The 60948-nt window shown below is 45.7% G+C and overlaps 2 protein-coding genes across 2 annotated transcripts; one reads left to right on the forward strand and one right to left on the reverse strand.

Annotated features, from left to right (window-relative positions):
• Positions 1 to 27538: 27538 nt before the first annotated feature.
• ccdc85al (coiled-coil domain containing 85A, like) lies at positions 27539 to 47002 on the reverse strand. Its single transcript, XM_029122266.2, has 4 exons — positions 46226 to 47002; positions 43574 to 44732; positions 29813 to 29870; positions 27539 to 29075 (listed from the first exon to the last, which is right to left on the reverse strand). The coding sequence occupies exons 1-4, from the start codon at positions 46466 to 46468 to the stop codon at positions 29057 to 29059; spliced, it is 1479 nt and encodes a 492-aa protein (XP_028978099.1). The 5' UTR covers positions 46469 to 47002; the 3' UTR covers positions 27539 to 29056.
• Positions 47003 to 47242: 240 nt separating this feature from the next.
• sec23b (SEC23 homolog B, coat complex II component) lies at positions 47243 to 59207 on the forward strand. Its single transcript, XM_010872881.4, has 17 exons — positions 47243 to 47395; positions 49776 to 50001; positions 50729 to 50786; positions 51169 to 51255; positions 51506 to 51742; positions 53130 to 53357; positions 54421 to 54579; positions 54887 to 55002; positions 55263 to 55467; positions 55631 to 55720; positions 55915 to 56021; positions 56149 to 56302; positions 56680 to 56757; positions 56988 to 57149; positions 57443 to 57529; positions 57794 to 58015; positions 58286 to 59207. Exons 2-17 carry the CDS (start codon positions 49781 to 49783, stop codon positions 58373 to 58375), a joined length of 2301 nt encoding a protein of 766 aa, XP_010871183.2. The 5' UTR covers positions 47243 to 47395; positions 49776 to 49780; the 3' UTR covers positions 58376 to 59207.
• Positions 59208 to 60948: the final 1741 nt, after the last annotated feature.

Raw genomic sequence — 60948 nt, forward strand, 5'->3', positions numbered from 1 at the left:
TCGATTACCGGGCGCTGAACAAGATCACCATTCCGTTCCGCTACCCTCTCCCTTTGATCTCTGCGGAGGTGGAGAGGATGCACGGGGCCCGCTTTTTCACTAAATTAGACCTCAGGAGTGCCTATAACCTGGAGCGTATCCGGGAAGGAGACGAGTGGAAAACTGCTTTTAGTACCACGTCTGGCCATTACGAGTATTTAGTGATGCCGTACGGGTTGATGAATGCTCCTTCCGTCTTCCAGTCCTTCGTAAACGACGTATTCCGGGACTTGTTGTGTGAGGGAGTGGTAGTGTATATTGATGACATCCTGATATTCACTGCCACCCGCGCAAAACATGTCTCGTTAGTGCGCAGAGTGCTGGCTCGACTGCTGGAGCATGACCTGTACGTGAAAGCCGAGAAGTGTCTGTTTTTCCAGTCGTCTGTGTCCTTCCTGGGATATCACTTTTCCAGCGCAGGTGTGGCTATGGAGGAGCCTCACGTTGATGCCGTGCGTAATTGGCCGACCCCAACCACGGTTAAGGACGTGCAACGTTTCTTAGGCTTCTCTAACTATTACAGGAGGTTTATCCGGGGCTTTAGCCAGGTCGCGGCTCCGATCACCTCCCTTCTGAAGGGGGGGGGCGACCCGGTTGCGGTGGACCGTGGACGCGGAGCGGGCGTTTGTGGAACTGAAACACCGTTTCACCACCGCTCCGGTCCTGGCCCATCCCGACCCGTCGCTCCAGTTCATTGTGGAGGTGGACGCGTCCGATTGTGGGCTCGGTGCCATCCTCTCCCAACGGACGGGGTGTCGTAACACGCTCCGTCCCTGTGCCTTCTTCTCCCAGAAGCTCAGTGCGGCGGAGCGGAACTACGACATAGGTGATCTTGAGCTGCTGGCCGTGGTTCGAGCTCTGTCGGCGTGGAGGCACTGGTTAGAGGGGGCTAAACACCCTTTCCTCGTCTGGACTGACCACCGGAACCTGGAGTACATGCGGGCAGCGAGGAGGCTGACCCCTCGCCAGGCAAGGTGGGCTATGTTCTTCACCCGGTTTGTGTTTACTCTCACCTACAGGCCGGGGAGTAAGAACGTCGGGGCTGACGCGCTGTCCCGCCAGCATGACACGGAGGAGAGGCCGGTGGATGATGCTCCCGTGCTCCCGGAGTCATGCATCGTGGCACCGGTGGTATGGGAACTGGACGCGGACATCGCCGAAGCGCAGCGCGACGAGCCCTCTCCGCCCACATGCCCTGAGGGCCGTACGTATGTGCCGGCGTCTGTCCGCGACCGCCTCATCTACTGGGCGCATACATCTCCCTCCTCCGGTCATCCTGGCATCGGGCCAACAGTGCGCGCCCTGGCCGGTAAGTACTGGTGGCCCACTTTAGCCAAGGACGTGAGGGTATACGTCTCTTCCTGCTCGGTGTGCGCCCAGAGTAAGGCACCCCGGCACCTACCTGTGGGCAAGTTGCACCCCTTGCCCATTCCACAACGACCATGGTCCCACATTTCTGTTGATTTTTTGACGGATCTCCCCCCTTCCCAGGGCCATACCACCATCCTGGTCGTTGTGGATCGGTTCTCGAAGTCCTGCCGCCTCTTGCCTCTGCCCGGCCTTCCTACTGCCCTACAGACCGCGGAGGCCCTGTTTACACACGTCTTCCGGCACTATGGGGTGCCCGAGGACATCGTGTCTGACCGGGGTCCCCAATTCACGTCTAGGGTGTGGAAAGCCTTTATGCAGCACCTGGGGATCTCGGTCAGCCTGACCTCGGGCTACCATCCCCAGTCCAACGGGCAGGTGGAACGGGTAAACCAAGAAGTGGGTAGGTTCCTCCGGTCCTACTGCCAGGACCGGCCGGGGGAGTGGGCAGAGTTTCTGCCGTGGGCAGAATACGCACTGAATTCTCTGCACCACTCCTCCACGGGCGTGACACCTTTCCAGTGCGTCCTGGGCTACCAGCCGGTCCTGGCGCCGTGGACGCCGAGCCAGACCGGTACCCCTGCGGTGGACGACTGGTTCCGGCGGGCAGCGGGCACATGGGAGGCAGTACAATCCCGCCTCCGGCTCGCTGTCCGCCGTCAAAAGACCAATGCAGACCGCCACCGCGGGGAGGCCCCGGTGTATCGGCCGGGCGACCGGGTCTGGCTCTCGTCCAGGGACCTGCCCCTCCGCCTGCCCTGCCGGAAGCTGGCCCCGCGGTTTGTGGGGCCTTTTAAAGTCCTGAGGAGAGTCAACGAGGTAACATATCGGTTACGCCTTCCCCCCGACTACCGTATTAACCCCTCGTTTCATGTGTCTCTCCTCAGGCCGGTGGTGGATGGTCCCCTCCAGGGGTGTGAGGTGCGGGAGGTTCCCCCTCCCCCTCTGGACATCGAGGGGGCCCCGGCGTACTCGGTCCGCTCCATCATCGACTCGAGGCGCCGGGCGGGGGGCCTCCAATACCTCGTGGAGTGGGAGGGGTACGGCCCGGAGGAGCGGAGCTGGGTTCCGGTGAAGGACGTCCTGGCTCCCGTCCTTGTCCGCGAATTCCACCAGCGTCGGCCGGATCGCCCTGCTCCGCGCCCCCCGGGTCGGCCCCGAGGCCGGTGCCGTCGCGCGGCTGGGGCCGCGCGTCAGGGGGGGGGTACTGTGACGACTACGACCTCTGCTGGTTCACCTCCCCCTGCAGCGGGCGGGCCCCGGCGGTCGACGTCACCGGCTTTCTGACACCACCGTCTCATCATGCATTTCACCTGTGTCTCGTTTAGTGCACCTGTTCATCATCACTGTTTCCCCCGGTATATATGTTCCCTCTGCTCCCCCTGTCTTTGTGTGTGATTGTGCTCTGCCACTGTGTTTATGTATGCGTCTATGTAAGACGCTCGTGCTGTGTGTTTTGTTCCATTCCTATATAAAATAACCTTCATCCGCCGCGCCTTCTCCGGTTCCTCCTTGCTTCCTCAACCTCCGCCGTGACAATATGGACTACATTCCCCTTAATGACCCAGCCTCCATGTAAAGGCTTCTTAAACCAATGAACATGCCTCTGCCTCTATGCTTCTTGTTAAACGTGGCTCCTCTGTGACACTGTGGCAGTAATGAGATCTGTCTGGAGGCCTGGGTGAGGGGGACCTCAGTGGGATTGAATAAGAGGAGACATGGCCTCCCTGGGATGATTCAATGCTTATAATAAACCCTTCAGTTTTGATGGAGGTGGCCTATGTTCGTTCACATTGGTTTCTGCCCTCTCTTACCCCTCTCTGTTACCCCTTCCCATCTGCCCTCTGTTACCCCTCCCCATCTACCCTCTGTTACCCCTTCCCATCTGCCCTCTGTTACCCCTCCCCTTCTGCCCTCTGTTACCCCTCCCCTTCTGCCCTCTGTTACCCCTCTCCATTTATCTGTCTGTGTAACCCCTCTCCCTCCATCTCTGTGTTACCCCTCTCCCTCCATCTCTGTGTTACCCCTCTCCCTCCATCTCTCTGTTACCCCTCTCCCTCCATCTCTCTGTGTTACCCCTCTCCCTCCATCTCTCTGTGTTACCTCTCTCCCTCCATCTCTCTGTGTTACCCCTCTCCCTCCATCTCTCTGTGTTACCCCTCTCCCTCCATCTCTCTGTGTTACCCCTCTCCCTCCATCTCTGTGTTACCCCTCTCCCTCCATCTCTCTGTGTTACCCCTTTCCCTCCATCTCTCTGTGTTACCCCTCTCCCTCCATCTCTCTGTGTTACCCCTCTCCCTCCATCTCTCTGTTACCCCTCTCCCTCCATCTCTCTGTTACCCCTCTCCCTCCATCTCTCTTCTCTTCAGCAGTGACTTTAGAGTAGGCTCTGCCAGGGTCCACTCACACACACACACACACAAACATGCACAGACACACACCTCAGCCACCAGCCATGCATCCATTCCAGCACCTCCGTCCTTCAAGGTCCTGTCGGTGTTCCAAACAACATCCAAGTTCCCTACTTTGTGGGCTTATATTGACCACAGCCCATAGGACCCCTAGGGCCCTCGTTAGAAGTAGGACACTTTTTTCAGGGAATAGTGTGCCGCTTGGAACGAAGACCCCGTCTCTTGCAATCAGGGCCACTGACACTTGACTCAGGCAACCTTGACTTCCTCTGTCTCTCTCCTTCTCCGACCGACTGCGGCACCTGCTGCGGCCAATCCAATCGCATCCCATTACCCTCTGGGCCAGCGGTGGCGGCCATTTTGTTTTGCGAGCACAACAATGGCTGTTCCCAGAAGGATTGGAATGTGCAAGAAAGGCAGAAGAGAAGACGGGAAGAAAGGCTGAGGTCATCGGAGCAGTCGAGTGTCCTGGAATCCCCAGCACTGTAGGCGGCTGTCCTCGATACTGACGCTGGGGTCGTGAGCGGAATACCAAAGGAAAGCCAGCAAAGAGAGGCTTGTGAAGGAGCGGTTCTGACGTTTGGTGTTGGGGTTCGTTCGTCGTATAGCCTCACAGGCACAGCGTTTCCGCGTTGGTACTAATAGTAGATTTGACAGAGCGTTCCTTACTGCCTCTGAACCCTCAGCCTCAACAGTCCCAGCCCCCCCCCCCAACTATGAACCCAACTATGCTAATTAAGGTAAGAAATCGTAAAGCTACAGAGGTTCAATGGAACTTACTGCACTAGGCGGTCAATGGTCCATCACTAAAATCAGGGGGAGACAAGATAGGAGAAATAACACTTGAAGATGAGACATTACATTTTACTTCATTGGTAAATGGAATATGTCTTGTTTTAAATCCTTCCTGGCATCAGTACCAGAGAGGCCTCAACATGTAATGCAAATGGTTTCCAAATGGTCCTCAATCTATGACCAAACCTTTCCAGGAGCTTTGACTCGAGTCCCCCTTTAAAAATCATGAAGGGTGATACAACTGCATGTCGTTCCAAAAGACAGGGAGACAAATCTATACCCCCATCATCCTCTGATGGATGTATCAGGACTAAGAGGTGATTAAGAGGTTAGTGTCTGGAGACCATCTAACTCACTGTAGTGTGACTGTGTGTGTGTGTGTTTGTGTGTGTGGAGCTGATTGGAGCTCTATGGTTGACAGCAAAATGTGATCTGTTGGTCTATACCTCACCGCTGTCGAACTACTGAAGACGTGTGTGTGTTTGTTTGTGTGTGTGTGTGTGGTTGTTTGTGCTTGTGTTGGAGGAAGTAAAGAGGGCTGGCAAAAAACAGTAGGGCAGGAGTGTGCACGTTACCCAGAATGTGTGTGGGTGCGGCCAGGAGATTTATCTGTAAGGGGGAAGGTTGTGTTGGTGGTTGTCGTCGACACCTTAAGAACTCAACAATCTGACTAACTGTGAAGTGGTACAGTACTGCTCTGCAACAGGTTTTCCAAGCCTCTCCTCAGGACCCTAACATCATAGACAACAGGTTTTCCAAGCCTCTCCTCAGGACCCTAACATCATAGACAACAGGTTTTCCAAGCCTCTCCTCAGGACCCTAACATCATAGACAACAGGTTTTCCAAGCCTCTCCTCAGGACCCTAACATCATAGACAACAGGTTTTCCAAGCCTCTCCTCAGGACCCTAACATCATAGACAACAGGTTTTCCAAGCCTCTCCTCAGGACCCTAACATCATAGACAACAGATTTTCCAAGCCTCTCCTCAGGACCTTAACATCACAGACAACAGATTTTCTTGACAGGTGTTCCTGGTTTGTGTTTGCCTTTGGAGTCTAGTATAATAGTGTATTTCAATATACATTGGCCCTCAATAGTATTCACCCCATTTGGACTTTTCCACATTTTGTTGTGGTAAAACCTAAAATCAAAATAAATGTAATCAGGTTTTCTCACGGATCAACACAAAAAATCCATATTGTGAAAGTAAAAAAAAAATTGTTTGCACATTACTCTAAAATAATCCAAAATATTAAACAAAAAATCTTTGATTGTATTAATCATTGATGGTATGAAGAGACTTGTCAGAATGTGAGAGTTGAGAGAGACAACACAATTTAAGAAACTCTGCTTTTCTATAGGGAGAGAAAAACACAGCTAGACTGTTGTTGTAGCGTACTATCAAACCACCTTGCTATTGATTTTATTTTTGTACAGGAACTTGTGTTTCTTAACCAGGCAAAGGTTTAGCTATTGGGAAAGAAGAGTGGACTGTGCAATGTTTGATTGGTAGAGAAGCTAGCCTGCCTATTTTCTTGACTCCCTGACTGATGTAGCTGTATTGTGAGGCAGATATCGAGCAAAGGGACAGGAATACTACAAAACCGGTAGCTAGTCATTAGCCAGTCCCCGGTGCGGTGGTCCATGCTTGCTGCTGGGACTGTCGCTATCAGTATTCAGTACAAGAAAATGTGGCAAAGCCCATATATTGTTTTTTCTGCAAGTTTGCAACGAAGTCCTCTGTAAAAAGGGTTCTGTAAAATTATGGACTTTGTGTTCAACCTGGGTGCATTTTGAGATTGGGAAACTAATGGAACCAACTACTTAATTTGAATGATTACCACCATATATCTACCACTATGTATCTACAACCATATATCTACAACCATATATCTACAGCTATGTGTCTAACACCATATATCTAACACTATATATCTACCACTATGTATCTACCACCATTTATCTACCACTATATATCTACCACTATATATCTACCACTATGTAGCCAACACCATATATCTAACACTATATATCTACCACTATGTATCTGCCACCATTTATCTACCACCATATATCTTCCACCATATACCTACCACTTTATATCTACCACCATTTATCTACCACCATATATCTAACACCATATACCTACCACTGTATGTCTACCACCATTTATCTACCACTATATATCTACCACTATATATCTACCACTATGTATCCAACACCATATATCTAACACTATATATCTACCACTATGTATCTGCCACCATTTATCTACCACCATATATCTTCCACCATATACCTACCACTTTATATCTACCACCATATACCTACCACCGTATGTCTACCACCATTTATCTACCACTATATATCTACCGCTATATATCTCCCACTATACATCTGAAAAACAAGGGTGAAGTGCTAAAACTAAAATGTGTCCCCAGTACCAGGATTATCAAAAACAGCTCACAAGACTTTCCCACGGCTGAAGGCAACGGCAGCAAAACAAACGCTGGAGATGGTACTACACAGGGTGACCTGCCCCTGGTGACACCGCGTTAAGGCTGGGGGAATACCACGAAATGAATGGAAATCCCCAGGAGTTACCTGATAGAGTTAATGGAAACGTTATGGGATGTTATGTAAATCGTGCAGATGGAGCCTTGTCGTTGTAAATGAAAGAGCATTTTTCACGCTACATAAGTATTTCATTAGGAATTTTCACTTGAATTAAATGAAATTAGATTGTAGATGGGTGCATTTCTGTGAAGCACTTGAATTTGGCTTGGGTCCATAGAGGCCTGTGAATAGATGATGGGTTGGATTGAAAGTTCTCTGTGTATTTGGATATAGACTGTGTTGTTGTTTTGTACACGATGGCTTTGATGATAATGAATCCCCTGTTGCATCTCATCCATGCGAGGCTTCCATGGGCCCAGGGGAGCCGGAATTCATGGATGGATGTTTATCTGCATGTGAATAAGGGCAAATACATAGCGCTTCCTGAAACGGTTGTCTACCAAGGTTGAAGAAACAGTAACCAATATTTCCAAATGAAAAAGTAACCGGTGACACTGTCTGAACCTTGCTGGCGGCAAAACATTGGCAGTTTCCAAGCCGTGCCTCCGACATCGTTCTGTAATAAGAAACACATTAACAAGAGGTTGTAACAGTGTGTTTGCCTGACACCATTTATCGGCCCTGTCTTGATCGGAGCTCTCTCAGCTTCGCCTGACTGCAGGCCAATCCTGGTATTGATTTCTCATCGGTTGATTTGTTTAACCACCCAGAGGCGGTTGTTATTGCCTTGTGAGGGTGTAAATACAGCCTAAACAGCCATGTGGTACTGGGATTGGACGAGTTACAGTGTACAATACCTGCCTTTGTTTATTAGTGGAATAGTCAAAAGTAAGAAAATGAAAAAGAGTGCCGTTTGAGGAGGTTGTTATCGAATGGTTGTTATGCTGGCCACGCTGTTGCCTTGCTCTAGCTAACTAAGTATGAAAGTATGAAATAACTGTAGTAGAGTGAGTTGATCTTGTAGATTCAACAGACCCCTTTTGATTGAATAACACAAAACTAATGTAACATACAGTTAATTAATGGCAAACTGGTCAGCTGTAGCAAATCCTTTCCCCTTACACGTCTACTTTGAATTGTTATCTGCGATGTTTTCAAGTCATTGTTTTAATCCCACGTTTCATTCTGTTAACATTCTCTCCCTTGGGTGTTTGTGTGAGTGTTGTGTTTCGGTACTGCCAATCCCAAAGCCACAGTAGCTACCCCGACAGGTGTCTGAATGTGCCTTCATATAAAGGTCTCCATGTTCCCTGGTCCCTGATTGGAGCCAGACTTAACAGGTGGGGAAGGAGTGAAGGAGGGGAGGAGGGGAGGAGTGGAGGAGGGGAGGAGTGAAGGAGGGAAGGAGGGGAGGACGGAAGGAGGGAAGGAGGGGAGGACGGAAGGAGGGAAGGAGGGGAGGAGTGAAGGAGGGAAGGAGGGGAGGACGGAAGGAGGGAAGGAGGGGAGGAGTGAAGGAGGGAAGGAGGGGAGGAGTGAAGGAGGGAAGGAGGGGAGGACGGAAGGAGGGAAGGAGGGGAGGACGGAAGGAGGGAAGGAGGGGAGGACGGAAGGAGGGAAGGAGGGGAGGACGGAAGGAGGGATGGAGGGGAGGACGGAAGGAGGGAAGGAGGGGAGGAGTGAAGGAGGGAAGGAGGGGAGGACGGAAGGAGGGAAGGAGGGAAGGAGGGGAGGACGGAAGGAGGGAAGGAGGGAAGGAGGGGAGGAGTGAAGGAGGGAAGGAGGGGAGGACGGAAGGAGGGGAGGAGTGAAGGAGGGAAGGAGGGGAGGACGGAAGGAGGGAAGGAGGGGAGGAGTGAAGGAGGGGAGGACGGAAGGAGTGAAGGAGGGGAGGACGGAAGGAGTGAAGGAGGGGAGGAGGGGAGGAGTGGAGGATGGAGGGGGGGGGGGGCAGGAGAGGAAGAGACAAGGTAGATGGATCTTTTGGTAATGTGGAAAACACTACACTTACACGCACGCACACACATTGGTTAACAACAGACCAACTACACTTACACGCACGCACACACATTGGTTAACAACAGACCAACTACACTTACACGCACGCACACACATTGGTTAACAACAGACCAACTACACTTACACGCACGCACACACATTGGTTAACAACAGACCAACTACACGTGCAGTTGTCCTCATAATACCCATACAACCCGGCAGTGCAAAGTATTCTGTCCAAATACAAATAATTGACTACAGGCTTATCTGTGTCTCTATCCATGTTATATGTCCATGGTTACTATAGGAATGTTATATGTCCGTTTGGCAATCCGTTCCAATTCTAACCAGTGAACTTTAGGACTTAAGGTTATACATTTTCCTCCTACAACATGGCCCTGAGATCTGATATTTACCCCGGAACAACCCAGGGTTGCCAACTCTGGCTGCTTTCTAAATGTGTATTTGTGTTGCATCTAGAGCGTGCAGTGAGTACGGATGCCATTTTCCAATAGTGATTCAGTACGTTTGGCAGAAGTTCCTGAGGAACACTTTCTCCGGTCTGTAAAATAAAACATACATTACATACTTTTTCAGCTACAGTACCATGTATCCAGTATCCATTGAGATTTTCTTGCACAGCTACCAACTAATATGTCTTCAGTTGGTTTCTTGTTGGGCTATCACAGCACACAGCACTGAGGCAGAGCTAAGTAAACACGCACTTTTACGCAGTTTCATTGCTGACATTGAATACAGTGCAACACATTGTAATCCCATTTATGTTTTCCAAATTAGCAAGCATAACAAACAAAATGCCTGAAGATAGCTGTCTGTTAATGGACGTTGGCTGCACCCAGACGTTTTGTAAAAGTTTAGGCTTCCTGTCAACACAAGAACAAGGATGTTTCACATTGTTTCCGATATTGTGTGTCGTACTCTCACAATGGGAGACCTGGAGTTCCTCCTGTTAAGGCCTGTTAATGTCTGGATCATAGCGCTCATGTGTCCCACTTCTGCCTGCGGAGAAAATGAAATGATTCACTAATCACGTTCAAAAACCTTGGTTTTCTGATGATGGTGACTTCTGTTCCTTACTCAGACAGGAGAGGAGAGGGTTAGAAATATCTACTCTTATATTACATATAAAATACTATTTAGAGTTTTATTATAGGCATGTCTTTTCCCAAGTAAATAACAGGCTGTACATTCATGGATCATTTTCATACTCACTATTTCTATGACTAAATCCCACTCTAGTCGATACTGAGGCATGATATCTTCTAAGCCTGCCTAGTTTCCTTCCACGTGGATATCAAGATGTACAGAGTGCACTCTTCCATCCAATCTGAAAGCCTCTGCAGCCTACTGGAATGCTGTTACATTATGACAGTTTTGGACTCCAGAGAATATGGCATTTAAGGAAGAGTGGAGAGAGCGTTCTAAAATAAAAGTAGATCGAACAAACGCTGCAGAAATATACGACCACCCCAGACCGACCTAGACCACCCTAAACCACCCCAGACCAACTTAGACCACCCCAGACCGACCTAGACCACCCTAGGACACCAGATATTACTTCATTGTACATGTTTTTTATTACAGTATAAAAAATACAAATTATACATTAATAATTAATTAAACATGGGAACAAAAAAGCTCTAGTTTTATTGTTGCTTTTAAAATGCGTGCCACTACCCCAGTAAATAACATCTGGGTGTTAATAGCAGTATGTAAATGGATGTATGTAAAAGGCAGTATATAAATGGTAGTAGGTAAAAGGCAGTATATAAATGGTAGTAGGTAAAAGGCAGTATATAAATGGTTATAGATAAAAGGCAGTATATAAATGGCAGTATACAAATGGGTGTATGTAAATGGCTGTAGAGTTTAGATGAATGTGTTTATTTGCTCTATTTGTCATTATCAGGTACAGGAAGGTGCTGTGTAATGTGAGGTGAGATGTGTGGAAACTGCATGGTGGTGTGTCTGGTGAGTTTCCTCTTTGCGGAGATCTAAAATGTTAGACTGGCTGACACAAATCACATTTTCCATTTTGTTTGTAGTTCATCTTTTCATTTTAATTGTTATTATGGCCTTGCATGATCATGAAATCTTTAGAGCAGGTGTGGGAAGAGTTGAAAATCCAAATGTGTTTAATTCACGGGTTCCTCTTCCTCTTCACACCGCTTGCTCAACCCGGATCCTATATCAAGACATTTGTCTTATAACTGTGATAATACGACTATATAAAATTATAGAATTAGAGCAATCGACTATCCAAAATGAGACCTGTAGTATGAAAATAAAACGTCCAATTTGGAAATCTAAAAACACACATTAACATTAGCTTCCAACCATCACATCTCCCAGTATTAAGGTACACAATGACAGGTGGAGTAAGTGTCGGCAACAGACACAAGCTTTCCTGAAGGCTGTGAATTACAACCAGTTGTTTTCAGCCGCAGCGCCGGATGATCTGTGATCCGTAGTCCGTGTGCCGATCCGGCCGGAGCTGTTCCAGTGTTCCCGCAAGCCCGGCGCACTGCGTCTGTCTGCAAAGGAGGTGTCAAATGTCCTCTGCAGTAGCTACAGTACCATCCAGTCCTGCGCGGTTACCGGATCCCCGCGTGGGCCTGTTGCCTCCGCGCGTGTTTCACGCAACCGCGCACGCGCGCTATTACACGGTCGCTGTGCTGGACGGCAGGTATGCGTTTGGGTGTTTTCCTGTTTGTTTTGCTCAACACACCGAGCGTGTCCTGTTCCCTGGAGACTGCAGTGCTAGAGGACTGAATGAAGTTCCAGATCCAGAATGCACACAGGCGACAGTGGTAATAAAAGAGAAGAGACCGGTCCAGCTCAGTTACTCTAGCTTCTCAGCATCAAATTCTTTCCTCGTGGTGACAGTGTTGATTCTAAAGATACCTCCTCGTTAAAGATGCAGTTTAGGTACTGAATCAGTTATAAAGGTGCATTAACATATGGTATGAAATGGTGGCCATAGTACAACATGTAGCAAGATTTTAGGGGAACCATTTGGTCTTGTGATCAGTTCTTTCCAACTACTAGGGGAAATAAAAGAGCTCTGGAGCGTCACTTAAGACTTATTTCTATCATGAAATTACATGGTCTGGCATCGCTCTTCACGGCCCTAACAAGAAGGCCCATGGAGTCTGAGGAGTTTTGTCACCTCCTTTGTGTCTGGCTGAGGTAATGTGGCGATGTATCAGAAAGAATTAAAACTGCTAAATCTAGCTCTAATGGTGCCTATTGTCACACGCAGAGGCCACTGGGGAAATGGACAATACTGTTCCCTCATATTGCTTCTACAGACTGAATACACATACTGTATCCTATCAGAGGGGAAGAGAAGCCTCCTTTCACAAGTGTCCCACACCATATTAATCACTGTAAGATGGTGACGTAAAGGGGAAGAAGCCATCTTAATGGAACGGGCGGGTCATAGGACCAAATGCGTTTCCAGTGTGGGAACACACTGGAAACGCATTCCAGTCATAAATACAACGTCCGGGAGTCCCACGACATAAGGTGGTTTGAATTGGCTCCGCACCACCCGAGATGGGTGCGATTGATGTGGATAGGGTCACCTTGTCTCGTTGCTCACTAGCAGCACCTCAAGGTGGGTACGGCTTGTCGAAATAGAAGAACACCCCCTCCAGGTGTGCCTTTACTGGCGTGCCTATGATTCTACATTGCTCCTTCATCAGTTTTTCCTAGGATATACAGAATGACAGAAAATGTAGCTTGGTGTATTATGGTCTGTGGCTTAGCATGAGTTATCCTAAATCTGCTGAGGAAAACATTTAGACTGACATCAACCGCCATGCACAAGCTGTTGTCATATAACCAGGTCTCTGTGAAGCATGGACTTGGTCGGGATAAACACGCGACATGGTGTTCCATTTTCGGACCAGTACTGATAGTCGGATCGTATGTGCTCGCGGGTCACGCGTGTCAGCGATTCCCGCGGGGTTGGTACCAACAAGGGCTGTGGTTCCTCCGGGGACCCAATCAGCACGCCGGCGTCTGGCTGCGGTTCCTCCGATGACCCAATCAGCACGCCGGCGTCTGGCTGCGGTTCCTCCGATGACCCAATCAGCACGCCGGCGTCTGGCTGCGGTTCCTCCAGTGACCCAATCAGCACGCCGGTGTCTGGCTGCGGTTCCTCCAGTGACCCAATCAGCACGCCGGTGTCCGGCTGCGGTTCCTCCGGTGACCCAATCAGTACGCCGCCGTCCGGCTGCGGCAGCCCCTTTCTGCAGGCGGCGCCGTGTCTCGGTCTTGCTCCCTGTATCCCAGGACCATCTCCAGGACAGCGCTGCATGCTCCCGTTAACACACAGCTCAGGTTTTTACAGACACACGCGCACGTGTTAACTCGCACATATTCTGTATCACAACAGATTACGGTATGTTTTATCACGTATTACCGTCGCTGGCAGAGCTGTGTTCTTCCGCTGTCAGCAGGAGACGACGGGGGTTCACCGCGTTTGGAAAATATTGAAAATAATCCTTCCTCTTGCTGCGGTAAACACAAAAGAGAAATATATTTTTTTCTCTCTGAGAAGAGCCCCGATGTGTTTAGCTTGGTTTGGCAAAAGCAAAAACAATTTCAAACATATGCAATGCCCTAGGCCGCGTGGAATAGAATTGACAAATAACTAACATCAAAAAAATTAACATGAAAGCAAGTACTAATTAGTATTTAGCAAATTAGTATTTAGCGTTTCCGTCCCAGCCCCTGGTCCCCACCAGGAAGAATTTTGCCACTTGCCAGGCCATCATTATAAATCAGAGCCTTTTTTCAATTGAACTGTCTGGTTAAATAAAGGTGGGATGAATTTAAGAGACATTCGTTTGAAAAATAAAAGTCTCATCTGCCCTCTGTAATGTCCAGCGTCATTAGTGAAGCCCCCTACTTCCCTACACCCCCTCTTCGGTTGACTTGCCTGATTTAAAATAGAAAATGCATTGGTTTTGCATCCTTAATTCTCATGAAACTAAAACTGTCCGAAGCCTGACATAATGGCTCCCTAAATTTAAAATGGCCATCAATTATTGCTCCGATATCCTCATTAGTGATTCTGGCCACACAGACGCTGGTCGCTGTATTAGAGGCAGTGTGTGTGTGCGTGTGTGTATTTCTCAGACAGGCTGTTGGCAGGTCCATTTCCCCTAACAAGGAGAAAAGTGCAAAGTCATAGAGAGAGGCGCCTCACCACTCCCTCTCCCTGTATCTTTCCATACTGCGCTCCTCTCTCTCTTTTTCATTTCTGTCATTAATCCAGATCTCCCTCTCTTTGTTTTCCTCACCAACCTTGCTTTATTTCTCTAATCTTTCCCTTGATCTTTCTTCTGATCTTGCTATATTCTCTTTCTTTACGCCTCTGTCTCTGTCTCTTCCTCTCTCTCTCTGTCTTTCTCTCAACCTCCCCTCCCTCTTTTTTTTCCGATGCTGTACATAAAAACAGGGAAATGTTTCGATTTTATCAAGGAGATAGCAATTCAGTATAGATAAGCTATTTCACTGCAATGAAATCATGTACATTGATCTCAAGTCATTTTCCTCACTATAAGTGCTGTAAATAATCCGCTGTTAAACATATTGATAATCCACATCCTACTGTGTGTTATGAGGATCTGATTGGATTTGGGTTGTTAACATGCTCTTGCTTTTACAAGCATCTGACATCTGATCGTATATTCTCCAAAGATCGGAATTGACATTAAACAAATGTCCCTCACATCATGACTGGAACGGATGTGAGGCTATAAATATCAAATCTCTGAATAGTTTCTGTCATCAGAATGAAGTAACAACCGACTGAACAAAATACCACATTAATTAAATGAATTTATTGATATCCAGTTAGCCTTGAGAAGCATTGCCCAGCCACATTAGTCAGATGTCAATGTCACTTCCTTAACTGCTTGTCATTATTTTTTCCTACTGATGTGTGTGTAAGTGTGCGCATACACGTGTGTTTGTGTGTTTGGGTGTCTATGTGTGTGAGTCACTGGTGTGTGTTGATGGGTCCGGACAGTGCTGTCACATCTTGGTGCCTCAGGGGGCCGTGTTCAGATGTTGGGCAGGATGGATGGCGGAGGATGTTAGCCTCGATTTAGACACCGCCGGGGCGTGGAGATAAGAGTGTCTTCAGCATGCTGATTAGAGTTGCTGTGTATAAGAGGACAAAACTACATTTACATAATGTATGCGCGACCCCCGAACCCTAACCACACAATTAATGCTAACATGTACACAACAACACAGTTAACCCAAACATTTACACAAAGACACAACTTATCCTAACATTTACACAACCAAACAACTGACACTAACATTTACACAACCACACAACTAACCCTTACATTTATACAACCACACAACTAATTATAACAATTACACAACCAAACAACTGACACTAACATTTACATAAGCACACAACTAACCCTTACATTTACTCAACCACACAACTAATTATAACATTTACACAACCAAACAACTAACACTAACATTTACACAACCACACAACTAATTATAACATTTACACAACCAAACAACTAACCCAAACACACCTCCCCCTAACCCCCTCACATCCCCCCACACCCCTCACAGTCCCCCACACAGCTTCACAGTCCCCCAAACCCTGCACCCCCTCATATCCCCCCACACCCCTCACAGCCCCCCACACAGCTTCACAGTCCCCCAAACCCCGCACCCCCTCATATCCCCCCACACCCCTCACAGTCCCCCACACAGCTTCACAGTCCCCCAAACCCCGCACCCCCTCATATCCCCCCACACCCCTCACAGTCCCCCACACAGCTTCACAGTCCCACAAACCCTGCACCCCCTCATATCCCCCCACACCCCTCACAGTCCCCCACACAGCTTCACAGTCCCACAAACCCTGCACCCCCTCATATCCCCCCACACCCCTCATATCTTCAAACCAATTATGTTATTGGGTTTGGCTCCCCCTTGTTCCCCTGGCTTCCCGTTGATTCGGTTCGGCAGACTCTGTGTGTTCAGAGGGAGGCTGGGGGACGTGCGAATGTGTGTCCTCTTCTTCCTACTTGTTTCTCCGAGATGTCTTCTTGGTGGTGCTCCCGTGACAGGGCAGCTATCCCAGCTCCATCCGCTACAATGCAAACATCCTTGAGCCAGAAAGTCAAGGCTCCGTATCCTGTGAGTTATATGTAAGGTGACACACTGCAATCCTAGTCCCCGCTCTGGAAGCATACCAGCCGTAGCGAGAACACCACGTTGGGAAACCCACTGTCTCAGACATCCTGATCCATACCCGTGCAGTGAATCAAAACAGACAGACAGGTTTGGGTTATGAACTCACTGGTACTGAGAAATTCCTGCGCTATATTTAAGACCAGCCGTCACTATTTGTCTCAAAAGCAGGAAACCTTCTAACCAGCATACTTTTTTACGGCCTAAAACCAAAATCACAGGTCCTTCGTATTTATTAGGGCGCATTCTCTCAACGGACAGCTTGAACCAGTGTTTGTCATTGCACAAGGTCGAATGGGCACCTGGTTCTCTTCCGTACAAGATACATCACTTGACCTGTAAGTTGATTGCAGATGTTTGATTACTGTCTTGGCTAACCGCAACTGACGACTCAATTAAAACTGGCAACCCGTCCGCGGTTGACGGGAAGACATCTGGAACTATGCATACAACCAAACTAATGTCTCCACCCTCCATAATGTCACACTGCCATCTAGGAACTGTGTGAGATGGCTGTCGTGGCGTAAAACCCTCCTTGATGATGATGATGGGGCAGGAGGAGACAGAGAAAATGATCATTCTTTTTCTAGTGGGCTGGTGGGACAATGAATCCTGTGCTCTGTTATGACTTGTTAACAGTGGCTGTCGTTTTAAGATTTGAAGAGCCTCGGCCTGCTTTCTGGGTGTCACTGTTCTCCTGCCTGGGAGGATGGATGATCCAGGGGGCTCGTGAACCTCTCCTGGGGTCCCTGAGACGTTTCGCACGTTTTCTTTGGACCCTCGAACTCCCCCAGATTCCCCTGACGATTGCTTGACTCTTGTTGAATCAGGCGTCCCGGCTCTGAAACTGGAGGTTTCCCCCGAGACAGTTATGAGAACCAGTGGACTGCATGTTCCGCCGTCGCCAGTGGCCCAACTGTACCACACATCGGCAATAGTCACTTAGAGCTGGAGCGCTGAAAGGGAAATCCACAGTCCCCGTTATTTGTTATGTACTGATTCACTGCCCTGGCCGTGTTATTCTACTACGTGCCAGAACGCATAGTTCTACCCAGCACACTCGCCCTGACAACATCAATCCCGAGCCTCTGGCAGGACCATAAATAGCCCGGCCTCCGATATTTACTGCCTCGCTCCACCTCCATCTGTTCGCCACCCACCCACCCAGCCCATGGTTACATTTCTACCCCAGTCCGGTCACTACATCACTGGGCTTTTCACGCTGCCAGTTCCCACGGTGAGTGGAGGGATGGCGCTCTGACATGGTACTCTCTTACCGCTATCACCCATTTCAGGACTCACACACACACACGCGCGCAGGTAAACACTCAGACACACGAACACACACGTACGCATAGGTAAACACACAGAGCATCATGGCCTGGGCCTTTTTAATCAATGAGGAGCCAAACGGGTCCTGGAAAGGGCCATTTAGTGCTGTGCCGTTGACACGGCAACACCCAGACACTCAGACGGCCGTATGATAGAGCTTCCTGTCAGATAAGAGAGGGATGAGGGAGAGCGGGGATGAGGGCAGAGAGGGACGAGGGAGATGGGAGATTCGGAAGGTGTGGCCTCTTGGGGGGGGTGGGGGATGCGTATGAGTGGGTGACAGTGAAATGGTGCGTAGGTTGGCTGTGGACACGAGATGCTGACACGTGTGTAATGTCCTTATAGCGCAGCGAAACATACCTGAATATGTTGAGATGGCGGCGAGGAAGCGCGTGTGTGTGAGTTTGTGTGTGTGCGTGTGCGCGCGTGTGTGTGTGTGTGTGTAAGTAGGTGGCAGGGTTTAGTCAACCAGCTACACAGAGCCTAGGGACCTTGTGAATAACCGAGCCCTAGGTAGAAAAGAGAGAGAGGCAAAGAGAGGAGACAGAGTGGGTGGGAGGCAAATACTAGCAGGCCCCTTTTGGGGGAGTTTAGTGACGAAGCAGCTGTTACAGCTATTCACTGTCCCCCCCCCCACAACACACACACACAGACACACACACACACACATTCTAATGAGGCAGGTGCCTGCTGTGCTGCAATATGGTCTCTGTCCCATAGCTCCACCCTCTGCAGGGTCTGGAGGAAAGGAGAGATCCGGTTTTCAGGGACACAGTCAGGCACGATTTAAGGATTTCAAGAACATTAGGGCTTAGCCCAGAGCATCGCTGAACACGATTTCTGCTGAAATAATGTCAGCTTCCAAGACAAGCAGACATCATCTTGAATTTGGGCTACTGGATCAGAAGACCCAGGGAAACTTCAAAAAGACCCGGTGCTGGAGCCCCAGAAGTCCAGGTGTAACCACTGGTCACAGACATCTTCAGACTAGCTTCCGTGTCCCTTGTTAACTAGATCTTGGAACTCCACTCAGGTGTTTTTGTCATGCCTGCTGTGTTAGTGTACCTAGCTCCTAATACTTTTACACACATACACAGACATACACACACACTCTTCAATGGCAGTGTGCTAACTACTAAGAAGCCTGGGGTTTAGGTGTTTATACTGTGGGTTTATGTGTTGGTGCGTTATCATATGAGAATATTTGATATGTAATTTGCATAACACACAGGGCTATATTTCCACACAACAAGTGATTCTTAAGGCACTGTCATACGCTAAATAGTGTTTTCACGACCAGTGGTAAATCATTCAGTTTGGTTTAAATCAAATGTAACCCTCCCATCTGAGAACAATTGATCTGCTTTTCCACGCAGGGCCTTTGCTACCGCTGGGAAAGTGGATAAGATTCATGGGGCCCATGGTTTGGGGGGGCCCACTGATCGCCATAATATCAACGTCTTCCATAAGTCAGGGGGCCCATGCATTCATCTTTTCAAGGAGCCCAGGATTTCTGGTAACAGCTCTGTTTAGACGATTACATTATCAACACATTATCAACAGTTTTAAAATAGCAGTGTGTTAGCTATAACATGTTGAAATTGTCAACGAGTGTGTTTGACACTAAAGGCAGCCGAAAACTAAACCAATACAGATGACGGAGAGATGAAAACAGAAAAGAGAAAAGACGTGGCTCACTTTCAATCTGTCAGACACAATGATGGAGGGAGAAGAGAAGAGAAGAGGTTCCACCCCTCCCTCCCACCTTCCTTTTTGCCATCCTGCAGGCTGGTGGATGTTATGACATTTAACACACATGGACTCCCCCATCCTGCTCTCTCTCTCTCTCTCTCTCTCTCTTTCATCCTTCTCACTCTTTCTCCCGGTCTCCCCCAGTACTCTCTTCTCCCCCTCTCGTTCACTCTCCCCCTTTCTACCTCTGTCTCTCTCACTTTCTCTTCTTTCTCACTCTTCACCATCTTTAAATAAACCCTTGCAGATCTGACCGAAGAGCATTTGACTGTCTTTCTGTCTCCTGGGAATGATACCTATTGTTACTCCATCAAACGGCCTTTTGAATGGCATATTGAAGAGCACCTCACAAAAATACAATTACACTGTGTTTGTGTGTGTATGTGTCTGTGTGTGTGTGATGTTTTACTCTTGTAAAATCCCCACATGGAACACAAAACACTTAGAATGAATGTTCTGGGGACATTTACTTGGAGAAAAGGTTATTTCTCAGCTTGGAGGTTGTGTCAGGTTCATGAAAACTAGGATTATTTATGGAATTAAAGTTTGGTCCTCAAAATGTCCTAAAAGTATAGTGAAACTGGCAGGCGTGAGTGTACATCCTCCTCCTCCTTCATTTCAAACCCCTTTAAACTCATCCAAAAATGCATTAAATTGGGCAACTCACTGCCATTGCCAGTATGGATGGCGTTAGGCTTGTGCAGCAACTAACAATCGCTATATTGCTGGAAACTCTATCTGAAAGTCACCCTGTTAGACAACATTCATGAAATGCCATATAACATACAGGTAAACCATTAGGTCACATCTCTGTTTTCTTGACCAATGCAGTTAGCATTCAATATCATGTGGCGTTTTGCTTTTGGCCTACATTGCCTTTCAGGCAGTATGAAAAATGCAGTTGTTTCCTTGCTCTTTGCACAGGTTAATGACAGGCCTACACAAATGGACATGGGATGACGTGTTGTTTAGTCACGACAAGTAGGACACAGAGCTGCACGTAATATTCCCCCACAGGACACGTCAGTGTTTTTCATTGGGCCTTGGACCTGAAGCACCGGCAGTGAAATGATCCGGAATGTTGCCTTCCTTCCCTTTGCCTGAGTTTGTTCCCTGCACCTAATTTGTCACCACGGTGGGAAAAATGGCACCAGCCAGGACCCCAGTAGGCTTTGCTTGCAGTATTTGCTCTGAAATCCTCACCACATGATGGGAGATTAGTCTAGCTATGAGGCAATATGGAGGTGGAGCAAAATGAAAAAACTGAAAAGTAATTACCATTACACTGGTAACCGTATTGTTAGCTACATGTCATATCTTCGAAAAGGCCAGCATGTTGAAACCCTTGTAATCCATTGCATTTATGACCCACAGACATCAAAATGAAGTCAGCTTATTTACTGGGTTCAGTCTGCCAGCGATAGGACAGACAAAAAGGCAGGAGAGAGGGGAACCGTGAGCACTGATGCAAAGCTAAGCCTGCATCAGTTAGCATTAGCTGTCATAGGCAGGGAAAGCCTATAAAGTGCAGCTGTTTGCTAGTTAGATAATGACATTGCAGGGGGGTGGGAAAGAAGGTTACACACCAACAATACCAAGCATGCTCTTGTTTTCAGAGTGTTTAATCAACATCACAGCCTCCTCAACAGATGGTTGGAGGAAGAGGATGAATGACTAAGGGACAGGCTTTCAATTTTCATTGGGGTTGAGGGGCCAGTAAAAATAAATGGGGGAAAGTGATGGAGCTGTTCTTTTTCCTAAGGAGGGTTTTGTGTTTTTGTGGGGGCAGAGGGGAGAGCAGTGTGATTTTTGTTGGAGTATAAAAATCGGAGATTTGGAGATTTTCCAAATGTAATGTATTCCATACTTCTCCAGACTTGTTTTAAGGAATATTGGAGTGATTTTGAATGTTTGGACAGAAATAGGCTGTGCTCGCAGTGCACCCTCGCTCACCTTAAAAAAAAACATTGGTAAGGCTCTGTGTTTTTTCAAAGCAATTTGCAATGTTTGAGTTCATATTATTCAAATGATGGACAACATTTTACAAAATACAACTGAGAATGTCATTACAAGTAAACGGGCGAGGACAGTGATATTCATAATCTGTGATAACACAATTATGTATTTTCTTTCAGTAGGCAATTCTTTATACTGCTATGACTGCACATTTCTATGAAGAAAAAGACAAATCTGAAGGTCATGATCACTTCTGGAAATCTAGCAATCTATAAACTGGGCATTTTCCATCGCTAGACAAAGCCCATTTATTATTTCCCTGGGAATAACTATTTCATCAGATACAGTTATATTCGTCTCACTTCAATCCAGTGGCAAGCATAAAATCTAATTTCTTTGCTGATATCAATCGATGCCGTTCAACTCACTTAGATGGTGTTATCCCACCGACAGCGTGCAGATGATGACGTCACAGACGCAGGAGTCAGAGGCTTCACGTGGATGCTTGTCAGGAGGTCTCCCTGCCTCCTTCGCTCCCTGCTGAACCCCCTGCTCTGCATCTGCCTGTCAACACATATCAGGCTTTGATGGTGCTAGCATGGCATAATCACGGGGGGCAGAGAGGAAAGAGACAAGGAGAGACACTGATCAAGAGAGGTACGAGGCTCCACCATGAAAACACGTGTCTCACATTGATTGCTTATGCCGCTCTTCCACTGGTGCTTTACCCCGGTACCAGGGCTACACAGGTGATTTAATGTTGGCTCCAGACGTATCTGTTTCCACTATACATTTGGTACCAAGGACTTAATGAGGGACTCACGTACGGAGGGAGGAGTAAACTATCAACGCGATTTGGTTTTCAGGTTACAAAAGATAAAGGGCAATATTTTTTCTGGTAGTAAAATAAACATTGAACTTAAGTAATACAACTAATTTCTTCATCAAACTTTTATAGGTTTTATAGGTTCTACAGGCAACGTCTGTCTCAGCGCTCCGTTTTTCTATTGCGTCAATGGCGTCGTATCACCTTCGGTCATTCTAACTATTTCAGTTCTTCCCTGTACTGTTGCTTCATTTAATTTTATCAGGGATCTGTTTGTTATATCGTATGTAAACCATTAAAGCCTAAAGCAAACGATGCTGCGTTTTCACACCAGGTCAATCCGCATACCCCGCCCTAAGTCCTAAAGTCCGGGACTTGGCACCAAGTGAGAGCCGGGCTACTCGGCCATGGCCTAGTGGCCGACTGGCCCTGGCCCGTGTTAGTGGAAACAGAAAAAAACTGGGACTTAAGGGTAAAACACCAGTGGAAACGCGGCATGAATTACAAGCCAGCGGTTTAATTAACATCAACGCAACAAGCGTAATATCGCTGTAAAATATATCCCTCCTCATATCAATGTGTCAAGTGTAACTATGTGCAGAAATGTGTTGTAAGCATCCAGCGAGCGGACACACGTCTACACACACACAGACCACTCCTCCAGCTAAAAGAGATACGATGATGAGGATTGGGTAATGAGAGATCCGTTATCTCCTACAGCTATTAGCTATGGCAGAGCGCTAATGGTCATTAGAAGAAGTAATTAGCTGGTATTGTACTGGAGGAGGATGGGAAACAAACAAAGGGTTTATGGAGCATGTAGTCACTAAGAGTAGTCACTACCACGTCTTGTCAGTGTTGGGCCGGACCTACATCTAGTTAAACTCAGTTGATGGTCTGCTGTGTTTCTGGGGTTAGTCAATCATACCATTGTTTACTGTGGGGGAATGTATGCTTAATCTGGGGCTTTGCAGTACAGATCTCATGGGGGGGGGGGGGGTGATCTTGTGAAGCATGCAGAGAACTTGTCCATTTTAGCATGCAGAGAACCTGTCCTTTTAAACGTGCAGAGAACCTGTCCTTTTGAGCGTGCAGAGAACCTTTCCTTTTTAACGTGCAGAGAACCTGTCTTTTTTAGCATGCAGAGAACCAGTCCTTTTGAGTGTGCAAAGAACCAGTCCTTTTTAGCATGCAGAGAACCAGTCCTTTTTAACGTGCAGAGAAACTGTCCTTTTTAGCGTGCAGAGAACCTGTCCTTTTTAACGTGCAGAGAAACTGTCCTTTTTAGCGTGCAGAGAACCTTTCCTTTTTAACGTGCAGAGAACCTGTCCTTTTTAAGGTGCAGAGAACCTGTCCTTTTTAGCGTGCAGAGAACCTGTCCTTTTTAGCGTGCAGAGAACCTGTCCTTTTTAGCGTGCAGAGATTCCGCGGTTCCAGCCACCTGCTCTGTATGCAGGGCCCCTGACTCCTACACAGTGGGAAGGATAGATCCTTAGGTGGATGTGTGGTACTGAGGGGTGGTCTGTCTGTACATGTCCCACTGCGTCTGCACTCTCCTTTCTCAGTTGGTTCACACATGCCAAAGGAGGCTCAAGGGTAAAAACAGAACAGTTTGTAGAGTTTTTGTGAGTAAGGAAAGTGGGTTATTCCTCATGATAATGTAGTGTAGGAATCTCCTCTGCCTGTTGTCCTTTGATAACTGTATCTTTAGGATAAAATTCAATGAGAAATTGGCGTACAGGTTGAATAACTGTCCAGTTCCCCACATTGAGATTAAATAACAATTAATATACATTTTTATTTTTGTGTTAATGAGATACCATTTTTGTATCTCTGAATACCAACATAGATTAAGCTAGTGGTTGTTTCTCCAGCCAGTGTTTGAATTAGAATCAGACGCTAAACAGCTTAGTGAGATGTGCTTTGGAGGACACATGTCCTGATCTTCTACTCTCCAAAGCCTGATTGGAGCTGCTTTGACGAGACAAGGCCATAATCATACAATAAATAAATTGCATTCCAGGCTGATGTCAAGGGGCTAGGGAAAATGGACTGTCGTTTTATCCATTCTTAACAGCAAAAGCCTTTTACTATGTCAATCCATCAGTTGTGAGAGGCCTCAGCTTACTGGTGGTAACTGTGGAGCAGATGCAGAGAAATCACCAGGAGACTGATTTAAACGCTTCTTCCCTCCTACTGAAGAAGGAATGTTTATTGGGTTACTGTGCATCTGTGTGTATATATGTGTGTGTATGTTTTTATCCACGCTGTGTATTATATTTTTCTTGAAAGATGATGACCAGACGCCCTGTGTTGTCTGGTCAGTCCTTCCTTTGGCGGTGCATTACACCAAGCCGAGGCTTTAATCATTGCGTTTCTCCATCTCCGGCAGCTCCAAAGGAGATTTTGCACTCTGAGGGCTGAGATTTCAGTGTTGGTTTGATTCATGGCCTTTAACGTGGCTTTGGGCTTTGTCACAGCCAGGTTCACTGGAACTGAAGGATGAGTGTGTGGTGTCTGGAGTGTGTGTAGATGAGCTTGTGGTGTCTGGAGTATGTGGATGAGTGTGTGGTGTCTGGAGTGTGTGGATGATTGTGTGGTGTCTGGATGATGTGTGGATGAGTGTGTGGTGTCTGGATGATGTGTGGATGAGTGTGTGGTGTATGGAGGGTACATGGATGAATGTGTGATATCGTACGGTCATGTGATGTGAGAGGTAAATTACTTATCAATCCATTTTCTATGTTGCTTACATTTCCTTACATTATATATCCGATACATATTTACTAACTTATATTCCATACATATCTAATAGTAAATATCCCATACATATCTTCTAATATATATTCCATACATATCTGCTAGTAAATATCCCATACATATCTTCTAATATATATCCCATACATATCTTCTAATATATATCCCATACATATCTTCTAATATATATCCCATACATATCTTCTACTGTATATCCCATACATATCTTCTAATATATATCCCATACATATCTACTAATATATATCCCATACAAATCTACTAATATCCACAGTTAAAACTCTGAATCCGCATCCAAAAATGACATAATTACACCTGAACAACTCACTGGCCATTCAACCCAGCCAGCGGACGATTTGAGCAAACAAATGGGTCTAAGTACGTCAAACGCACAGTTAAGAGATGTGATACCTAAATTCCTACAAACCATCAACAAGAAAGTATGTTTCAGTCCCGTTCAACGCTGGAGTTCATGATTAGTATGTAGCGTTGCCCACAGCAGCCTAGTCATGTCTCCCTTATCCTTGTTAAGTATAGTGTTTACCTCCGACAGATGGCTGGTAAATGTCTGTGTGTGTCTGTGTGTGTGAGGTGTGCGTGTATGTGGCGTGAGTGTGTGGTGTCAGCTCTGTCATATAGTTATTATATACTATGTCTGTGGTGTGTGTGTAGTGTGATGCGTCACCTCTGAGATATGTGAAGTTATCAACCCCATGTGTCAGTAAATGGAACAGCCAGCTCCGAATCTAGATTGTGTGTGTGTGTGTGTAGAGAGGATAGATTGACCTGTGTGACCTTGGCCCACTGCCCTGACAACAACGACTACTCCACGGAAGCAGCCAGACAGGCTAGCAGGACTGGGCTGGACACACTGCAATGCAGTAGAGCAGATCGGAGCAGCAATCTCGCACACACACACACACACACACATGCAACACTTATAGACACTTATGTATACACTGAAGCAGGCAAGTGCACACCCAAATGTCACAGATCAGCTTAACCTGTGTGTGTGTGTGTGTGTGCGCATGTGTGCGCGTGTGTGCGCGTGTATGCTCGCGCATCTCAGTGAAAAATAGACCGCTCACACACCCCTATGACTATGCAGTTTTATACATACCATAGAGAATATAACGTTGTCGTGAGAAAGTAAGAAAATGTCGCGCAGATAAACACACGTAGATCACACACACACACACAGCTCACACACACACACTCCTCCCTCATTCTGAGTCTAAGCTGTCTTCTGATGAAGGGAAACTCAATTCAATCGGTGGCCGGATCCCCCTAAGGCATCAGCAGTGGGATACCAGAGGACAATACTGCACTAAGACGTATCCCCATTAAAATTGTCAGCGAGGAAGAGGTACAATTGGTCAGCAAATGACTAGGGCTCATTTGCTGGGTGAGGCTTATTTGAACAAATTGCATTGGTTGATTGGTTACACGCCCTAGCAACTTTGGTAATATTTTAGTGGTACCTCTTCGGAATTGGAGATCGTCCACACATATTCGCAAGTCCAGCATAGTATTTCACTCTCCATCATTTAAGGGTCTTGTCATTACATAGATGTCTATTGCTATATGTTATGTTCGGCGCTGTTTTGAGGGTGGGACAAATTTACCAAAGCTTTGTTCCGTATAATAGTTTGCAGTACTGAAGTGAATGTTTTAAGAGAACATGGAAGAAAACTGAATTCTGTTTGCCCTGAATGCCCTGTATACAAAAATCATCATACGTCAACATATTTTTTATTTTAATTTGCTATTTTTACTAGTGGACCAACATATGGCTTGGACATAGGGGCGCATGCAGTTGTGTACATAAATGTGCTCACATGAGGTGAGGGAGTATGTCAACCTGAAACACAATCATTTAACACCACTGAGATCATTGGTATTTCATCATAGCACAACGTTAATGGACCACCTGCTGGTTATGGACAACGTGGCTTTTAAGAGCAATGTTTCATTGTTAAAGCCAATGTTCGGTGTTGAAGGCAATGTTTCAGTGTTAAAGCCAATGTTCGGTGTTGAAGGCAATGTACCAGTGTTAAAGCCAATGTTCAGTGTTAAAGTCATTGTTTCAGTGTTAGGGCCAGTGTTCAGTGTTAAAGCCAATGTTCGGTGTTAAAGGCAATGTTCAGTGTTAAAGCCATTGTTTCAGTGTCAAAGCCAATGTTTCAGTGTTAAAGGCAATGTTCAGTGTTAAAGCCAGTGTTCAGTGTTAAAGCCATAGTTTCAGTGTTAGAGCCAGTGTTCAGTGTTAAGGCCAATGTTCAGTGTTAAAGGCAATGTTCCAGTGTTCACAGATATGCACAATAAATGCTAAATATTTTGTCTCCTTAAAAATTTGCCGCAGTACTCATTATATGTAGTGGAACCGTTCAAAAAACTCTTCCAAGAACCAAGGTTTACATAAAGAAGACTCTTTATTATTTGTTATACATAGATATCTTCATATAATTGCTATAGTACCAGTAAGTCAAAAATAATAATCATTATATATTTATATATATATAGAAAACTAATTCCAATAAACTACTATGTACTTTGACTTCACTTGTATAAAACAACATGGAGAATGTATACTCACCTCCCTAGCTGGAAATATAGTAGCACGGAAGGGAGCAAGATTTATACAAAAAAGAAAAATAGGCTAACACCGTAACACTGTATCTGGTTAGAACTACAATATTACCCAACAAGCTAACATCGGTGGCCATTTTTGTAGTTTGTAGTAAGACACAGTATGTTGGTAGTGGAGGGTAACTGTCTTCGGTTCCTTGGAACTTCTTAAAGAGATAGTTCAAGTAAATTACACATTTTAATCACCAACTTAAATGTTTTCAAGGCATGGAAAATAGTCAATGTAATTTTGCTGAACCATCCCTTTATAATACAAACTTTTTTGCTTTGTCAGCAGATGTTTTGACATAAGTTTGAGATAGAGACAGAGAGAGGAGAGGATAATGTAATCAGATAGATTTTTGTCTGGAGACGAGGGGAGGAACATTAGATTACTACAGTTTCATTACACACCAAGAAAATGATGAATATCTGTGGAGACCGCTGCAGGGAGACTGGAAGAGAGAGAGGGGGAGACGGGTGGCAAGAAAGGGAATGGGAAAAGGAGAGAGAGAGAGAGAAGGGGAATGAAGTAATGGAGGGTAGGGTGAGACAGTACGAGGAATTGGAGAGGGACAGAGGCCAGGAGAAACCGTGCGAGAGAGGAACAGATGGAGAGAGTGTGTGTGTGTGGGGGGGGGGGGCTAAAGTTTGATTGTGCACCCCAGACTGATGAGTTGCATCTGTAAACCGAGAAGAGCAGAACACACTGTCCTTCCCTACTCTACTCACTCCTTCCCCAGCTTCTCTCATTCTCCGGGAGGTAGTCCATGTCATGGTGGTTGGCGGGGAGAGAAACATCCAGTATCCTGGCTGGGTCTCATCCGGCTGGCTGAGGCAGTCTTTGGGAACACAGGTATACCATCCACACTAATAGTAGTTTTCACTAAACCCTCCCACATTCTGGAAACACTGAGGCTGTCGTTTGACCAGCGGATGAGGGCGGCCTGGGAAAGACCATCAGGAGCTCAGAGAGGGGTGTCCAGTTTGAGGCTGTCGTTTGACCAGCGAATGAGGGAGGCCTGGGAAAGACCATCAGGAGCTTAGAGAGGGGTGTCCAGTTTGAGTCTGTTGTTTCACCAGCGAATGAGGGCGGCCTGGGAAAGACCATCAGGAGCTCAGAGAGGGGTGTCCAGTTTGAGGCTGTCGTTTGACCAGCGAATGAGGGCGGCCTGGGAAAGACCATCAGGAGCTTAGAGAGGGGTGTCCAGTTTGAGGCTATCGTTTGACCAGTGAATGAGGGCGACCTGGGAAGGACCATCAGGAGCTTAAAGAGGGGTGTCCAGTCGTCCAGGTGTCTATCTGGGCCAGGGGAAGCAGCATGGTTGGACCCCCTATGAGGAGCCTGAGGTATTCCTCAACCCAAACGTCCTGGCTGGGGTGCAGTGTGGTCAAGAAGAGGCATCGAAACTGCGAGGGGAAAGAACACACATGAGTCAATGGCATTTTCGGATAGACTGAGATGAAAGGAAAGAGAGAGAAATGAAGAGGTGAGTTGGAGGAAGAGTCAGAGAGAGAGAGAATAGGAGGTAAGCCAAATAGAGCGGGTATACAGGACAGTGACCAGTGACTATTCATGTTAACAATCAAAGAAATATCAACATGTGAAAATGTGTATTTAGTGGGAAGACTTGGCAACTGGCCGGTCAGAAGGGGAATGCCGTGTTGTTGTAAATATTAATGCAGCCATCGACACGCGCACACACACACGCACACAATCACACACACACGCACACACTCACACAGAGTCACATTTTCATCTCCACGCGGCATGATTTAAGATGGAGGGCAGGCTTTCATCTAGCTCTCCCCCCCCAAATCGACTAACTGCTGTGCCGCTGTCTGCCACACAGATCGGCAATTACACAACTAGACCTAGCCTAGTAATTTGACGATGCTGTCAGCCTGATCCCAGATCTTCTTTTTTTTGCTGTGACCATTGGCATTCAAGACGGCATGAACAGTCCTGGGACCAGGCAAAGACACTGGGCTCATTTGTGCTGACTCATAGGATGACACAGCTCAGGCTAGGATCCCACATTCCCCTCTGACTAAGGGATATGGGCTTTGTCAAGTTTTGATGAGGACTACAACGGGGGTGTGGAAAAATAATAAGGAGGAGATGGATGCGAGTGTTTGATTCTTACCTGTCCCACAGCTTTACACTTCTACAGTTGGTGGAGCAGCAGCCAGCTGATATCAAAGCTATGAGAAGAGACAGAAAATGCAAAAAGAACGTGAGATATATTCAGATCCATGTCTCAGCTCAATTTTGGGTTTCCGGGTAGTCCAAAAGGTTCAACCAGGAACCCAAAGAGTTCTACCTTGAGCCAAAACAATTGTTATCCTACAGGGAGAATTCATTATGGAACTCGTTTATCAAAGTGTAGAAATACATCTATCGGATGGGACATTATATGGGTTTTCTGACTTTTTGTGGTCATTAAAGATCCCATGACACAGCTAAATAACTAACATTAAAAATGTAACAAGAAATAGTTGGCCTTAAGGCCAAGGTTCGTCACATTGAAGGAGATATGTAAAAAAGTATTTCATAGTTCCTGTTCTTCTCCCTCTGACAGGTTTAAGGTATCCAGAAACCGCTTCCTGTTGTTGTCACTGTGACAAGAGTAAGTTATGTACATTAACTGATCGGGCACATCATCCTTCTAACAGACAATGATTGTGTCAATCTTAATGAAGCACAGTTCTATCAAACTGTCCAAAACTACACAAAACCAGCTCCCATATGCTAAATAGTTTTTTCTTTCTTTTGTCCTCTCTGTGCCTCTTTCTCTCTGTATCTTTTTGTCTCCAGTCTTGTTCTCCCTACGCAACCATGATCATGTTTTCTCTCCAAGCGTGCAGGGCTTTTTTAGTTTCAGAAGATCTTGTGACGGTGAATATCTTCAAAAAATTCCACTGAATTCCTTAACTACACCAGGGTACACATCACGGTCAAAGGCTTGCGCAAACAAATTCACACACAAACACAGACAAACACAAACACCACCATTCATCAAAGGGGTGTGTGAGAGTTTGTGCATTAACATTAATCGTAACCCATATACCCCTTTATCCATCAGAACTACACCAAGAAATGACAGTTTGTGTTTGTGTGCAATTGTGGATAAAGGTACTTATTAAAAAAGCTCCCTTAAAGAGCTGGGGATTTCATTTGGAAGTCAGCATGGAAGAGAATTGATTTCATGCTAAGGACGGTCAGGTTGATACATGGAGTTAAACTCACGCGCACACACACAATAAACATGCACACACACAAACACACACCCCATCAGCATTTCAGGCATATCACCAGCTGACAGTTGTCTGACCCTGTTGTTAATAGGGACCATTTAAATGGAACTGAGGGTATGAGGCCGCAGAAATAGAGTGACTAGACATTACAGAACATTCATTTAAATCAGGTTTGCCGTTCTAAAATTATATTTCTATGGTGGGGATCACTCTATATGTGCAGGGCCGTGGGAGCCGTTTTCGCTGAATGGATTTCCCAATCCCAAGGTCCGGAATGCGAATCTCTGGCCACGTGATGGTTACGGTCTTAATCAAGAGACTGAGATGTAAGGACGATGTAACGTTTGGTTTCACATCTACTCTGCAGACACCGACAGCACGGCGAGATCCCTTTAAGTACGAACTCATCATGAACTGTTCAACAAACTGAACGGATCCCAGACTGATAACATCTCCCTGTCATCATTCAGTGTCATTACAACAATATTCAAAGCTGACCTGCTCTAAAGCGGGAGTGTAAAGTGACAAACCTTTATTCTCAATATATTGATATTCAGTCAGGGTTGGAAAACTGGAATTGGATTTTGGGTCACAGAAAAGTACAGATAATGTGATTTTTCAAGACTTGTGTGGAGCTTCACTTTCCCAGAGTTTTTCTTTAATTTCCCTTCCTCAAATAGATTCATGTGATTTGCTCTGCGGAAAATCTTTTCTCCTTAATACATCACAGTCCTGGATCTAGAACTTTCTGTGCAGCTCAGGACTAAGACTAATTATAACTTTATGTAACCAATCGTTCTCAAGTCCGGAGAGAAAGGGCATAACACCCCTATTGTTAGAAGGAATTAGTGATAGGCAATGTGACCCGTTTTTGTAAAGAGAAATGCTGATACCCAGAGCCAGGCTGGTCTACTAGAGCCCAATAAGCCTTGAATTAAAAAGTTTGGAAATACATTTATTGCTTATCCAGGAGTATGCTTTATCTGTGGAAACTGGCCCACAACGAACCCAAGGAAAGGTTAGGTATGTATGAGTATCCTCAAAATGGGTTAAATGTCTTAGGCCTTCCTTGACATGTGATGTTTTTTAAACCCAACTCTTTTTTTAATCACGCTACAACACAAAAAATACATTATTCATCTTAATCAAACAAGAAAACACATTAACCATTTCCCATGGGAATAGTTAAACCAATTTGGTAATCTTCACATCTCCAGACTTGGACATCGGACAAATGCAAGGTACTGCCCAAATCCTATTCCCTCATATCTCAAATTAGATTGATCAATTATTTAGGTGGCGGCTGAGAAAAAAGCCTTTCCAAATGCACTGTAGATTGGTGACCCTGTGGTCACTCAGTCCTTCTTTACGTCTGTCTGCAGAAATGTTCACACATTCCAAAGCTACTGTACACGATGACTACAATGTCATTAGGTCAAATAAAGGTTACAATGTGACCTACAAAATAGATTAACTGGACAGTTACAGGAAAAATAAGAATATGGGGTGAAAAGGAGAGGATTACCTGCAGCCATGCATCAGTTTCACTAAATATATGCTATGTAGCGTGCTCTGAGTATCAATGTTAGGTGCTGTATGTATGTATTAATTCTGGCAAGAACGCTCCCTCTCTGGTGTCGGCATTGTGCCAAATCACTCAGGTAGAACCCTCTGTCCTGGGGCTGTAAAACAAGGCCCTTGAAAGCAGCCGGACTACTGCTTTTGAACGCAGCTCACCTGAAATCCCTTGACCCGGCACCTCTACCCCCAATCAGGCCTTGTCAGTGGGGAGGATAAAAGGGACCCAGAAAAGCAGCTGACAAAACACAGGGCAGCGGTGGAAGAGAGTGTGATGCTCTACCCCTGCCCAGTGGTTTTTCTGTTGTTTTATTCTACCATCTGTCATTTCTCTTAATAAAATCCCAGGGCCCAGAACACTGGTATTTGTCCACGCTCTCTCCCGGTTACATTATTTCCCATAGAGTATACTGTATGTCCATACTGTGTCATATAATATGTCTATATACAATGTACCATACAATATGTTTCTATACAATGTACCATACAATATCTCTATACAATATGTCTCTATACAATGTACCATACAATATATTTCTATACAATGTACCATACAATATGTCTCTATACAATATGTCTCTATACAATGTACCATACAATATGTCTATACACAATGTACCATACAATATATTTCTATACAATGTACCATGCAATATCTCTATACAATATGTCTCAATACAATGTACCATACAATATGTCTTTATACAATGTACCATACAATATGTCTGTATACTGTGTATCATATACAGTATGTCTCTATACTATGCATCACACAATATGTCTCTACACTATATTTCCTATATTGTACCTGTATATTATGTCTGTAGACTATATATCCTACATTATATCTATATATTATGTCTCTATACTATACATCCCATATTATCTCTATATTCTGCCTCTATACTATACATCCCATATTATATCTCTATATTACAGTATGTCTCTATACTATATATCCCATGTGATATCTCTATATTGTCTCTATACTATACATCCCATATTATATCTCTATATTATGTCTCTATACTATACATCCCATATTATATCTCTATATTATGTCTCTATACTATATATCTCATGTGATATCTCTATATTATGTCTCTATACTATATATCCCATGTGATATCTCCATATTATGTACTGTCCTGAATGTACTGTCACAGCACCCACATGTGTTAAATATACGAAAAGAGATTCCAGGAAAACTACAATTATCTCCTTCACATAAAGCTGCCAAGTGGCAATCCAGCCCTGTCTCTCGCACACTCTCTGCCGTTCTCACTCTTACGGTCTCTCTCACACTCTCTCTCTGTGTTGTTTCAGGTTAGCCAGGATACAGTACAGTAACGAACAGTACAGTACAGAACACAACAGAACATTAGAAAACAGTACAGTACCGAACACAACAGAACAGTAGAGAACAGAACAGTAAAGAACAGTAAATTGCAACCCTAAAGGGCTAAATGCAGAACAAAAATATCTCTGCACTGTCTGCAAACGTTAATGTATATCATCTAGAAAGAAGGCTGTGTAAAAACAATAATCAGAAAGTGATTCTTAACAGTGGGTTACAGTAAGTGACAGGAGGAGCACTGACTAATGGTGAATTTGGTTACTTAAAGACCTGTCAGCACTCTGCTACTAAGCCCAGGACTGACTAGCACACACACACACACACACACAAACAGTCTGGGCAGCGTAGGCTTTACTGTAGGTAAGTGGAAGGTAGAACTCAGTGGACAGGACCTGGTTAATTAGTGCCCTTTGGCTGACCATGGCTGGGGCTGAAGAGCTGTGTGTGTGTGTGTGTGTGCTTTCATAACTGTGTGTTGTGTGTGCCATGTATACATGTGAATGTTTGTGGTTGTGGGGTGTTTGTGTATGTGTGTGTGTGTCTGGTTGTATGTATGGTAGGTGTGTTGGTGTTTCCTTTCACAACTGAGTGCACACAAAGTGAGGCCATGACATTTTGTAAGATGTTGCGCCATTAAAGGACTATTTCCCCTAATCCCTAACTTTAAAACTAACCCATAACCCTAAACTCTATCCTGAACCCAAATTCAAATCCTGACTGGAATTCTAACCTTAACCTTGACCACAAGTCTAAAAATATTTATTTTGTGAAGATAACAAAAAGTGTGTGTATGTTTGTCCACACCACATTGATCATACACGTTACATAAAATACACAGATGTTACACAAATCATGCACACATCATCGTACACATACTGACGTCACACACACACACACACATACACACGATACAGATGCCATATTGTGCGGATTACAGCAGAATGGCCTATTTTTGACAGCGTTCCTACGAATGTTTAAGCTGTGCGGTACAGTAGTCTGGGGGAGGGTGGCTGGGAAAAGAATCACACCGTGTCAGTATTCCTTCACACACCGTAAACCTGCAGAGATACACCATTCCACCTGCGTAGAGAACAACTTTGAATTAATGCAGAACAAATTAACGGAATGGTTACAAATAGAACCGAGTATCGGGTGTCGTATGGGTGCCCACGAATGCCAATGAATGTGTCAGCATATACTAAATAGCTGCCTCCCTCTGTCTTAAAATATAAATTACCATTATTTTACCAGGTTAGTATGCTAATAACACAACTTGCCTTGCTCAGGGACAGAACGAAAGGGTATTTTCAGCTTATCGGCTCTGGGGTTCCAACAAGCTACGTCTTTTTTACTGGCCCAACCCTCTTGACCTCCAGATGGCCAAACAAAAGATTGTGACAAAGATGGCTGTATTCATTATTCCGAACTAACTAATGGAGGGTCTGCTTGACGCTCATCGTTTTTTGGTTTAACACTTCTAAAGGTTTTGTTAAGCTGTGCCTCCATGAATGTGACTGTGCATTCAGAATTTGTCACTTCACTCTTAGTTGTACAGAGATATGTTCAAAAAATGACTCTCAATAGGCAAATGAAATATTAAAGCATACATTTGTTAGGTAAACGTCTGTTTCCTGTCCCACGGTAACCATTCCTCGGTGATGAATTATAAACAAGGAAGGGGCCCGGGTTATTGGCAACCTCTCCCCACCGGTGACGTCAATGTACCCCAACCTTAGCCTCAGAGCATCCCACAATGCATCACTCTACCACTGCTTCTACTGGCGCCCAGGGTCTTTATTTAATGAGTTTATCTCGCCAATTCGCAGCGAAAAACACACACAAGTTCACTTGCTAGTGCGCACAAACACACACACACACACAGAGTCTCAACTCCGCAACTCAAGACCTTAGTGACCCACTTCCTAAGGGGAGAACTTGTTTACACTTGTTAATTTGCCGCTCTGTCTGCTGACAAGCTTTATTAGTTCATTGCTGTGGTTTTCTTCATTCCAAAGCCGTTCTTCTATTTTCTATTGGATAAATAGACAATCACAGCAATTGGCTAAAACTGGACTGTGGAGGTCAGGTGTTAGCCACATAGAAACCTCTTAAAACCCACGCTTCTTTGAAAACATCAGTGGTATTATTCTGGTGAATATATTGTAGGCTGATGTTGTGATATTATAATAACAGTCAAAACAAACGCATATAGCTTACCGATAGTAGATACAACATACCGATAGTAGATACAACATATTGCGCATATCACTACTGCCTTAACAATACTTTTGATTTCAAGAACTCAATCTCACTCATCCCTTTCCCATATATCATCTTTATTGTACAACATCTCTGTCTTTCTCATACGACATCTTTTTCTCATAGAAGCGCCATCATTCCTGTAGAATCTCATTCTCGCGGTCATCAAAACAGGTGATTTTCCCACTGGGTCTGTAGCCAAGGTGAGATTGTAATGCTCCAATCTCAGTGTCAGGGAACAAGATATGAGGGGGATTACTCAGCTGAACTAAGGAGAGGTCTTGATAAATGCCAGTTCAACACACATACGCACACACATACATACAAGAAGGTGTGCACACATACCACCACAAATCCCTGAAGCTCATCACTAAGGTACGCCTCAACGACCTTCCCTTGGAAAGCCCGACGCATCAAAAGAGCCAGAATAATTCTGGAGCCACAATTTCAATGCAGCATCTTCTCGCACTGAAATCCAGTGAGAGAATGCTCACAATTACACGTTTCACCAGCAGTGAAAGTTAATCATCGAGGCAATAGCACAAAGCAAAAATGTTTAAACGCAGAAGAAATAAGCAAGTTGGATTCACAACGGTGGAGACATGAGGTTACTGAGGATGGAGCTGATAACAAATAATTGTTATTGTCAAAGAATAAGATGGAATTATGGAATAAAAATGTATATGCTAATATGGAGCTATTTAAAAACATAATTTCCCTCTGACAAATTATGGATGAAAAACAGAGCACATTACCAGCTATCAATACTGAGGAACATAACAACAAAGGTTTTTTTATAATACCCGATCAACTGCGAAGCTAGCATTTGAATTATATTAAGGGGAGTTTAGTATTATAATTTTTCATTATGTGGAAATGCCAGACTGCCGTTTAAAATGTTTAAATCCCAGATATGTATTCTGTCAATAAACAATAGGTGCCAGGCAAAATAATGGTTAATAAACAATATTTGTCAAGTCATATTTTTCATGTTCCCTATCTCCGTTTCTCTGTTTAATTCATTTTTAATTATTCATGGGCAAACAAGAGAAATGTATGCCCCGAGTGTATTTGAATGCCATGTCAACACTTCAAATCCGAAGCGGTTCGGGCTGCCTTTCACCACACCCACGTTCAGCGAGCCGTCCACAGCATAAGGGTTAATGATACTGGGAAGGCATTGGACAGTGTGTCCCTGAGCAATGGCTTGATGTTAATATGTGGTCCGAAAGCGGTTACATTCTCCTACAAGAAAAGGGAAAGAGTTCATCTGTGAGAGAGATGGTTTTGAGTAATATTTATACAGTTATACTCCCCTTGTGCCTCCCTCTGATCCATAATTTAACTTGCTTCAATCTTCAGTCTTGATGCGGAGACGTTTTCCTGCCACATTTGCTGTCGCTACTGTTCATTTTATTCCCAGTGTAACACAAACAGAAATAGCTTTTCAAGGGGAGCTTACATTAAGGTACAGAATGTGAAAATATGTCAAATAAAAAAAAAACGACAACGAGCTGAACTGACGAGAGGTCCGCTTTGTTTAATCAACACTCCTGTTTTAATAACAATCTGTCTTTACTTGATACATGACAAACGAATACATGATAAAGACAGAGGCCTCGGTTATTCACCACCCAGGGGTTTTTGCCAAACCAGAAAGTGGTAATCTGCATCATAGCTTAAATGACAGCGAAATGACATCGCTTAAATGACACTCTCCAAAGTGGCAGCATCTTGTAAAGTGGTAATCGGTCACATGATAACCCCATCTGTCTAAAAGGGACCTCAGATATTTCAGCCCAGATAATGCCCAATCAAAATGAGGTTCAGGAGTGCAGCAGGCAGGTTGAGTCGTGGGAGGCCCTGCTCTGTCTATTAAAAGAGGCTAGTATTTGATGTTACTCTTATTCTGTCTTCAAAATCAATGACTTGTTTGCGAGGTTGGTTGATCATTGTACCCTTCAAGTCCCTTTTTAACCGGTCAAAATAAATGCCTAAACTGGAACATCAAACTTCAACATATATGGACAAATGCCATATATATATATATATATATATATATATATATATATATATATAGCATATAAGTAATTTGTTAACTGTTTAACCTTTTACTAAAGTAAAAAATCACCTCAGACACAAAAAAGTCAGTATCAATTAATAAATACTAAAGAGAAAGCGCTATCGTAAAAGAAATGTGTCATAAAAAAAGAGATAATGAAGAGATCAGAACTAATGTGATTATAAAAGACACAATTGAACAATTCCAATTCCAATGATTGACAGCCAAGATGCGTTTATTTCTGGAATGTGTTCTTAATTGCGTGTGTTGTGTGTGTATGTGCTCGTGAACGCAGGGAAAAGGTACGAGGAGATGAACAAGAGGGGAGCTATTGGTTTGCTGCTAAATTTAGAGCTCCAGTCAAAGGGGAGTATGTCCCAAGGTCACAGAGAGGGGAGAAGAGGGAGGGGACGCACAGGAGAAGGGAGAAGGAGAGACAAGAAGATAAAACACAGAGTGGAAGAGGGAGGAAGGATCTGAGGAAGGATCTGAAAGGGGGGGCGGGGGGGGCTTGGGGAGATACTGGGAGAGGGGAAGAAATAAAGACATGGGGAGGAAAGGGAAAACAAACGGACCGGGTTCGGGACCTGCAACCACGGTAAAGAGCAAACAGTTCGCCAATCAGCCCTGAGACGTCACGCTCACGTTCCATGCAAAGGAAAACACTGTCAATGTGATTTACAGAGTCCACATCTCCTCAACACTCTGTGAAGGGTCCATGGGCGAGGTAATGGTTTTCCAGCAGTTTGTAATGCTGACCACCACATCCAAAGAACCCAGTCCCTGTATGGAATTGTTCCTTTTCCTCCAGAAAGCTAAATTGGCCGCCCTTTATATAAAGAGGACTACCACGCCCCTGGAGCTACACTTTGGTCCCCAAACAGACAACCGGGATGAGGAAACCTTCCCAAAGGCTGGGCAACAGCACAAACATCACTGCCAGTCTTGGACGCAGTATGAAAAGATGATTCAGCGACATAGATTCCGGAAACTATGGAAGGAGACAGGCTTAAACTCTCCCAGTTCTGGAGTCTCGGTAAGAAAGAAGAAGCACCTCGTCCTCCTGCCCCCTCCCCACAGAAGCTATCAGAGCAGGTCCTCCATCCTTCCACTCACTCTTTCTAGGACCTCCATCTTTCCACCAGTCGGGTACGAGGAGGACAACGTATCAATAAGAGACAGAGAGAAAGAGTGAGAGAAAATCTGAAACGTAACAAGAGGTCAAGAGACATTTTGACACCTACAGAGTATTGACAGGCCTGTACTCCGGCCTCTATTAAACCCGTAATCCCCTTGTGAGTGATGCCAGTCGGCCCTACCACTTCTCCATTAGTGCTACTGGCATGAAGTAGCACAAGGGCACCAGGCTTCCCACACTGCCTGCGTTCCAAATGAAACCCTAACCCCTATTCAGTGCACTACTTTTGTTCCAGGCCCCCCCCCCCCCCCAAAAAAAACAGTACCCTTTAGGAATAGAGTGCCAGTAAGTGTTTTCATTTTTTTTCCCACAGCCTTTCTGCTCCTGATCATCTGAGCAGCTTAAGCCAATATCCAGAACATGTGATTACCAAGGCAGAAAACATGATTAGGCCTTCAGACTTCTCTCTCCTTAAATGGATGGAAAAGACCCACCAGCACCACTGCCACATATCCTGTCGATCCACACATACTTACATAATTACTAGAGAACCTGCCACTCTGAGATGCGCGATGTACAGCAGGCTAGGATGTAGGACAACGCTCCAATTGTTTCGGTCGTCACGTATTACAAACGCATCCGTCACTGTGTTCTCCCCAGCGATGCATACCAATTGTCGGAACGCTGCAAGTAGGTTGTGAGAAGGTTGCTCGTGTCAGTGTCTTCGTAGTGACAACGACGCGGTGGCAACCATTACGGCCTTTAAAAGGCGGTCTGTGTTTTGTACCATTTTAGTGAAGTCAGACACATGCTTGCAAAGCGGCCGGTCGGGACTTAGAAAAGAAAGAAGCAACGACAGGTGAGATTATTAAAAGAGCTGTCGGCGTTAAGGCCTGTTGTGTTAACATCCGTGATTATGCCTACCTAAGATTTCATAGTTCACATGAGATTGTTCGTGGACTTTGCTCCATATCTTTGCACAACCATTTGGCCTGTGCTATAAACGTGGAAGTGTTGCTTATGTGAATTATGTTAACTAAATAGTTTCATTTGGATGTTTGTCGACATAGTAAGGAGTGTGTGTGTGTGTGTGTGTGTGTGTGTGTGTGTGTGTCTGTCTGTGTGAATTAGTGTGTATATTTGTGTGTGCACAGCAGCCGTGACAGTCGGACACACGCACACTTCAACAAAATGAAATAATGCTGTGGAAACCGCTTAAAGGATAATCCGATGGCGACGAGGCAGACTGGAGTACTCCCTTACATGGTCACAGAAAGACACATTTAATTCCCCCCTCCAAAACGTTGTGTTCAAGTGATTTCTGGCAGCGGCTAGAGATTGACGCACGTCGACATAAACATATTGAGGCACTAACACTCATATCCTCTCCTGAAACCTAACCGATACAATGTAAGTCTTAAACTTTCCCCATTGTGGCAAAGATGTTTCATGGCCTTCCACCATACAGGCAAGTACATCTTCTGAGGTCACATGGTGACAGACATATAATTACAAAAACGTAAAAACACAATAAACACAATGAAGACTGAGTTACACTTTTTTTATACAAATATTGTATATATTTAGTTTTTCAAATGTTCCCTTATTTTCCTCTCCTGCTACATTTTTTCCTGATTTTGACCTTGCCTTAGCTTATTGTAAAAATCAAATATCAAGATGTCGTCCAATGTATACATCTAACCTAACTAGTACTCATGCTAATGTTGTTAGCATTCTGGTAATGAATGCCCAAATTGGGTTGAAGGGTTTTGTGACTTAGCTTGAGTGGGACCAGACTAGGCAACCCAGTCTGATGCAAGACCAGCGGGCACTGTCCAATTCAAACTGGCCCCAAGATACCTATCGTCTGGAAATACATAAACCTACGTGTTTATATATTAGTAGTATATATTATATATACTACTACAAACTACAGTTTATAGTAGTATATATATGTATTTTCCATGTTCAAACTGTAGAGGTAGCACTCAATAATGTACAGCAGGGAGGTGGTGATAGAAACGTTAATAAGAAGTAACCCAACACCCCAGACTTCCTGGTAGAGGCTGCAGCCAACAGTGTACAGTAGAGAGCGGGCTGGTATAAAGGTTGCTAAGAAACAGACGTGATGTAGGAGTGACCGCGTCCTTCAGGTCAGTCGGGACGCCTTGGTCCTCAGGGACTGACCTGGGCACAGACTGTGGACAGTGACAAATGACTGGCCATGTCACTTAAGACTGGGTGTGACAATTCTACTGTTTTCAACAAGCTGCATGATCCACACACACACACACACACACACACACACACTAGACTTGGGAAAATATCCTGTAGCCAGGTGCATCCACCCTGCATTAACTCAAGCCTCTCCAGTTGGTATTTCACAGTCCTGTCATGCTGTAGTAGTGGCCAGAAGCTATCCGCTAATACTGATACCTGCCATATATTTCTACTCAAAACTGCAGCACTGTGGGTCGGCGACAATGTCCTCCCCGATTTAAGGTCCTATAAGAGTCAAAACCATAATCCAATTGAAAATTGTGCTTTTACCTAATCTGTCATAACCCAGGAAAGATACAAACCGATCAGGACATCAGTTCCACTACTACTAGCTAGCCTGTCTAACATGTGTTGGAGTTATCTGGTATCTGTCTTAATCTAAATGCAGCATTACGGTTCTTTTGGAGTTCAAAACCATTTGTTGGTTCTATCCTAATCCATACACTTCTAAGCGCTCGCAAATTGTGAGTACAAAATAAGCCTTTTCAAGGTGAAATAATTAGTAGTTATACAGTAGTATTAAGAGGGTACGCAATTAGTTGTTAAAGGATGTATAGATAGTTGTTATATTATGAAGAAAGTAAGTAGTTAGTGGTTAGCTGTTATAGTATGTAAAAGGGATGCACTGACAGCAAAATATTTGTCCAATACACAATATTCTTCTAACATCATGGCCGATAGAGAGACTTATGTTTTGTAATTTCTGTGCCTGTGAGCCATGCAATAAGACGCCAATAACAAGCAAGATCGATAGCATGTAGATGTTATAGCATGTAGATAGTATGGAGTTAGTTGTTCTAGTACGTATATAATATGGAGTTAGTTGTTCAAATATGTAGAACATAAGGAGTTAGTTTTTCTATAATGTGGATAGTATGGAGTTAGTTGTTCTATAGATAGTATGGAGTTAGTTGTTCTATAGATAGTATGAAGCTAGTTGTTCTAGTATGTAGATTGTATGAAGCTAGTTGTTGTAGTATGTAGATAGCATGGAGTTAATTGTTCTAGTATCTAAGTAGCCAGTTCTATGTATTTTGGTCATAATGCAAAGTAAGGCAAATATTTCACCTTGAGGAAAATGTTCTTTGGTTTCTCTCTCACTCTCCATTCCTATCTGTCCCTGTGTCTCTCTCCCTCTCTCTCAATCTCTATCCCTATGTGTCTCTGTCTCTCTCACCCTCTCGCTCCCTCTCTCTCCCTCTCTCACCCTCTCTCTCCCTCTCTCTGTGCCAGCAGAGCCACTCAGCAGTCAGCATTTTTACCTCAGCTAGAGAAATCATTATGAGCCACCGTGGGGTATTCAAACACCAGCCAAGATGCTACTTTGATATTTTTTGATATTCTCCCAAGATAGTATGCTAGTGTAATAATTTTGTGGGAAAGTAAACGAGGTGGGTGGGGAAGTTATGGGAACAACTTATTATGGGGAACATCTCACTACAATACTCCTTTAAATGTGATTTTAAAGGGATAGTTTGATTTTCTTCAGTTAGCTGATTCTCTATGTATGCTAGCAAAATAATTCAAGTGACGGGAGGAAAATTAGTGGGAACTATTTGTTATGGGGAACAACTTACTCCACTTTCCCCTACATCTTTTAGTGCTCTTTTAAGTGTGGTTCCTTTGAGTCGCATCAGAAACATCCAAGCTTCATTCAACTTCAAGCCTCTTTTCACAGGATCCTTGAATCCTGATTAAATCTCTTGTGGTTATAAAAAAAAATGTTTTACAGTGGAACTTTTCTAAATAGTCAAAGGCAAAAAAGATTGTGAGAGTTCTTTTTTCTTTTGATTAAATACATCTCTGTCTTTCTCACAACACTAAATAAAAATTGGCATAACTTGAGAATTGACCGTCTGTGTTTGTGTTCTCCTAGATCTCAATAACCCTTTTCCTCTCTCTCTCTCTCACACACACACACACACTTTTTTAAAATGGCATTTCAACAGTCATTATGGCAGTAAAATGACACATACCGTTCATGCCATTGTAGATACTCCTGTGATGCGGCGAAAGCTCTTCGGCGGTGGCAGGCCTCCTCTGTAACTCCCTCCCGGGGCTCCCAAACTTAACGTGGTCAGGGCTGACACTATACTGATGCCTGTGGGTCTCTGGACTCCCCCCGGCCGACATCACACACCCCTTCTCATGGTGCTGGTGCTCGGACATCCCCAGCCCTAAATGTGCCTGCCGAGGTTCGGGGCTCCCACAGCAACTACCGCCGCCGATGCTCCCCCTGCGGTGCCTCTGGTAGAGCTCGCCGGCGCTGCCGCCCTGACCCGACCCCAGGAGGTGCTGCTGTTTCTGGGAGAGGAGCAGGTCCGAGGCGTGCAGGTGGTGGTGCTTGGCGGTCGCGTGCTGGGACTCGGGGCTCCGGCGGCCCACGTTGCGCCCGTACTTCTCGGGGCTGAGGCCACGCATGGCGCGGCCGCTGTGGGTGTGATCCGGCACGGAGATGGAGCCGCAGCGTGGGCGGCAGGGCTGGGGCATGGCGTACGGGTATTCCAGACTGGTGCTGCGGTGCCTGCCCTGGGGGTGCGGAGGCTCGGGGCTGGATGGGAGGTCGCGCTCCGCCCCTGTGCTGCCGCCCCTGGGCTTGTGGAGAAGCTCCGGGCTCCCGACACCGGCAACGCTGCCTGCCTGTGCGGCCAGGTGTGGCTGTTTGTGGTGGGGGTGCTCAGAGCTGTCGGCGCTGCCCGCGCTGGATGTGCTACTCCCGTCGCCGACGTCCCTCATCAGCAGGCCCGCCCCGGGGACCAGCAACAAGCTGCTCTGGCTGTCGATGGAACCCCTGCAGCCTCCTCCTACGCCCACCCCCCCTCCCCCAGCCCCGCCTGCGCCGACCCCGACTGCGTTGCCTCCTCCTCCCCCTCCTCCTACGCTCTTCTCCTCGTAGAGCAACAGGCAGAGCTCCTTCAGCTCCAGGTTTTCTCGTACCACGTCGTCCTGCCGCGCCTCCAGCTCCTTGAGTTTCTGGAGGTACAGTGTCACCTCCTTCCTCATGATGGAGGCGCTGTAGCGGCCCAGTCTCTGCCACTCCCGTGATACCCTCTTGCCCTTCTGACGGTCGTCATCCAAGAAGCAACACAGGTCCCTCAGCTCCCGGTTGTCCTCCTGCAGCTTCTGGTTTATGTCCTGGAGGACAGAGGGAGGGAGAAAGAGTAGTGAGGAGGACAAGAGGTAAAAAGAAAGAGGGGAAAGGAGACCAAAGGAGAGGAGATAGATGTGAGAGGAGGGCAGCCAGGGAAGAGGGGGGACAGGAGGGCATAGGAAATGAGGCGTGGAAAGGGGAACAAAGGAGAGGAGGAAGAGGGGAGGAGAGGAAAGGAAAAGGAGGGGAGGAGAGAGGAGGATTATTTTATTCCCTCAATCTTAACCTGGCCCTGTGAGGTAGATATCGCTTATTCAAAGGAAACGTGGTGCTAATCAAAGCTACAGTCAATACCAATTCAACACTGATCCCTTTGTGCTGCCAATGGAATCCATCAGTATCACATACGTGTTGATGTGTCAATGGAGTACATAGGAGTGGTAGAGGACACAGAAAGCAAATAAATGATATGTAACTATCCTCATTCATCTGATCTGCATTTACTGAAATGCTGTACAACTTTGCTGCTTTGGCAATATTTACAAATTGTATTTCATGCCAATAAAGTTATCTGACTATGAAGTGACCAAACGGATGGAGCCTGGGTGAGCACACCAGGCCAAAACATGTAACCCTCCCACTGTTTAAGTCCCCCCTCTTTCTCTTTCCCTATATGCATGTGTCTCTCATTTGCAACATAACGACATATTAGCCCAGGGTCCTCCACCTCTTCTATGTTATTATCCAGAATAGCATGGCTCTCAAGCAAATGTAGTCTAATTGGGTACCACAGTGCATTGGACTGGGCTTTTGGGTCCATTCTGTTTAGCCAACTATCCTTCTTCAATCCCCATGTGCTTCATTCCAGTCTCCCCATCTAAATTTAATGAAGCTCGAAAAGTGTTGGAGGAGGACGTGCTTTAAATTAAGTCTATAGAGCTGGAAGGAATTCTATGATCTTGCCAAGATTCTTCTTGTTAGCTACACTCCAAAGAGCTTTGACACAGAGGGAAGCCATATATTTTTGGAGTAGGAGTATTCTGGGGGTGAACCGTTTTGCTCTCAGCCCAGCAGTAGGTCAAAGAGATGTAGCATTTTTGGAAGATATTCCAAGAGCAAGCACCAAGACTCTCCCATATTTCATAATTCCTTAGGCACACCCACTATTTGCAATGCTTCAAAGGGGATGGAAATTAAAGACCACATGAGTTTGAGACAGACACATAAAGAATGAAAATGCTTGACATTCAGCACAGATTTCTTCTCACTGTGCCTTCTGATGGAAGATGATGGATGCACATTAAATCCGGCGCATCGCACTTACACGCAGGCACACACAGTGGGGGACGTTGTAAAATGAATTAACTGATGCAAATTCAGCTTGTGGTTCATGATGTGGATAGCGTTGCCCTTTAAAAGAAAAGCGCAAGCTCAACCACATGTCCCCTCTGTGCGCGCTCAGGTGCGCCCGTGCGGCACCGCGGCTAAAACTATGATATCATCTTTTTACAAATGCCGCGCGCGCCCCGATCCTCACCTTCAGCCCCCTGATCTCGTTTAAGTGCAGCTGGAGGCTGCGATTGACCTCGCGTATCAAATTGCCATGGTCCAGTATAACGCTCATTTTGTCGGCTTCAGACCTCCGGAGTCTGCGCACCAAATCCTCTTTGGTCCACTTGAGAAGGTCTTCGTCCGATATATTTGAGATGTCCTCAGGCGGACTTTCAGCCGTTGCTATGGACAGCGAAAGCTGTGGCTGGGGTTGACTAGCTTTCTCCATTGCTATAGTTCCGCTGCCGAGAATACCAGCGACAACAGGCTTGAAATACAAGTCAGAGATCTCTGACAGGCAAACCTCAGCCAAGATCCGTTGCCCAAGTCCAATTAATCCGGAATTAATGTTCGAAATAAAATGGCATTGGTGCTTGGCCCCGCTCTGACGCTTCGAACACTTCAGCCCCCAAATGCAACAGCTGAAGACGCGGCCGACTTCCGAGTCCAACTGAATGAAATACAGCCTTAAAAAGGCTACCTGCAGCTATCAATCATCTCCACATATCAGCGTGGATTGGATTTATTTCACTGCAAGTTTGCACCTGAGCACAGCATCCACATTAAGTCACTTCCGTCCTGAAGTGGAGAGAGCATCTAACGGATGGCGGGTTTCTGATGCGCATCTCCCGCCTCTTGTAGAGGCACACTCCAGCTGTAGCATCGCCAGGCAAGTGCACTGCATGGGAAAAGAGGGGAAAAGCGTCGATCACTGCAGCGACTCTGCTAGCTCTCTCTCTCCCTCGCGCTCTCTCTCTCTCCGTCTCTTGTCAGCTAACTCTCCCTCCCTCTCTATCGCTCTCGCCACCCAAGGGTCTCCATTAAATGATGCACAGGTGATGAAGATGTTTTGGTACCCAGCGCCATCTACAGATCAAAAGCCATAGGTTACATCGTTTCGTCATCTTTATTGTACACCTGTAACACATTCCGGACTTCATTTCCCATGGTCCGTCGAGCGTTTAATTCTACGTCACTGAGATGCGTGGACCGGCAGAATATGTAGTAACACGTCATTCTACTGGAGTCGCCCAACCTCTTCTCGGTCTCATTTCTGGTGTCCATTGGGATTTCTTTCTCAAATGCTGATAAGAATTTATGTATAACAGCCTAACATTTTCTTTCATCTGGATTTCCCACTGGATCTGAATTAAAGGTATGATACTTCGTCATAATTCGTAGAAAGAAGGCCCTATTTCTTTTCTTCGGTTTCTGCGTTTCCAAATTTTCTGAACTTAGCTAACTAGCTAGGTGGCCTAGGTTTTAAAATAAGCCGAAATAGCTATTGGCCTTTAATACCGAAATAGCTGTTGTTGTAATCAATTGAGCTATTATAAAATTTACATAGATTCTTTTTTGTTACAATACAATGGTATGGCCTTTGATCTAATGGGTTTGAGAGTAATTTCATTTTAGATTCACTACCGTCTTCACTCAGCTAGAACCGGTAGATAGCTAGCTTTCTTGCTTGCTAGCTACGGAAAGAAGCTTGCAAACTTGTTCATCTGCGGGCTACATCCGCCTTTTCGGAAGGTATATCTACAAGGCGCTATATGGGTCAGATATATATTTTTTTTTACCAGATATAAAATCCTTTTTTTTTCATTTGCATGAGGAATGTTTGAAACAAATGTAGCTACTGCAGTTAACTAGCTATATTATATATGCCTTCATTTCTTAAACATAAAGATTGTCTGTTACCCTTTACATCACCTTCTGGTTCTTGTTTCATTTTGGATGTTTTGGGCTGTGTTTTGTAGCAAGTTAATATTCAAGGATTTCCTACTTTTACCCAGTAATACAGTACATAATATGCCCCTAAATAGCAAAGAAGATAAGCTTTCGATGTATCCATGATCAGTGGATCGAGACTGAGTGAAGGGTTCTATAGGTCAGATGTCAGTCACCCATGGGCAGTCGTTTGTGTCTTTTCGTGGCAATATTAACAAGCCTGATAAGGCTATTTGACAGGCTCAATGTGAAACATGTATGGTGGTATGTTGCGTGTGCATAGTGTGCTGCTTTCACCCAAAACGTCAAATTTTACTCCCAAACGTCTCTCCCTTAAAAATGCCTAAAATAGACCAAGAACCATGATAAACACGTTTCTTGTTATCTAAAATGAAAATCCCCAGAGTGGACGTTGTAACTGCTAGTGATTTCTTAGGACCACGACCATCAATGAAATGGGCCATCATAAATAGACTAATAGCTAGTAACTTAGCTGAAACCGATTATGTAGTGTTGTTTTTTTCATACTTGCGGTCTCAGAAGTTCCCTTGAGGAAGTGAGGTTCTGTCTATCATTCGGCATGGGAAGGTGTCCAGTAGTGATGGGCATTCCCAGTCTTTGGTGACCTGTGGAACCGTTCACCAAGAGCTGTCTTATTTGGCTCCCAAACGCTCTTTGTTTTAAATATTTAAAAATATGAAAACGTGAAGATATGCCATCTTAAGATGAAATATTGTTTCTGAAAGAGCCTTAGGAAGGACTCGAGCCCACGCTGCAGTTTTACATGTGTACCAGAGGCAGCAGTTCAAAAACAGCCATGTGTTCACAAGAAACCAATCACTATTGAGAGCAGTCCGATTCAAGTCCTGGTTAGTCAATAATCTCGTTTGACATGGTGTCATTTCACATTAATGTTTTTGGCGTGCAGAGAACCAGTTGTTTTTTTCCCCGTTTAACGCAGCGACCCAAACAGCTATCCGTAGTTACAAGTGAGTCCTTGTTCCGTAAGATTACATGGAAATACCATGTTCCATAACTAGAGCCCTGTCCTGCAGATTCCTGTCACATCTTTTACCTTTTTATTTAAAGCGGTTTCGGTTTCGTCTTTTTGTTTGATGGTCCAGTGATTCTCTCAGGGAATTGTATATGTTCACACAGCTCTGTCCAAAATCTGCAGATTGTTTTTGAGTTCTTGGGCATCAAATCTATGACATCCTGGATGTAGGTCATACTGTTTTCTTATTTATATGGTAAAATGACATGCTCAAACATAAGGATGCATGCCAATATAAATAAGTAGAGTATGAAATAAACTAATGTAGATCTAAAGGGAGAGAGAAATAGGGCGAGGGTGTGGGGGAGAGAATTCCTACTGAAGCTACAACGCCGTATGCTTTGATGGCACACCCGTCCCTGAAACCTTTAATATGTTGTGCAGGTGTGCCTGTGACCTGTGTTTGCGTCGTAATTAGCCAAGGCATTCCTCTTCAGCTTATCACAACAAACCAAACAGGTTTGGATGACACAAGTCCCCGTCATCGCCATTCCATCCGCGTCACCCGTACCTTGATATGAACGGTGAACAAAGCCTTGGAAGTAGTCAGAGCTGAGATTAGCTCACGTAAACTCCCAAGTCTCTAAGCAGAAGCCAGGAGACGTAGTCCTGTCTTAGCGAAGTTAGAGCTGGTTTAATTACTACTAACCTGACGTCGGATTCATTCATTTTTCTTTATTTATCCGTCTCCTATTTATCTAAACCGGCTAGGCACATACAAATATCCTTTTTACTTTCTTCTTTGCTGAAGTTGCGATGGCAACGTACCAGGAGTTTATCCAGCAGAATGAGGATCGGGACGGCGTGCGTTTCAGCTGGAACCTGTGGCCGTCGAGCCGGCTGGAGGCGACCCGGCTGGTGGTGCCCGTCTCGTGCCTCTTCACCCCGCTGAAAGAGAGGCCGGACCTGCCGCCGGTGCAGTACGAGCCGGTCCTCTGCAGCAGGGCCAACTGCAAGGCCGTCCTTAACCCTCTGTGGTGAGTAGTTGTGAATGCTGACTGTTGTCATTTTGACGGATTCACCGGCTGCCCAGTGGGAGCGTTTAAGCCTGATGGGCTATTGAGGCTTCGTTGCATTGACGGGCTTGCGTTCACTTAGCCGAGAGGTCGCCCTTCTCTGGATTTCACGACCGTCGACCCCTCCATGTGCTGTAATCGTTAGGCCGCTACCAAAGTGAACTTTGAATCCAGCGACGGTGTGTCGTGTAGTTCTCCCATTATGGAAAGCATGTAGTTTAGCAAGCTACTGGGAGGGGTGCATTCTGGTGAACTTGATTGTACAACACCTCACGCTGCTTATTAATCTACAGCTGGGGAATGGCACAGCTTCTCTTAATGCCGATGTTAGAGAGTGGTTGGAAATCAGGCACGGGTTTGATGGAAACCTAGCTATTGGCGGAACTGAATGACATCTCCTAATGTTGTGGAGCGGGTGGGAATATTCTGGGAGCAGGGTGTGAAGTGTGAATGTCCAACTTGTTTTTCATATCTTTAGTAATTACAGTTTAATTAATGTGTACCTGGGTGTATCACTATTGGATGCAGTAGGTGTGATGGATCAAGTGTTACCACACGTAGCCAGTCCTATGTACACACGCTCTTGAAGCACTTTGAGCCGCAGGCTGGATGCCACGTTGCTCTGCGTTGTGTCCTACCTGGAGATATCGCCTCAGCGTGACGTTGCTTTCTTTTCCCCCCTCTGTAGTCAAGTTGACTTCCGAGCCAAAATATGGGCGTGCAACTTCTGCTTCCAGAGAAACCCGGTAAGGAGACCTACATCAGTGGCGTGGATTTTCTCTCAGACGTTTTCTCTCCCTTTCCACAATAAAAGGCCTAGTTGCATAATGTGGTATTTATAGTAGCAGCTGGGAATTCCTCTAGTAATAGCGACATTCCTTAAAAGAGCACCTGCTATTAATAATAGCTATATCCATGTTGTCATCTGTAGATTATCTCCGTTTCTCATCTGATTTAACTGTTAGGCTGGCTACTTTTGTCTTTCACATTTCACATTGTGTTATAATTTTTGTAACAGTCACAGACATTGTAGCCTTCCATTCATGTTAAGTGTAGTGCTACTGGACTCTCTGCATTCCTTTCAGGTAAACCGATTAGCTAAATAGTTTCGTCTCTTCCCCGTCACAGTTTCCTCCGTCATACGCCGGCATATCGGACGTTAACCAGCCGGCTGAACTCATGCCGCAGTTCTCCACAATTGAGTATATAGTACAGGTAAATACACAGTCACACCGGGTCGCCTCGCACGCGACTGACTTCTAAAGTGTCCCGGACCAGACCCGGAAAATTACTTAATCAAATATGAATGAAAGATAACCCTGGCAAACCAAAGGATTTATTGAAAACGATGTGCCTGGTTTGATAAGAGTTTGCCATTGGTTGTACATATAACCAGGATATTATGTTAACGGGCGAGGCGTCGAAAGTGGAGTAAAACATTTTGTTGCCCCCCCCTGCCGTGTAGCGTGGCCCCCCGACCCCTCTCATCTTCCTGTACGTGGTGGACACGTGCCTGGAGGAGGAGGACCTGCAGGCGCTGAGGGAGTCCCTCCAGATGTCCCTGTCCCTGCTGCCGCCCAACGCCCTGGTGGGCCTCATCACCTTCGGACGCATGGTGCAGGTCCACGAGTTGAGCTGCGAGGGCATCGCCAAGAGCTATGTGTTCCGCGGCACCAAGGAGCTGTCGGCCAAGCAGATCCAGGTGGGGGATCTGAAAACGGCATGCTAGCTGTGCGCGCCCTGCTTTAACTGCCTAGGGTCCTGAATGACTCCCTGCTTTAACTGCCTAGGATCCTGAATGACTCCCTGCTTTAACTGCCTAGGGTCCTGAATGACTCCCTGCTTTAACTGCCTAGGGTCCTGAATGACTCCCTGCTTTAACTGCCTAGGGTCCTGAATGACTCCCTGCTTTAACTGCCTAGGGTCCTGAATGACTCCCTGCTTTAACTGCCTAGGGTCCTGAATGACTCCCTGCTTTAACTGCCTAGGGTCCTGAATGACTCCCTGCTTTAACTGCCTAGGGTCCTGAATGACTCCCTGCTTTAACTGCCTAGGGTCCTGAATGACTCCCTGCTTTAACTGCCTAGGGTCCTGAATGACTCCCTGCTTTAACTGCCTAGGGTCCTGAATGACTCCCTGCTTTTAGCTGTAGTTTGGCCTCAAGGAGCTTGCTTCCAGAATGATCTAGCCTAGATGGAGTCAAGACACATCCAGAAAAAAGGGCTTAGAAGGGTACAGCTATAAACCTGGATGACGCTCAGTTCTATGATTGAGGGGTGTTGGATTCCAGCTATCTAGGTCAAGGTTTGTTTTCTTTGGACTTAGAAGTAGAATAGGGTCATATGATCACTTGTCAGTCTCCTTGAGAATTAAATAAATATAACCTGGATACAGGTTGACGACCGTCAGCTGTCGGTATTATTAGAACATAAAGGAGAGAACACGAACCAGACTGGAGGAAGGGAACGTATTTGTCCCAGGGGAAAACACAAATTGGGTCAAACATCTTGCGTTCATGATCCTGACTGAAATGTGGGCCTGGGTTAGAGGTTGTAAATTTCAGGACGTGGACAATTGGGAGAACTACTCTTCAGGAGGGGTTAAATAGCTTTGTCGCTTCAGTATACAAAGCCCCCAGGGTTTTAAAGCTTAGAAACCAACCTTGACTTAACTCTTTCCCGGCCTTAGGACCCAGAGATCTCCTGGTTGTTATTTTAGCCCTCTAGTCAGGGACTGAGGTAGACATGGGACCTTTGGTGAATGGAACTAACTACCAGGTAGAGTAGAAGTCTAGCAATGCTCCTCTTCCCCAGGCTCCAGAGGTCCATAGATGCTGTGTTAGGAGACAGTGGCCCATGGAATCCCCCTACGGGTCTCATCAATATTTAGAACCAATTTCGTTAGTTCTGTCAGAACTAAAATCCATTTGTCGCAGTCCACAAGAACCGGTGTCTTATTGAATGCTCTACAGTCAAATGACACTGTGAAACACTGCTCAGGGGACATCATCTTAGGCTCACAGTTTATACTCAAAATAGACACTCCGGTCTCTTCTCAAAGCCACGCAAACTCACAGGTCTCTCTTTCAGGAAATGCTGGGCCTGATGAAGCCAGCCGCCTCGGGCCCCCAGGGCCGTCCCGTGGCCCCTCAGGACCCATCCGCCACCTGTAGGTTCCTGCAACCCGTCCATAAGGTGGACATGAACCTGACGGACCTGTTGGGAGAGCTCCAGAGGGACCCGTGGCCTGTTCCTCAGGGGAAGAGGCCGCTACGCTCCACTGGGATCGCCATGTCCATCGCCGTGGGCCTACTGGAGGTAACACACAACACGTGATATCCACACTCGCACACCAAACTAGCTGGCCACAACTAGTCCCTCTGAGATATCTGTGCCTGTGCCCTTTCTTCAACATTGTAGTACACACACACACTCAGTAATACTGAACTTTACTCTCCTTGACAAGTCACAGGTTTCAAGTAACCTTTCACCCATATGCTCTCATTCACTGACCTGACTGTTTTATCTCTGCGTTGACCTCTGGCCAATACGTTGTTGCTCCTGCCTTGCCTCTATAGTTCAAAGGTGGCTTTTTTTTTTGTACTGATACAGTAGATACAGATTTCAGCTGGTAGTTTGGAAAGAAATGCCGGCGTGCCTAAACGGGTCGCTGTAAGAGCATTTGTGTACATTTTCCCAATCACTTTGCTTGGGCACAGAATGGAATTTCTCCGTAATGAGGAGATAATGATTTCCATTGTTCTCTCTGGGATGCTGATTGTGAGAAGGGTTATTGGTGACAGGACTTGATTCTGAATTGTATGTATTCTTCTCGTATCTGTTGAGCTTTTGATGCCGAACTACTTGTACAAGGACCAAGGAGACTGATTATTTTTGTGTGGCAGCTGTTTGTTATGCCTAAGCCTCTCTGGGGTGTTCACAGAGCATTAGGGCTGTGAGCTGAAGTGATACGGCCCCTGGCTTCATCTCGGCTGTGCCGTTGCGACCTGAGTTCTGTTCCTGGTTGCGTGATGCCGAACGTGCAAAGGCCAGTGCAAATTGGCTCAGGACTGTCCAAGTTGAGGGAGGGTGGCACTAGCACAAACATACCCAATTTGGCGCGTCGAGAGCCTGATGATCAGTTGACAAGTTTAATCAAGTGGGTTTTGGCTGCTTTTCTGTATAAGCTCTTTTTGACAACTGTTTGTAAAAAGGGCGTTTAGAAAATGAATGTGACTGATTGGTAACCGGAGGACCGGATTGGGGAACTACAGATGTAGATCAGTAAGAATACGATGAACAAATGGCAGGTTCTGTGTCGGCAGACATGTCTTTACCAGGAATACCACACTGACCATAGCCACCGTCTGTCCATCCCCAGGGAACATACCCCAACACAGGGGCCCGCGTGATGCTGTTCACCGGGGGGCCCCCGACCCAGGGCCCCGGCATGGTGGTGGGAGACGAACTCAAGACCCCCATTCGCTCCTGGCATGACATCACCAAGGACAACGCCCGCCATCTGAAAAAAGCCACCAAGGTGTGTGGATAGAATAACAGAACGGAGACGTTCTAGTCCGTGTTGTACTGAGACGGGCTACAGGAATGACCGGCCAGTCTACATTGTCAATTCATGTGGTGAAAAGTGGTTGTTTAGTGAATAGTTTCATTTTTACATTCTTAAACAAATGAAGCATTTTGTATATTAACACAATTTAGCTGAATTATATAATAATGTAGCCAAGAGATTCGCAGGTATGAGGGCTCTTAACTTGAGGTATGTTCATGAACACCCATGCTAGGTGTTTTCAATGTGTTAACCGTGTCTCTCTGGTCGTGTGGTGCAGTACTACGAGGCCTTGGCCAGCCGCGCTGCTGTCAACGGCCACAGCATTGACATCTACGCATGTGCTCTCGATCAGACCGGACTGCTGGAGATGAAATGTCTGTCCAACCTTACTGGGTAAGTCTCAAACAACACAATCCCTTCAGTTCCCACTGAGGCAATAGGCAACTACAAGTGGGTCAAAGCCTTCCACGTCCTACTGCAATTCAAGCCTGGAATTGACCTATATGTTTTCCTTCTGCTTTATTTTCATGTCACATTTCTGGCTTTTACAGTCTGTGGGCCCTGGAGGTTGCGCAGTTAAGAACTTAAGTTAAAAAAAACAAAGGGTCTTTGTTAAACTATTGTTTCTCCTTTTTCTTTCCGTCTTTCCCCAGAGGCCACATATCAATGGGTGACTCGTTCAACACATCTCTGTTCAAGCAGACTTTCCAGAGGGTCTTCAGTAAAGACTACAATGGGGATTTCCGCATGGCTTTTGGGGGCACGTTGGAAGTCAAGACATCCAGGGAGCTGAAGGTGTCCGGAGCAATCGGGCCTTGTGTCTCCCTCAACGCCAAGGGACCTTGTGTTTCAGAGAACGTGAGTCATTCCTTCCGTCACCCTGTAGAAACCCAACGCATGGGTTGCGCATTTCCGGGAACCAACGTTTGCCGAATTTGTCGGCCCGATATGCAAATGCCTTGTTTCCACATGGAATTAGCGGTGACGTTTTTCGTGGTGGATATTTGTTTTTATGGTACAGGAGCTGGGTGTCGGGGGTACGACCCAGTGGAAAATCTGCGGCCTCAGTCCTTCCACCACATTGGCCTTATACTTTGAAGTGGTCAATCAGGTAAGCGCGCGCCCTTTCCTCATGCACAGCCACTTGTTAAGTAGTCATTCAGGAGCGTTGATGAAAGTCAAGTGACAAGGATTTATTCCCCGCCATAATGACTTGGTGAAGGAACAGTACTGTCAGCACTCAGTGTTTTCGCGCCGTTCAGTGGGTCTCTTTGCCTGACCGTCTCTGCCTTGTTCTCAATGCAGCACAACGCCCCCATCCCGCAGGGAGGTCGAGGAGCCATCCAGTTCGTCACCCAGTACCAACACTCCAATACTCAGAAGAGGATCAGGGTCACCACCATAGCCAGGAAGTAAGTCCTCTCCCGGACTTTCGCCCGGTCCTGTTAAAACCCTCAACCTCCCCGTTACGTGGACGTTGCTATGTGGGCGTCCGTACGTGTCCCGGCCCTAAACCTCCCCTCCCCTGTCTCCACCCAGCTGGGCCGACGCCCAGTCCCAGATCCAGCACATCGAGTCGTCTTTCGACCAGGAGGCCTCGGCCGTCATCATGGCCAGGCTGGGAGTGTTCAGGGCGGAGTCAGAAGATGGGCCGGACGTCCTGCGCTGGCTCGACAGACAGCTGATCCGGCTGGTGAGTGACCGCTGAGATCGAGGAGTTGACCCCCTTTGTCTTGTCGTCGATTGATTAAGCGTAGGCTGTTTGAGGAGGACAGTGTTGTGGTTCATGTAGCTGGTTGTCAGGGGAGTGGGAGTGGTTGTGGATGGATGCCTGCATTGTCTTCACATGGCCTCGTCGTTCCTCTTCATTGTTGAGGAATGACAGAAGGAGTTGTCTGGAATGTGTACTGGCAGAAGGATCTGAATAGTAATTCGATGACGGGTTCATGCCTCTGACGTTTCAGAAGCCGTGTAATATAACCGGACGACCAAAATAAAACCACCCAAGGTGTGTACTGAAGCGTGGGTTCAGTCTCTGATGTTTGTTTTGTCTCGTCTCCTTGGTTACAGTGTCAGAAATTCGGTCAGTTCAACAAAGATGACCCCACCTCCTTCAAGCTGTCGGAGTCCCTGTCACTCTATCCACAGGTGAGGCTGACACCTAGTGGTGACTGCACAATTACTCAAACCCTTCAATAAAAAGCCCTTTGGGGGAAAAAAAAAACACACACACAAGATTGCTCGTCACGGGCTAACTTGAGAAATACACACTCGATTCGTCAGCTATTACAAGACTTCTTTCAACAATGTAAAATAGATTTGGACCAAATTTCGAAGCTATTGTGAATGCAACTTTTTTCTTTGTTCTGTTTTCCTAGTTCATGTTCCACCTGCGACGGTCGCCTTTCCTGCAGGTGTTCAACAACAGCCCGGACGAGTGCTCCTACTACAGGCACCACTTTGTCCGTCAGGACCTCACCCAGTCCCTCATCATGATCCAGCCCATCCTGTACTCGTACTCCTTCCACGGGCCACCAGAGGTCAGACTAAGACCCTGTTACGGGGGGGGCAGACACACTGACCCCCTCTCTGTATTCTGTAGTCCATAGGGCCCAGGATCTGGATGAAGCATGTAAATACCAAATGTAATCCTAGTCAGCGCTCTTGCTCGTCCGGCCCACAATCTTCCCTAATGTCGTAAAACGGGTCCTTGGCAGGTTCACAGGAACATTTGTACATTAGAGAAATGGGTCATTTTAAATCGTAACGGCTCCCAAACCACTTTTCTCTGTGGATATTGGATGTGAGAGTTAACCTGTCTGTCTGTTTCTAGCCTGTTCTCCTGGACAGTGGTAGTATCCTGCCAGACCGGATCCTTCTCATGGACACCTTCTTCCAACTGGTCATCTATCACGGAGAGGTGAGAGGACATTAGCGGCCTCATGCTAAGGGGGGCAGCGGTTTCATGCTGGTGGGGGGGGGGGTCTCAACAACCAGCGGTCTCATGCTGGTTGTTGGTGTAAATACAACATACCTCTACATATTCCTTTTTAATATCCATGGCATTTTCCACAGTCAACATGTCATTGAAACAAGACATAATATTGACAAATAGGGCAGGCCCAGCTAACCCCAGCCCACAGTCGCCTATCTCCACCATAACCCTGATCCTTCTCTCAACCAGACCATCGCCCAGTGGCGGAAGGCGGGTTACCAGGAGCAGCCGGAGTACGAGAACTTCAAGCATCTGCTGGTAGCGCCCCTGGATGACGCCCAGGAGATTCTGCAGAACCGGTTTCCCATGCCCCGCTACATCGACACGGAGCACGGAGGGTCACAGGCGCGCTTTCTCCTGTCCAAGGTCAACCCCTCCCAGACGCACAACAACCTCTACGCCTGGGGGCAGGTAATGGATCTCAACTCTGTTATTTTTATATGTCTAAAAGCGTCGTTGCTGACGGCGGAGCACGTTGATGCTGTGTTGTTCTGGCGTGGGATTTCAAGGCAGCTGGATTCTTTAAGTCTTTTTGGGTCCATCTGCTGCGTTGCGCGCTGTTGGCCTCTATATCCTGTCATACTGACACTGTCGAATCTGAGCCAACTGAAGGAAGCTTTCATGATTTATTTGGCGTTGTGCAACACTCGTCCCATCTTTCATTCTCTCCTCGCTCTCTAGGAGACGGGAGCCCCCATCCTCACCGATGACGTCAGTCTACAGGTGTTCATGGACCACCTGAAGAAGCTGGCGGTGTCCAGCGCCGCTTGAATCCCCCTCCCCCTGGTACCGAAACCGCAGCTTTCTAACCAGACAGAAATATCAGCAATTCTGTTTCGTGTCTGGCTGACGAGGCGACCGAAGTGAAGGACGCTAAAGGAGATAGTCAAGGAGCGGGAGAGCCATTCATATAAGGACCTATACATTTCACTTGGTTTTAAACCCAAAATGTTATGATTCCCAGGTTCATGTTTCCAGAATTTTTCAACCCTAAAATTGTGACATACAATAACTTCTCCCCGTTACTGGAAAAGCCAAACTCGATTGAGGGGAAGATATTCATAAATTCTTACATTCCCTCATACTAGGAAAAACTATTATCATTATTGGGCAAAGGATTATAATTAGTTTACTTGTTTGTCTGTGCTAACTAGCTACTGTAGCAGTTTGGTCAGTTTAGGCTGCTCAATATCATGATGCTTTTAACTATTTAAATACTGTATGTGCTTCATTTTGTCCCTGTCTAGTTTGTTTTCCACGAAAATACCCCTCAAAATGTGGGATACATAATGTTTTGAGTGAATGCAAGTCTATAGAGCTACTCTTAATACTTGTTAATACAGAAAGACTTGACATTCAATGAAGAACATTGCTATTCTATTAAATACCACATTCCTATTTTTAGCCTAGTCTGACTGCTTTTTCCATTCTTCTATTTCTTCTGTCATCAGGCATTTTGTACTACTTCCTCCCATCATGACTGTTCCTTTACCTGTTTACATGGTCTCTTCCTGATGTTAACACTTGTACTTACTGTAAAAAGGGAATGTTAATTAATTGATTTCTTAATGCTATGCATATAAAGTATTTCAAGACAACCATACATTGTAGTCTCATGTGTATTTCATGTCACTTGTCATGTGTATTTCATGTCACTTGTCATGTGTATTTCATTTCATGGCTCTTTTTTTTTTTTTTTTTTTTTGTGTTTCCATGTCCTGATTGAGATGTGGAATACCTGTCCATTCCCGGAGTATCATTCATCTTTGTTAACAGATAGTATTCTCTCATTTTAGTTCCTGGAAAGCTAGTCCAGGGATTATGTGTTTAGTCAATGTGTGAGGGTGACCGTTCTCATTTACACAGATAAGCTCGGGGTCAAAAGTACATTAAGCTGTTTGGTTCATTGTAAAGCTGATTCCTCTATGGGCTCAGTGTTTCCTGATATCTGGTCTCCATGTCTTGACAGTTTGTATCATCCCAATCGATAGGAACAATCCAGTTATGTATTTAAAAAATAATTGATCTAATCGGTCACTTTATCGGGCAGTGACTAGCTCTGTCCGCCTGTCTTTTACAACAAGCTCTCTGAACAGATGCCTCTTGTCCAGAGTAGCAGATGAGCAATCTGGATCCGCAGTCGGGATTGGGAAACAAAACACAAATCCAATCCGACAAAAGCAATTGGCATTTCCAACTCTCTGACGCAATGTACCCACAGCCCGTTAAAAACCCCATACACAGTCATAGAAATACACAACTCAACAATTTCTCAGACAAACCCGCGCTGTTCCGTTAAGACGACTGCGGAAACAACCCAGTGAGACAGTGTGATTTCGAGGATCTGTGACGTGCAGATTAGACAGCCTAATCCTCAGGATATCTCGTGAGACGAATTCCCATCCGTCTATAGGTTACTCAACAGCCAAACGCATGAAACCTTGTCTATGGCTGAGAACCCAAATCCTGCGGAGTGCCCTACTTTTGAGCAGGACTCGTATATAAGGAATGAGTGCTACTTGGGAAGTGGTCCTTCCTGTGCTTGGAATACTGCTGTTACCTGGTTTTGGAAGCGGATATTCTTAAAGGACTGGGCCTATGGATGAAAGTGTCTTGCGACATCTTGGTGCATACAGTAATCTGTCATGATACAGACATGGCATTACGCAACCGTGTAAGCCGTATGTATTTGCGTCGCCTGACTCCATATGTGGCCTATAAATGGCATGGGTATTTATTATGAAGTCTCAGGGTTGCCAGCTTTTGACACAAATTAAGCTGTATTCATCCGGATAATGATCTTCCATTGCCTAATCTCCCCCCTCTCAAAATGCATCCATTTTGCATTATGTTTAAGCAACAGATTTGCCTGAGTGGTGATTCATATTAATGCGTCTAGGGCATTTGATTTCCTGTTTTATTCTTTAGTGTGTGTACCATATTTATATCTCTTGGAAATTTGTGGAAAAGCTTAGGCAAAGCTGTATGGAAAATGTGTAAAGAGCAATTCAAATATTAATCTGTTCTTGTTCACAAACACAGATAACCACACATGGAATTTCAATGTACTGTTTTTTCTAGAAATTGTATGTGAGCGTAATGTGTACGTTATGTACTATGAATTATAAAATAATGATATATTTACATTTGATGCCTTCTATGAAGGAACTGATGAGAAAAAATTCTGACCAAAGAGCACGAGTGGTGAAACCAACATTTGAAATATAATATTTCATCATTCTGTTGACCTTGACCAGGCTCTTAGGACCAGTCTCATGGAATCAAAGATCTATTGCCAAATTGATCTAACGCATTCTCATTTTGATGCCAGAATGAGTACTGGT

The sequence above is a fragment of the Esox lucius genome, chromosome 9 (genome assembly GCF_011004845.1).
Source record: "Esox lucius isolate fEsoLuc1 chromosome 9, fEsoLuc1.pri, whole genome shotgun sequence".
Classification (NCBI taxonomy): Eukaryota; Metazoa; Chordata; class Actinopteri; order Esociformes; family Esocidae; genus Esox; species Esox lucius.

What these genes read in the sequence shown, in the direction of transcription:
- ccdc85al (XM_029122266.2), bottom strand. Translation starts at nt 46,468, where the DNA reads ATGGAGAAAGCTAGTCAACCCCAGCCACAGCTTTCGCTGTCCATAGCA. An exon ending in ACGAGATCAGGGGGCTGAAG is followed by an intron (nt 44,733 to 46,225) that starts GTGAGGATCGGG and finishes TCTGTCCTCCAG; the next exon opens with GACATAAACCAGAAGCTGCA. An exon ending in TATCTACAATGGCATGAACG is followed by an intron (nt 29,871 to 43,573) that starts GTATGTGTCATT and finishes CTCTTCTCATAG; the next exon opens with CTTTGATATCAGCTGGCTGC.
- sec23b (XM_010872881.4), top strand. Translation starts at nt 49,781, where the DNA reads ATGGCAACGTACCAGGAGTTTATCCAGCAGAATGAGGATCGGGACGGC. An exon ending in GACCTTGTGTTTCAGAGAAC is followed by an intron (nt 55,468 to 55,630) that starts GTGAGTCATTCC and finishes TTTATGGTACAG; the next exon opens with GAGCTGGGTGTCGGGGGTAC. An exon ending in ACTTTGAAGTGGTCAATCAG is followed by an intron (nt 55,721 to 55,914) that starts GTAAGCGCGCGC and finishes TTCTCAATGCAG; the next exon opens with CACAACGCCCCCATCCCGCA.